Source organism: Monodelphis domestica, chromosome 8 (genome assembly GCF_027887165.1).
Source record: "Monodelphis domestica isolate mMonDom1 chromosome 8, mMonDom1.pri, whole genome shotgun sequence".
Lineage (NCBI taxonomy): Eukaryota > Metazoa > Chordata > Mammalia > Didelphimorphia > Didelphidae > Monodelphis > Monodelphis domestica.
The window spans coordinates 194,525,653-194,597,741 of NC_077234.1; the positions used below are offsets into that span (position 1 = coordinate 194,525,653).

The 72,089-nt window shown below is 34.9% G+C and overlaps 1 pseudogene; it reads left to right on the forward strand.

Moving 5' to 3' along the window:
* Positions 1-38,801: 38,801 nt before the first annotated feature.
* Positions 38,802-39,634, forward strand: LOC100617329 (rRNA 2'-O-methyltransferase fibrillarin-like; annotated as a pseudogene).
* Positions 39,635-72,089: the final 32,455 nt, after the last annotated feature.

Here is a 72,089-nt window from a genome sequence, read left to right on the forward strand (position 1 = left end):
GTAAATAAAGCATTTAGCACAGTTCCTGGCACATAGTAGGCATTCAATAAATTCTTGTTTCAGTTCATTTTCTCTTCATGAGTTGATGTGACAAAAGATAAAAATGAATCCATCTCTTAGTGGCCATCATTTTGTTGCTAAGTCCTTCCAGAGTTAGCTAGCTAGTCCTAAATTAAGAGATGTACTAAATTGACTAAATAAAAATTTAAAAAAAATTCTTCAAGAGCTTGTGACCTATTTCCATTGTTTTTGGAAGGTTTGGATGCATTTATTTGAAGGTTCTCTTCTGCTATTTCCTCCATAGTCTGGATTTTTTCTCCATAAACTTTATCCAGGGTCAATGCCTTCTTCTTGCTTTTCTTGGTGTTGGGAATTTGATGTTTTGCCATCACTATGCTGGTTTTCCCTTCCCTTCCCAGTCAGAAGTCTGAGTGAGGAGTGCAGGTTCTTTGTGTATGGAGCTAAGGAGAGTGGCTTTTGCCTGAGGCCAACTTTTGAGACTCTTGGGCTTCTACTGTTTGCAGCCCTACTCTGCTCTATCTCCTCTTCTGCTTGTTGGGGTCTCAAGTCTAGCTGCTCTCAGAGGGAGGCCTTTGGTGGTCTTAGTCAGCTGCCAAGGACCTAGATGTGCCCCTGGCTTACTCACTGATTCTAGTGCACACTGGCTTGGAATCTAGTGCACTAGCTCCATAGCAGGGGAGGGTAGATCAGCTCACATTTTGGTGGAAGCTACTTCACTCCCTTATCTTATGGAAATCCCTAATCCCATGTACCTTCACTGCTGCTGCACCCTACTGTGGAGTCCTTTCATTCATATGAATTCATTTTTTTTGTCCTTTGGAGGTAGTTTATATCAACAGGCGTTGAGGAGAGGTAGATTCCTGCATCTAAGCTGAAGCCATGTTTATCTGGAAGAACCCCAAATCATTTATTTTAATCAATGTGTAATAGTCACTATGACCTTTGAACTTATATTGAATCTGAGTGTACATTCAAATAAAGTCAAGACACCTTAAGTCTCTAATATTGAAGACAAATAAGACTGACTTTGAATGTTGAATTAGATAATATTTTTGTGACTTTGGGTAAGTCCCTTAAATCTTCTATTTCTCAGTTTACTTATTTGTTAAAAAATACATATCCTTTAAGATACCATACATTTCTAAATCAATGATTCTGTGATTATTTAAGGAAAAAAGATTCAATTTCACCTTTTAAAATGTCATGATAGTAACAGAAAAGTACTAAAAACTATTTTGGATGCAAAAATGTGCCTCAGTTTTGTGCACATGGGGAAAACATATAGCATATTCCTCAATCGTGCCTAGGAGTTGCTATATAAACAAAAATATCAGGGAATACTGCCTCAAATTTTTATATAATTCTTTCTGGATTTCAGCAGCCAGGACAGTAATATATAATAATTTCTAGTAAGATAGGGTGAAGCATACCCCCAAATCATAGAAAACAATCATGTTATCATAGTTTTGGATTTGAAAGGGATTTTAGCAGTCATCTAGTCCAACTTTCTCATTTTACAGAGCAGAAAAGTAAAGCTCAGAAATATGGTGATTTGTCTAGTGCTAAACATTTATGAAGTAGCAATGGTCTCAGTCAAAATATTGTTTGATGTCTAAGATTTAAGGGTAGCTAAAATGGGAAGGAAGGTATATATATAATACATAAAATTCAAGTCAATGAAATCCAGATAATTGCAATGGGCCCATCTTCCTGAGAAATAAATAGATAAATTAATGAAAATATCTTTAAACCTTTCCCACAGAATGGTGGGTATAACTATTACCCTCGAAACCATTTTACTATACCTATAGTTTCACAGATTTAAAAAATAAATCACATATTTCTGGGAGGACTAGTGGGAAATATATGTGATATAAAAGCAAAATATCTTAAGGTATATTTATTTAAGAAATTAAAAGTAAGAAAAAAATTAAATCACATCTGTAAAAATACTAGCAAAAGAACTATTATAAATCACATAACCTAAAATTCTTTAGATATATATCATTGAAATTGAGTTTCATGGTTTTGATCATTAATTTAATCATTCAGAAGTTATAAGGTAATTGTTAATTTTCAATTGTTATATTAATGAATAAGAAAAATTTTGGAAGATAATCATAGGTTCTTTAAAGTTAGACTTCAGCTATACCCCCATTGGATCTGCATGCCCAAGAGATTGAGGATAGGGGAAAAGGACCTATTTGTACAGATATATTTTTATTAACTCTCTTGTGGCAAAGAATTGGAAACCAAAGGCATGTTTATCAGTTGGGGAATGGTTGAAATATTATTGTTCCATAAGAAATGATGAACAAGACAACCATAGGGGGAAAAAACCAATATAAAACAAAAAACCTAGAAATACCTTCATGAAGTGATGCAAAGTAAAATGAGTAGAAACCAGAATGTCATATATGGGAATAGCACTAATGTACAGTGACTTATGTAAATGAATTATTATCTAAAGTTCAAGGAAATAAGATAACCCCAAGCATATCATGACAAAAAAAGCTATCCACTACTATAGAAGAAACTGATAAAGAGTTTGAAAGTAGATTGAAGCATATCATTTTCTCCTTTATTTCCTTCATAAGGGTTTCTCTTATTTAAGTGATGTTTTCTTTCACATGACAAGCATCAAAATATGTATTAGGTTTTAATCTATTTTTTGAGTAAATCTGTCTCATCACACACACACACCCTTTCTCCTGTTACAGCAAGTTATCTGTTACCCCTCCCTTATTCTACTGCAGTAAAAGGATTCTTAGAGAGCACTAAAAAGTTCTAACATAAGTAGGATTATACTAAATTTAAACACACTTTAAGATAGGATAGGATAGTTTTTCACCACTATAGTGACATGTACATAAATAAAGCTTCTATGCAGAAAAGTTATTGAGAACCTTACACTTGAGGTAACTATTCTAGCAATTGCTAGGTTATGTGAACATGCAAGTAACCTGTTTCCAAAATATGATAATGATTGACATTGGATTATTATTGATTATGGGTGGAACTTTTTGTCCTTTAAGAAGAAAATAACCACATCTATTATACTTTGCCTTTATTGATATTTGATGCTTAGGCTGTACATGTATATTTCTAAATAAGATCTTTTCCCTTGAATTTCTGAGGTTCTGATTGGCCTACAAAAAATGTCACAAGTATTATTTAGCTAATTACTAGGGATATATAATCTAAATTTTTAAGTTGAAGGTTGGGACCTTTGGGACATGTCCTTGCCATGACTCCAACCCCAACAACAAGCCGCATGATGCACCCCAGCAGGAAGGCAATGAAGGGAATGCAGATACAACAGCTCAGGATTGTAATATTTATTGGGAAAGATTGGGGAATTGGACAAACAGGGGATAAGGAAGGTTTGTAGCAGGGAATGGAGGAGGTTAAGGGAGAGAGGGAATATTGCTGCTGGTGAGGCAAAGGTGAGAGATGCCCCCTGCCAAGAGGAAGCAGCAGGGGTCTGATAAGGACTGTTTGTTGTTGAATGACTGAGCTGATGTTCAGCTCCCTCTATGCCCAGAAAAGATAGTCCACTTCTCTGACTGTGAATTTCTAATAAGAGAAATTTTATTAACCAATTGGATTGGAGAGATATCAGGGAAAAAGGGAAGAGGGAGGTCCCTAAATAAGGTTGGAGTCTCTCCCAGCATTGGAGCTGAAGCCAGGCCTCACAGGCTGGTGGAGGGCTTCTCCCACTCCCATCTTCTGTTCTAGTTTTGTCAATGTCAGAATCTTAGCAGTTGACAGAAAGCAACAAGAACTGTTCTGAATTTCAGAGCTGATTGGACCTGTCTTTGGGGTGACCTGAGTAGAGGCACTCCTAATCCAGACTGGGAAGCCAATGCTCCTCCCACCTTCCACAGGAAGGAAGGAAGCCTGGCAGAAAGGAAGTACTAGTCACAAGACCCAACTGCCACTCCCAGTTGCCCCTTACCCCACCAACTGTCAGCCTTGTTTCCTTTCCACAGGATGCTCTATCAACTTGGGAACAAATCAAGACACTTGTAGCCCAAGCATAAGCAAGGATATTCACCTCCTGATTGTACTGCTGCCTTCAACTTTACACCAATAATTCTGACTTTCTCAGTGGTACTACAGATGTGTATATTATCCATCATGACTTTTAGAATTTCTTGCTTAGAATGCATTTTAAACAATTGTCTTAACCCCTCCATTCCTGCTACCACTGTATTTGTTGTTGAACAACCATCCTTTATTATGCTTCCTGTTAATATGACTACTGACTGGTATAATCCAGACATTTATGTCCCAAAATTTAAGCCACTTTAAGTGTTCCATTGCTTCTCCTATTTTGAATTTTATTGCACTCATCTTTGTCATTACATCCCTAACAACTTCCACTGCAGCCATTGCTTAAGGAGTCCACATTACACAACAATCATCATCTATACCTAGGTTTTACCCTATATCAAGGTCAAGATGAATTAAAGTCACTTCATTTAAAAAAAAAAGAAAAGGGGGAGATGTGGAGAGCCATCATACTCACACTGTCTGACATGGTTGCCTGTGGGTGCCAGAATTGCAAGGCAACTTTCTGGAAAGATGAGGCACCCACTCAGCCCCATTCTATGTGACTTCTCCTCACTAATGAAATTGTTATGATGAGAGCAAATACTTATAGGGTTAACAGACATATGTCCCACTTTAATCCACCCAGATTATTACCCCAAATAGATTACATTCACAGAATTAAAACCCAAAGATCATTACCCAATACCCTTCCCTTTTCCCTCTTAACAGAGCTTCACTTATATGCTCCATACCCACTGCAAGCCAAACACAGAGGTACATCAATCATTCCTCTGAAGCACAAGCTACAGACACACTTCACTGTTTTGTTCTGTTTACGATAACTGGACAATATCACTAAGTGCCTGAGTGAAACATAAAGAAAAATGCAACTTAGAAATCAGAGAGATACCTGATTCTGGGTTATATTGAATTTTCCCTTTAACCCTATACCTAGTTGCTAAATGTTTTGTTACCTGTCTCCTAAGTAATTCTGATTGATTATGAAAGCTGATTTTCTTAGCTGGTCATCCCACAGGTCAGGGGGAACTAATCTCCTGATTAACTTGTCTATGTCATTTATCTCTATCACATATTTTCTCTGTTGTCACAACATGGTAAATGATCACAGAATGCTGATTAAACAATTTGTTAATATGTGACATATCTAATCTGTAGAAGATCATGCATGTTGAAAAATGATTGTGTGCCAGAAAAGCATGTACTCACTGAACTACATAATAAACATGAACCCTGAGCCAGATGGAACAGGTAGGTGATGCCTGAGCACAAAGGTCTGAGCACTGAGTTGTCTCCCATCTCATCCTTATTCATCTAAACCACAATACCTAGACAGAAAAACAACCCTTGGCTTCAAGAGACTGCTTGTCAGGCTTTTGAAACTCTATCACTCCTTTTTCCCTACTCGATGATCCCATGACCCTGACCTCACACATCCTCTCTCTAGACACTACACATTTTCATTGACTTTTCCCCAAATCTTTAATATTCTCATTCCTCAACTCTACCCATGGCTCCCTAGCTCCCTTTAACCACAGATAAAATCTTGTCTTCTATGGTGTTTCCCAATCCCCTTTAATTCTAGTGAGTTCCCTCCATTGATTGCTTTAGATTTATCTTATTTTAGGCTTGTTTGTACATAGTTGTTGGTGTGATGTCACCACCTTCCCCATTAGATTTTGAGCTTCTTGAGAGTAAGGGCTATTTTACTTTATTGTATCCCATACAATTACAATACACAGTGCCTGACACATAATAAGCACTTAATAAGTATTTATTTACTTACTAAAATATTAAATTTATATGATTTAATGTTTATAAGGACAGTTATATATGCACATATATTTATAAATATATCATAAACTATATAGTTATATTATGATATAGTCATGTTATATATTTATATATCATATTTACATTATTATTGTATATTATACATTTATATTTTAACTTATAATATGTATAAATATATCTATATTATAGATAATAATTTAATTTGAAATTCACAGGAAACATATGAGTTACAGTGTGTGGCATTGAAGGTGCTATTACTAGCCTTGACTTATGGATTCTGAGGCTAAGAGAGAAATTGTGACTTGTCAGGGGTCATCCAGCTAATAAATAAAGGTAAAATTCAAACAAACCTTTTTGACTTCAAGTTCTGGGCTCTTTGCATTGGTTAGCCTGTTGGTTGTAGACTCGTGAATTCTAGTATTCTATATCTCAGATGCAGTTCTTTATAAACATAGCTAAGATGTATTCAATATTCAACTACTAAATAAGTTTGGCTGCTTAAATGCAAAATAGTACATTTCACTTTTTTTGTTCATACATTTCGAGAATTCTTTCTCTTACAAAATGTGTGATAAAACTTATTCATTTAATGAAGTATTCTGCACACAAAAGATGTTTAAATGCTTGTTTAATTCACTTGAACTGCTAATATTTTTAAAAATAATTTTTACATAATCATGAGGCATAAGGGAATGCATACTATTAAAATATAAATAAGGCATTGGCCAGTTCTAACTTTATTTGTTTCAATGCTTGGTTGTCTTTTTTTGTAGTTCTTGTTTGTTTTGTTTTGTATTGTTTGCATTTGGGTCTGGTAGAAAAGACCTAGAATTCAGAACCTGGGTCAGAATGACCCTTGTTTGCACAAGAAATCCCTGGTTAGATCGCTAATACATATCTTACACTTCCTTTTGATCTCTCACATACAAAGTGAGACATAAAAATATTCAGTAAATAAACGGTGACTGATGGATAGACTTAACCAGAACAGTGTGATTTTATTAAAGTCTTGTTTGAACATCATTGTTGAATAAGAGAATAGACTATATTCAATGAGGGAGGTGAATTGGATTTTCTGATAAATAGTTTGAGGCAAGAACTCACAGGCAATAAATATAGCAAATTTTGGCCCAATGGCCTTTTGTTTTTGCATTTATAAGTTCTAATACATTATATTTTAAATACAGCTACCATCTATATGGCCAGAAGTATGTACAGCTCTTGCTAATGGTAGATTTGGCTATTTAATAGTGAAGTACATTTCATTTTACATGTGCATTTTCTTCATCCACATAGTGTAGTAAAAATAAAGGTTTCCTGGAAGCAGAGTTAAAAAGGGAGATTTATCAAGAGTGTGCAGGAAGAACATCTGGTTTCACACTGGAATTCATTCTAAAAATAGTGGGGAACCTTGGGAGGATCTGATGCTTGGATATAATGCTTTTCACAGTGCCCCTTACCTCTTTATTTTGTCTCTATATTTCCCTAAAATTACTGTTTCCTTCCTCTCTTTTCCCATATGGAATGTGAACTAATAGTAGCCAAAAAAAAAAAGGTTTTAGTTATGCATTACTGATAAGTAAATGATCAATCATTGCTCTAACTGGCACCCTAGTAGTCTGGAAGGGTTCATGCAGCTTCTAAAACTGCCTAACAAACTCCTAAGGAATAATTTCTACACTGGGAGAATATGGCTCTTTTCTCTTTCTTACTACATCCTTATGCAAATCTGTAAGGAACTCTCTTATAGTTCACACCTACACAGGAAGGTAAAGAAACATTGTGTGACTTGTCCAATGTCATGTTATAAAGATGGAAGCCAAGAGAGTGCTCACTATATTTCCAAGATCCTCATTTAAGACTAGGATGAAAACTTTTTTATGTACTCTAGAGTTCATGAGACATATCTAAACAAACTTTTCAAATCTTAATTATAATAACAGCTGTGTTGTAATTTATCATAATTTTCAGAAATATCCAAGACTTTTTGCATTATTGACTCATCTGGTCTTCTTAATAAATGTTAATGCATTGTTAGATGGACATTCTTTGGTTACCCAATCCAAGGTCACTCCAAATGCAAATTTCTCACATTGAAAGTTTAATTTCTAATTTTATTTATCACCTTGGGGCATATTAGGCAATTAAAATGAACTAAGTAGTTCTGAATAAAAGTAGTGGGGCAAACAAAGTAAGGTTGGCTACCATTAATTAAATTAATGACCACTATTGCCAACCTGTTCTTTCTTTTCATGACTATTTTATCTATGTAATAGAAATAAAAAATTTCCAAGTGACCTCATACAGTTCAACTCATACCAGAGCAAGAACATTCTTTACAATATCCACAACTAGTGGTTATTTGGCCTCCTTTGGAAGGTTTTTAAGCACCTTGATTTTTTTTTCTAACTATCACATGTAATTTTTCCCTTTGTTTAAGCAAAACTAATTTAATCAAAAGAGATGATGTTGCTTATGTTTTTGTTCTCTCCAGAAAAATATTCCTAGTTATTTCTTTCATACATATTATTATCTTTTGTGATTTTTTTAACTCTTGCTCCATTTTAAAATCTTTCCTTTCCCAATCATCTGACATGTATACTATTCTGTGTTCACCTAATTTACTTATAGTTTCCTGCTTTATATTGAGGTCATTCACCCATTCTGAGTTTATCTTGGTATAGAGTGTGAAATGTTGATCCAAACCTACTCTCTCCCATACTGTCTTCCAATTTTCCTAGCAGTTTTCATCAAATACTGGATTTTGGTCCCATAACCTGGGATGTTTGGGCTTATAATAGACTGTCTAGCTGAGGACACTTACCCCAAGTCTATTCCATGGATCATCCTTTCTGTTCTTAGCCAGTACCATATTGTTTTGATGACCACTGCTTTGTAGTATAGTTTGAGATCTGGGACTGCAAGGCCACCTTCCTTCGCATTTTGTTTCATTATTTCCCTGGATATCCTTGATCTTTTGTTCTTCCAAATGAACTTTGTTATGTTTTTTTTTCTAATTCAGTAAAAAGTTTTTTGGTACATCGATGGGTATGGCACTAAATAGATAAATAAGTTTGGGTAGGATGGTCATTTTAATTATGTTAGCTCATCCTACCCTTGAATAGTTAATGTTTTTCCAATTGTTTAGATCTAGTTTTAATTGTGTGGAAAGTGTTTTATAGTTGTGCTCATATAGTTCTTGTATTTGTCTTGGCAGATAGATTCCCAAATATTTTATATTCTCTAGGGTGATTTTAAATGGAATTTATCTTTGTATTTCTTGCTGCTGAGAATTGTTGGAGATATATAGAAATGCTGATGACTTATGTGGGTTTATTTTGTATCCTGAAACTTTGCTAAAGTTGTTGATTATTTCCACTAGCTTTTTAGTTGATTCTCTGGGATTCTTTAAATAGACAATCATATCATCTGCAAAGAGTGATAGCTTGGTTTCCACATTGCCAAATTTCATACCTTCAATTTTTTTCTTCTCTAATTGCTACTGCTAGTGTTTCTAGTGACAATGTTAAATAATATAGGTGATAATGGGAATCCTTGTTTCACTCTTGATCTTATTGGGACTGCATCTGGTTTATTCCCATTGCAAATGATGTTTGCTTATGGTTTTAGATAAATACTGTTTATTGTTTTTAGGAAAGACTCTTCTATTCCTATACTTTCTAGTATTTTCAATAGGAATGAGTGTTGTATTTTGTCAAAGGCTTTTTTTTTGCATCTATTGAGATAATCATGTGATTTTTGTAGGTTTACTTGTTGATATGGTCAATTATGTGGATGGTTTTACTAATATTGAACCAGCCCTACATTCCTGGTATAAATCCAACCTGATCATAATGAATGAATCTCATGATTAATTGCAGGAATCTTTTGGCTAGTATTCTATTTAAGATTTTTGCAACTATGTTCATTAAGGAGATTGGACTATAGTTTTCTTTCTGTGTTTTTGACCTGCCTGGTGTTGAAATCAGAACCATATTTGTATCATAAAAGGAATTTGGTAGAATTCATTCTTTTCTTATTAATGCCAAAAAGTTTGTGTATTATTGGGATTAGTTGTTCTTTGCATTTTTGATAGAATTCACTTGTGAATCCATCAGGCCCTGGGGATTTTTTCTTAAGGAGTTCTTTGATGGCTTATTCAATTTCTTTTTCTGATACTGGATTATTTAAGGATTCTATTTATTCTTCTGTTAATCTAGGTAATTTATATTTTTCTAAGTATTCATCCACATCACCTTGATTTCAATATTTGTTGAAATATAATTGGGCATAATAGTTTTTAATGATTGCCTTAATTTCCTCTTCATTGGAGGTGAGCTCTCCCTTTTCATCTATGATACTGTTAATTTGATTTTCTTTCTTTTTTTTAGATTCAACACATTTTTGGTTTTCTTATTTCCATTTTTTTTATTAGATTGACCAGTACTTTGTCTATTTTGTTTGTTTTTTCAAAATACCAGCTACTAGTCTTATTTATTTGTTCAATAGTTCTTTGACTTTTGATTTTATTAATTTCTCCCTTATTTTTTAGGATTAATAATTTAGTTTTCATCTGGGGATTTTTAATTTGTTCTCTTTCAATTTTTTTTATTTGTATGTCCAATTCATTGACCTCTGCCCACTTAATTTCTTAATATATGAACTCAAGGATATAAATTTTTCCCTGCGAACTGCTTTGGCTGCATCCTATAGATTTTGAAAGGATGGCTCATCATTGTCGTTTACTTCATTGAAATTATTGTTTCTATGATTTGTTTTATAACCTATTTTGGAGAATCATATTATTGAATTTCCAATTAATTTCTGATTTGGCTCTCTACGTACCCTTACTGATTATTATTTTTATTGCATTATGATCTGAAATGGTTGTATTTATCATTTCTGCTTTTCTGCATTTGTTTGCCATGATTTTATGCCTTAGAAATAGTCAATCTTTGTGAATGTACCATGTGCTGCTGAAAAGGTGTGTTTCTTTTTGTCACTATTTATTTTTCTCCATATATCTATCAACTCAAATTTTTCAAAGATTTCATTAATAATCTCTTACCTCTTTCTTAATTATATTTTATTTGATTTATCTAAATTTGATAGTGGTCAGTTCAGGTCTTCCACTAGTATAGTTTTACTATCTATTTTCTCCTTCAACTCCCCTAGTTTCTCCTTTAGAAATTTGTATGCTATACCATTTGGTGTATACATGTTGATTACTGATATTTCCTCATTGTCTATACTGTCTTTTATCAGGATGTAGTAAACTTCCCTATCCCTTCTAATTAGATCTATTTTTACTTTGGCTTTGTCAGATACAATGATTGCAACTCCTACCTTCTTCTCCCAGTTGAGGCCCAATAGATTTTGCTCAAATCTTTAATTCTAACATTGTAAGTGTCTACTCACATCATGTGTGTTTCTTGTATACAACATATGGTAGGATTTTGATTTCTTTTTTTTTTTTGGCTTTTTTAAATTTTATAATATTTTATTTGATCATTTCCAAATATCATTCATTAAAGACAAAGATCATTTTCTTACCCCCATCCCCACCCCCATAGCCGGCACGTTTTCCACTGGGTACCATGTGTTCTTGATTCGAACCCATTGCCATGTTGTTAATATTTGCATTAGAGTGTTCGTTTAGAGTCTCTCCTCTGTCATGTCCCCTCAACCTCTGTAGTCAGGCAGTTGTTTTTCCTCGGTGTTTCTACTCCCACAGTTTATCTTCTGCTTATGAATATTGTTTTTTCTCCTAGATCCCTGCAGATTGTTCAGGGACATTACACCACCACTAATGGAGAAGTCCATTATGTTCGATTATACCACAGTGTTTTAGTCTCTGTGTACAATGTTCTCCTGGTTCTGCTCCTCTCTCTCTGCATCACTTCCTGGAGGTCTTTCCAGTCTCCATGGAATTCCTCAACTTTATTATTCCTTTTTGCATAATAGTATTCCATCACCAACATATACCACAATTTTTTCAGCCATTCCCCAATTGATGGGCATCCCCTCGTTTTCCAATTCTTGGCCACCACAAAGAGCACAGCTATGAATATTCTTGTACAAGTCTTTTTCCTTATTATCTCTTTGGGGTACAAGCCCAGCAGTGCTATGGCTGGATCAAAGGGTAGACATTCTTTTGTCGTCCTTTGTGCATTGTTCCAAATTGCCCTCCAGAATGGTTGGATCAGTTGACAACTCCACCAGCAATGAATTAATGTCCCTACATTGCCACATCCCCTCCAGCATTCATTACTTTCCTTTGCTATCATGTTAGCCAATCTGCTAGGTGTGAGGTGATACCTCAGAGTTGTTTTGATTTGCATCTCTCTGATTATAAGAGATTTAGAACACTTCTTCATGTGCTTATTAATAGTTTTGATTTCTTTATCTGAAAACTGCCTATCCATGTCCCTTGCCCATTTATCTATTGGAGAATGGCTTGGTTTTTTGTACAATTGATTTAGCTCTTTATAAATTTGAGTAATTAAACCTTTGTCAGAGGTTTCTATGAAGATTTTTTCCCAATTTGTTGTTTCCCTTCTGATTTTAGTTACATTGATTTTATTTGTACAGAAGCTTTTTAATTTGATGTAGTCAAAATTATTTATTTTACATTTTGTGATTCTTTCTATGTCTTGCTTGGATATAAAGTCTTTCCCCTCCCAAAGGTCTGACATGTATACTATTCTGTGTTTACCTAATTTACTTATGGTTTCCTTCTTTATGTTTAAGTCATTCACCCATTTTGAATTTATATTGGTGTAGGGTGTGAGGTGTTGATCAATTCTTAATCTCTCCCACACTGTCTTCCAAGTTTCCCAGCAGTTTTTATCGAATACTGAATTTTTGTCCCCAAAGCTGTGATCTTTGGGTTTATAATACACTGTCGTGCTGAGGTTGCTTGCCCCCAGTCTATTCCACTGATCCTTTCTGTCTCCTGGCCAGTACCAAATTGTTTTGACCACTGCTGCTTTGTAATATAGTTTGAGGTCAGGGACTGCAAGGCCCCTATCATTTGTGTTTTTTTTTCATTATTTCCCTGGATATCCTTGATCTTTTGTTCTTCCAAATGAACTTTGTTATTGTTTTTTCTAAATCAGTAAAGAAATTTTTTGGGAGTTCAATGGGCATGGCACTAAATAGATAAATAAGTTTGGGTAGGAAGGTCATTTTTATTATATTGGCTCATCCTATCCATGAGCTGTTAATGTTTTTCCAATTGCTCAAGTCTAGTTTTAGTTGTGTAGAGTGTTTTGTAGTTGTGTTCATATAGTTCCTGTGTTTGTCTCGGGAGATAGATTCCTAGGTATTTTATTTTGTCTAAGGTGATTTTGAATGGGATTTCTATTTCAAGTTTTTGCTGCTGAGCTGTGTTGGAAATATATAGAAAAGCTGATGACTTATGTGGGTTTATTTTGTATCCTGCAACTTTGCTGAAGTTGTTGATTATTTCAATTAGCTTTTTGGTTGAATCTCTAGGATTCTTTAAGTAGACCATCATGTGATCTGAAAAGAGTGATAACTTGGTCTCCTCCTTGCCTATTTTAATGCCTTCAATTTCTTTTTCTTCTCTAATTGCTACTGCTAGTGTTTCTAGTACAATGTCAAATAGTAGAGGTGATAATGGGCATCCTTGTTTCACTCCTGATCTTATTGGGAATGCATCTAGTTTATCCCCATTGGAGATTATCTTTGCTGATGGTTTTAGATATATACTGTTTATTATTTTTAGGAATGACTCTTCTATTCCTATGATTTCTAGTGTTTTGAATGGGTATTGTATTTTATCAAAGCCTTTTCTGCGTCTATTGAGATAATCATGTGATTCTTGTTGGTTTGCTTGTTGATGTGGTCAATTATGTGGATGGTTTTCCTAATATTGAACCAGCCCTGCATCCCTGGTATAAATCCTGCTTGATCATGGTGGATGTCCCTTCTGATCACTTGCTGGAGTCTTTTTGCTAGTATCCTATTTAAGATTTTTGCATCTATATTCATTAGGGAGATTGGTCTATTGTTTTCTTTCTCTGTTTTTGACCTGCCTGGTTTTGGAATCAGTACCATGTTGTGTCATAAAAGGAGTTTGGTAGAACTCCCTCTTTGCTTATTATGTCAAATAGTTTGTATAGTATTGGGATTAACTGTTCTCTGAATGTTTGATAGAATTCAATGGTGAATCCATGAAGCCCTGGGGATTTTTTCTTAGGAAGTCCTTTGATGGCTTGTTGGATTTCATTTTCTGATATGGGATTATTTACGAAATCTATTTCTTCTTCTGTTAGTCTAGGCAGTTTGTATTTTTGTATATATTCATCCATATCACCTAAATTGGTGTATTTATTGCCATATAATTGGGCAAAGTAATTTTTAATGATTGCCTTAATTTCCTCTTCATTGGAGGTGATGCCCCCCTTTTCATCTTTGATGCTGTTAATTTGCTTTTCTTCCTTCCTTTTTTTAATTAGATTGACCAGTACTTTGTCTATTTTGTTTGTTTTTTCAAAGTACCAGCTTCTTGTCTTATTTAAATCAATAATTCTATTGTTTTTGATTTTATTAATTTCTCCCTTAATTTTTAGGATTTCTAGTTTGGTTTTCTGCTGGGGCTTTTTAATTTGATCACTTTCGAGTTTTTTTATTTGCATTTCCAATTAATTGATCTCTGCTCTCCCTTGTTTGTTAATATATGCCCTCAGGGATATGAATTTACCACTGATTATCACTTTGGCTGCATCCCAAAAGGTCTGAAAGGATGTCTCGCCATTGTCATTTTCCTCGATGAAATTATTAATTGTTTCTATTATTTCTTCTCTAACTAAACAGTTTTGGAGTATCATATTGTTTAATTTCCAATTAGTTTTTGATTTGGTTTTCCATGTACCATTACTAATCATTATTTTTATTGCCTTGTGATCTGAGAAGTCTGCATTCATCATTTCTGCTTTTCTGCATTTGTGTGCTATGTTTCTGTGACCTAATGTATAGTCAATTTTTGTGAATGTGCCCTGTGGTGCTGAGAAGAAGGTGTATTCCTTTTTATCTCTATTTATTTTACTCCATATGTCTATTATTTCTAATTTTTCTAAGATTTCATTCACTTCTTTTTCCTCTTTCTTATTTATTTTTTGATTTGATTTATCTAAATTTGATAATGGTTGGTTTAAGTCTCCCACTAATATGGTTTTACTGTCTATTTCTTCCTTCAATTCTCCTAGTTTCTCCATTAGAAATTTGGGTGCTATATTATTTGGTGCATACATGTTGATTAGTGATATTTCCTCATTGTCTAAAGTCCCTTTTAACAAAATATAATTACCTTCCCTATCCCTTTTGATCAGGTCTATTTTTGCTTTGGCTTTATTAGATATCATGATTGCCACTCCTGCCTTCTTTCTGTCAGTTGAGGCCCAGAAGGTCTTACTCCATCCTTTAATTCTGACCTTGTGGGTGTCTACTCACCTCATGTGTGTTTCTTGAAGACAACATATGGTAGGGTTTTGGATTCTAATCCATTCTGCTATTTGTCTACATTTTATGGGTGAGTTCATCCCATTCACATTCAAAGTTATGGTTGTCACTTGTGGACTCCCTTGCATTTTGATATCCTTCCCTAATTCTAATCTTTCTTTTTCAGTTCTACATTTTAGTGCAGGGATTTACCTTAAATCAGTATCCCTTGTCCCCTCCCTTGATATGTTTCCCTTTCTAGTCCCTCCCTTTTTGTTCCCTCCCCTCCCACTTCTTCTTCCATCCCTTTTTTGTGTTCCCTCCCCCCTCCCCCCTTGGTTTTCCCTTCTCCCTTCCCTTGTTGGGTAAAATAGAATTCAAGATCCCAATGGATCTGGATGTTCTTTCCTCTCAGAGTTGATTTCCCTGAGAGTAAGGTTTACGTGAAAACTCTCTTCCTCTCCTTCTTAAAGGAGTTTTCTTCCCCTCCCCTTCCCGCGTGAATCTTTGGGCGAGAAAGATTATTCTATTTGGTCTTTCTTTTCCCCCTATTTACACATTACATTTCCACCACATGTTAGTATGCATAGATTGAAATAAATGTAGTCCTTATAGAAGAGAGTTTGAGTAAAAGAAAAATATAACATTTTTCTCCTTTTCCCTTTTCTTCATATTTACCTTTTCAGGTATTCCATGCTCTTTGTTTTTCGATATCTAACTTTCCACAGAGCTCTGGTCTTTTCTTTACAAAAACTTGGAAATCTTCTATTTTGTTGAATGTCCATACTTTCCTCTGGAAGTATATAGTCAGTTTTGCTGGATAGCTGATTCTTGGTTGAAGACCCAGCTTCTTGCCTTTCTGAAAATCATGTTCCATGCCTTACGGTCATTCAGAGTGGAACTTGCAAGGTCTTATGTGACCCTGATTGGCATTCCTTTATATCTAAATTGTCTTTTTCTGGCTTCTTGTAAGATTTTTTCTTTTGCTTGAAAGCTTTGGAATTTGGCAATCACATTCCTGGGAGTTGTCTTTTGGGGATTTAGTGTATAGGGTGTTCTGTGAACTCTTTCAATGCCTGTATTGCCCTATTGTTCTAGGATCTCTGGGCAATTTTCTTTGATTATATCTTGTATTACAATGTCGAGTTTGCTGTTTATTTCTGGCTTTTCTGTTAGTCCAATTATTCTTAAATGATCACTTCTTCCTCTATTTTCCAAGTCTGTCACCTTGTCAGTGAGATATTTTATGTTCTCTTCTAATTTCTTGGTCTTTTGGCTTTGCTTTATTAATTCTTGCTTTTCATCTTTGAGTTGCCTAATTCTGACCTTTAAAGCCTGGTTTTCCTTTTCACTTTGGTCAAACTGGTTTTGTAGATGCGTGAATTTCTTTTGCATTATTTCCCAGTTTTCCTCTTCGAGGGCTTCCATCTTTTTGATCCTTTCCGATTCCAATTATTCATGGGTTTGTGGAGAGTTTCCTTTTCCTTTGGAAGGTTTCGGAGCATTTGCTTCTGTTTCCTCTTCTATCTCCTCTGTAGTTTATATTTTTGCTCCATAAAATGTGTCCAAAGTTGCCCCCTTCTTGTTTTTCTTGGAATTTTGGGGCTTCTGTGCTTCTGTGGAGTTTTCCATCTCTATCTGAGTGGGGAGGACTGGCTTTTCTTATCTCTGTCTGATGTTCAGAGGTTTTAGCCCTAGGCAGATTGTCTGTTCTATTCAGTTGTTGCTCTGTCTTCCCGGGGAAGCCAGGAATTGCTGGTGTTTCTGTGTTACTGCCCTCCTCAGTTCCCTCCCGATGCTTCTCTGTTGCCTTACTTCCACACTCTGAGCCTGGCTTGGCCCTTTCCGCGGGGTGTTTGTTTCTGTGCCTTAGCTGGCCAGGAGAGCCAGCACTCTGAGGGGGTAGGGGCCGTGGCTTCCCAGAGCTCTGAGGGCTCCTGATAGGATTAGCTTTCCCTGGGTTGAACTGAGTATGCCCTCAGGCAGGGACATTCTGTGAGACTCAGATGGAAGGATCCAGCCAGGGGGTTACAAGCTCCCCCCCCTCTCTGTTTCCCTGCTGTCTGTGTTGGGTGCCCCCTCTTCTGAGTCAGGTTGTTTTCAGGAAGCGTCCTTCAGAATAGCCGGCCCTGAGGCTCTGAGGTTCCCTCTGCTGCCTGAACTTGGGGCTCTGGGTTGGGGGGGTAGTTGGTTCTGGGACCTTCCTTCTGCCTACCCCTTAAGTCCGAGGGTTCTTGGGTTCTCGCTTTGAGGGGGGCTTACCTTTTGATCCAGGTCTAGGAGGAGGATTCCTGGGGTCTATGCTGTTGTTCGTTTTGAATTTCGGTGCCCTAGGAGCATATAGTTTGGTAGGGAAGGGTTTCCAGAGATCTGAACTTTAGCTTTCTCTAAGCCGCCATCTTGACCGAAAGTCTCCCAGGATTTTGATTTCTAATCCACTCTCCTATTTGTTTTTGCTTTATGGGTGAGTTCATCCCCTTCATGTTCAAAGTTATGATTGCTACTTGTGTATTCCCCAGAATTTTGATATCCGGTGTTAGTTCTGTCCTTTCTTCTTTTGCTATATCCTTTAAAACAAGTGGTTTGCTTTTATTCAGTCCCCCTAATCCCCACCCTTAATATGCTTTGCTTTCCGCCCCCTCTCTTTTTGTTGCCTTATTTTTTTTAGGGTCTGTTAATTTCCCTCCCCCTTTTTTTCCCTCCCTTTGTTTTATCTCCACCTCCCTTCCCCCCCTTTAGTTTTCCCTTCCCTCTTTCCCTTTAGGATAAGATAGAATTCAATACCCCCAATGGATCTAGGTGCTCATTCCTCTAAGAACTGATTTCACTGAGAGTAAGGTTTAAGTATTACATATTAGCACTCTCTCCCTCTTCTTCATATAAGAGTATTCTTTCCCTCTCCTTCCCATTTGTATCTTTGTGTGATAAAAATCTTTCTATTTATCGTTTTTCTTCAAGTATCTCTTGGTACCATCTTCGATTCCCCTCTCCCTTTTTTTGCATATCATCTTTTACCACTTATTACCCCCATCTCTTCCTTTGAATGATGGTTCTAATTACTATAATAGTGAATATAATTTTTGAGTTACAAATAACATTTTCCCTTAATATTAAAAAATAATTTGATCTTATTTAAGTCCTTAAAGAAAGTTTGAATTAAAAAAAACCTTTTTCTCCTTTTCCCTCTCTTTCTTATTTACCTTTTCAGGTTTCTCTTGATCTTTGTGTTTGGATATCAAACTTTCCACTTATTTCTGGTCTTTTCTTTACAAATACTTGGAAATCTTCTATTTTGTTGAATACCCATACTTTCCCCTTGAAGTATATAGTCAGTTTTGATGGATAGGTGATTCTTGGTTGAAGATCCAATTCTCTTGCCTTTCTGAATATCATATCCCAAGCCTTGCAGTCCTTTAGTGTGGAAGCTTTCAGATCTTATGTAATCCTGATTGGTGCTTCTTGATATCTGAATTATCTCTTTCTGGCTTCTTGCCAAAATTTTTTCCTTGGCTTAAAAGCTCTTGAATTTGGCAATTACATTCCTAGGGGTTGTCTTTTGAGGATTTAGTGTAGAGGGCATTCTATGAACTCTTTCATTGTGTATTTTGCCCCCTTGTTCAAGAACATCAGGGCTGTTTTCTTGGATAATTTCTTGTAGTATGATGTCAAAATTTCTGTTTATTTCTGGGTTTTTAGGTAGACCAGTGATTCTCAAATTGTATCTTCAGGATTAGTTTTCCTAATTGTCAGTGATATATTTTATGTTTTCTTCTATTTTGTCAGTCTTTTGACTTTGCTTTATTAATTCTTGCTGTTTTGCAGGATCATTAGCTTCCAATTGCCCAATTCTGGTCTTAAAAGACTGGTTTTCCTTTTTTGGTTTGTTCTATCCTGCTTTTCATGGCTTCCTACTGTTTCTCCAATTGGGAGTTCTTGTCCTTTACATTTTTATTTTCTTTTTGAACTATTTCCCACTTTTCTTGCCAGAAGGCTTCCATCTTTTTGATAAGCTCCAGTTTAAATTCTTCAAGAGCCTGTGAACAATTTCCATTTTTGGAAGGTTTTGGTGCATTTATTTGTATTTTCTCTTCTATTTCCTCTGTAGCCTGGGTTTTTCCTCCATTAAAAATTATCCAGTGTCAACCCCTTCTTCTTGTTTTTCTTGGTGTTGGGAAGTTGTTCCTGGGCACTGTTTGCCATCACTATGGTATTTTTCCCTTCCCTTCCCAGTCAGAAATATGAGTGAGATAGGCAGTCTCTCTATGTATGGAGCTAAGGAGCAAGGATTTTGCCTGAGGCAAGTTCTTGAATCTCTTTAGCTTCTACTGTTTTCTTTCCTTCTCTGTGCTATCTCCCCTAGGGTGCCCATGGTCTGTGCTCTTCAGCCTGCTGGGGTTTCAGGTCTATCTGCTCTCAGGGGTAGGTCTTTGGTGGTCTTAATCAGCTGTGTAGGACCTAGAGATGCCCCTTGCTCACTTAGTGATTCTAGAATGTGCTGGCTCTGACTATGGCTTCATAGGTGGGATGGGGTAGGGTAGGTCAGCTTGCATTTTAGTGGAAGTCTTTTCACCCCCTTATAGTATGGAAATGGCCAAATCCCACATACCTTCAATGCTGCACCATAATGTAGGTTCCCTTTGTTCATATGAATTTGGTTTTTTTGGTCTTTAGAGGTAGTCTATATCAGTAGGTGCTGAGGAGAGGAAGAATCTTGCATCTAGACTGCCACCATTTTTACTCAAAGTTCGCCTAGGTATTTCAAAAGAAAATTTTATGTAGTAGCTTCTAGTTTTCTCCTTATCCTAATGGCTATCATCTAAATCTGATCCAGTTTGCCAATGCCTTTTTTATAATAGTGTTCTTTTTTTTTTGGTCCTATTCTTGGTAGAGTTTTTTTTTTTTTTGAGACCAATTGATACATTTTGCATTTACTTTGGTTATATTATATTTAATTAAATTTAGATGATAATTTTATCCAATCTAGACCTTCTGGAGTTCTGTTTATTTTCTGTCCTACCTTCTTGATGTCCTCTGCACATCTGGTAAATCCAATTATACATCTAATCCAAGCAATTAATCAACAAGTATTTTTAAGTGCCCACAATGTACTGGATATTGTGCTAAGCACTAGGAACACAAAGAAAGATGAAAAGTATACAAATAATCTTGCTCCCCAAAAGATTCATTATTAATGGAGAAGAAAGCATGTAAATTAATTGGTACATAAATGAAAAGAGTAAAGGAGGAAAGAGAATAAACATTAATTACCTTTTGTGTTCCAAGTAATATATGCACTGGTCTAAAATTAAGAATACTGGAGTTCAAATGTGACCTTTGATACTAGCTATGTCACCCTGGGTTTAATTTTTTTTCCTTAGTTTTCTCAAAAGTAAAATGGAAACAATAACAGCACCTCACTGGCAGAATTATTGGGAATCTCAAATGAAAAAAAATATTTACAAAAATTTTTAAGGACAAAAATGCTAATCAGAGAAAATGTTATATTTGATCCTGAAATGACAGGGAGCTATTAGAGTTTCCTGAGCATCACTTTCACTTTGTAGCATCAGCTCACCTCTGACTGATCAAATTTCCCAAGTTGAATATCTGACTGATCAAATTTCTTTTGTTGAATATCTCTTGAGTATTTCACACACCCAATAACACTCTCTTTCTTATTCTAAGATTACATTTCAAAGAGAACCTATTTACTTATTTTACCTGAAACCCACTGTTTAATTATTACATAAGAATATTGATCATTATTAGACATAATAATAATAATGTATATAATTTGAACATCAATAACAATGCATTTATGTAGGCAATCACATTCAAGGGTATCAGGACATTTGCTTTTGCTATTCAAATTGTAGTAGAGGACTATATCTAGCATGTTAATAAAGTGTTAATTAATAGTGTTTTTTCTGATAAGATATGGAACATTCTTCATTTTTCCCCCATTTTGGATTTTGTTTTATTTTTTCTTAATGTCTCTTAGAATCTCTAGCTTCTTTTTACCAAATTGTAATTTTTAAGGTATTATTTTCTTAAGTGATCTTATGTACTTCTCTCCCTCCCACCCTGCAATTTGACCAATTCCATTTTTAAGGAGTTATTTTTTTTTATCAGTGAATGACCAATTTGTTTAAATTTTCCCCTTAGAGTGCCATTTTGTATTTCTTTAACATTTAGTTATTTTTAAATATATTGCTCTATTCAGCAATTTTTGTTCTTTAACCAAGATGTTATTTTTCCCATAATTTTCTTACATCATTCTCATTTATTTCCCTATTTTCCTCTATCACTCTAATTTAATGTTTTAAATTGAAATTTTTTTGGGGGGTGTTTCTAGGAATTCTTGCTGGATTTGTGTCCATTCACCCCTTCGTCCCAACCACTTGAAACTTTGCTTATAGGATTTTTCAAATTTTTTCTTCTTAATTTGTGTTTTGTTTCCTTGTAACTTCAAATGCTATTTATTGACCATGGGCAGCTAGGTAGCACAGTAGATGGTGTTCTGGGTCTAGAGTTGGGTTGACCTGGGTTCAAATCTGACTTCAGACAGTTAAGTATGTGACTCTGGTCAAGTCACTTAACCCTAACTGCTAGCCCTTACCATTTTAAAGATAAGTTTTATTAAAATGCTATTCCTCTCAGATTCCCTGCTCCTTTGTGAAAGGGATCATTTCTGCCCTGAAACTGAGATCCAGAAATAGGTATCGACAATGGAGTTTCCAAAGAGCATTATGTCCTTCAACTACTGCTATCACAGTGGTCACTTATAATCTCTTTCTGACAAGTTGCTCAATCTTCTCACAGTTTCTTAACTTAGAGTTCTCAAACTGTAGTTTCTGCCCTCCACTTACTGAGTCCCACAGCTGATGTTAAAACCACATGCATTTTAGGCTAGCACACATCTCTCCTTCTGACATCTTAGGTTGTCTTGGGCAGGAAAAATGTCTCAACTTGACTTTTTGTACAACCTGCCCACCCCCACCTACTACTCCAGGTCCTGAACCTGGGCACAAGCCAACATCAAGGTCCCAAGACTCTGCCTAAGCCATCAGCAGAGTACCCCATGCCCCCCTCTTAAAGCTCCCAAAGTGTTACACAAGGCAGTCCGTAGTGCCTGTTCTATTCCAACCTAAGAGATGACCCAGGGATGCAGCCAAGATGTATGCCTTGTCGCAGTAAAAGCTAAAGTACTCTGAGAATCCTGTCAGTCTTTAAAAAGGACCTCAAAAGAATTTGGAAGAGGGATAGAGTGAAAGGAGAGGGAAATGGCAGGATCAAAATGGGAAAATGAGATGGAGGGGAATAAAAAGATGGTAATCATAACTGTGAATGTGAATAGTGTAATATTTATTGGGAAAGGAAATAGGATTGGAAAAATGGGGAAGTTTGTATGAGGGTAAGGAGGAGTTAAGGGGAGAGAGGGTATATTGCTTGGTGAGGCAAGGGAGGGAGATGCCCCCTGCTGAGAGGAAACAGCAGGGGTCCAATGAGGTCTGTTTGTCTTTGAATGACTGAACTGAAGTTCAACTCCCTCTATGATCAGAAAAGATAGTCCACTTATCTGACTGTGAATTCAAATAACATAAAGTTTAATAACCCGTTGGGATTAGAGTTTTTTCTCAGCTTCAGAGTATAGGGCCAGGCCCTAGAGGCTGGCGGAGAGTTTGTCCCACTCCCGTCTACTCTCTTGTTCTAATTCAGAATCTTAGCAGTACACAGAAAGCAAACAAGAACAAATCTGACCTTCAGAGGCCTGTGTCTTCTGGCTGAACCAAGAAGAGCATGCCACTCCAGATTGGGCTGACCATGCTCCTCTCTCCTCCAATCCTGGAAGCCAGTCCCACCCCAGAGGAAGGAAGTGCGATTCACAAGACCCCACTGCCACTCCTGGCAGGAAGGAAGTGCTAATCACAAGACCCCACTGCCACTCCCAGTTGGCCCTCCCCCACACAAACTGTTAGTCTAGTTTCCTTTCCACAATTGTCCCCTTTTTTTGTTGTGACCTTCCCAAGGTCACATATTTATATTATAGTTACCAATTTACTATACCTACTCTAAGGATTCTTTGCAGAAAAGTAAGGGTAAGGGTAATTTTGGGGTTTTACATTAAATTCACTACAAAAATGTCGAACAAAACTATTACAAGAAATTGAATCTTAGTGCTAATACTACTTATTCTAAGTTAAGTAAAACTAATATCTTATTTACAGAAATTATTTACATATAATACAATACACATTGTTCCACATCATGATATCAGTCAAATAGAAATATCTATTGATCTTTCTATTTGCCTAAGACATTATGGAACTAACTATATACATATTTACATTTTGCATAAATAACAATTTCAGACACTTGTTTGTATAAACAAGGTTTCACAATATGTCAGTTTGTGATTTTGTGTTTTGTGTCTAATAGTGTTGTGTTGAATTAATACTTATCAAGTTTCTTCAGATTTCCACTTCTCATGTTGACTTATGGATCTCTTCTTTCTTCCATGTTATGTAGTGATGCATGCTATTTCCCTAATATGTGAAATTACTATTGTTTTATTATTTCAACACACTCAGTCTTACATATAAGTCTCGTTTTTGATCCGTCCTCTTCTTATATAAACAAATTTACAAAGTTCAAAGTCTTAGCTGTCTATTTCAGCTTTTCCTCTTTGTTTCTTGTCTCTAGCATCTTTTCTTGATGCTTTTCCTCTGGGCTGGTTTAAAATCTTTTCCTCTGGGATGTTTTTACTCTGGGTTGCTTTTCCTCTGGGTTGCTTTTCCTCTGGGATGCTTTTCCTCTGGGTTGCTTTTCCTCTGGGCTGGGAAGTTGTCTCAAACATTATGTGTCACTATTATTTCTTTGTGGTGTGCTTTTTATGTTAATCAATATTTGTTTTCATTTCTCAACCCTATCTGTTGTCTAATTATCTTTGATGTCTGTTACAGTGGTATTGAGCTTTTCTGGTTTCACATGGGAAAAGTGAAACCATGAGTCTTTCCCTGCAACTTTTATAGCTGTTGGGGTAGTAAGCAATACTTCATGTGGTCCAGTCCATTTTATGTCTGTAGCCAATTTTCTATTGAAATTTTTTAAGTATACCATGTCTCCTGGTTTGATGTTGTGCAAATTGTAATGCAGGGGTACTGTTTGTGGTATCAAACCCATTTCATGTAATTCTGCTATTCTTGTCTGTAAGCTTGTATATATTTTGTTAATTGACAATCTCCACCTATCATGACAATGTAAGTTGGTTTACAAGTCCTTCCTTGCCAAATTGCGTGTCCATATAGCATCTCAAATGGAGAGATATGCAAATCTCCACTGGGTCGTGTTCTAACATGGAACAGAACTAATGGCAGAATGTTTGTCCATTTTTGGTGTGTTTCTGTACAAAATTTTCCTATCAATGTTTTAATGTCTTTATTTAATCTTTCCACTTGCCCTGAACTTTGGGGATTATATGGTGTGTGGTATGTTGCTTGTATTCCTAGATTTTTTATAAATTTCATTTAATATTGACTGAGTAAAGTGACTTCCACGGTCTGAGTCCAATTTTGAGGGAATCCCAAATCTAGGTATGATTTCTTTTAATAGGATTTTGACCACAAATGCTCCCAGACTCAGGAGTTTCAGACTAACAATAGACCTTAAAGTACTTTATGGTCCCAGTTAGGTGGGGCTCTTGAACTAATTCCTTTGTGGCCATTGTAAAGTCAATCAACCATACTCCCCTGTCCCCAGTTTCTGAAGAGTTATAGAAATTCTGCAAATTCTATGGTGCTTCAGAGCTATCATCTCATGTGGTGATACTCCCAGGCATACTGCTTGCCAGAGTGTCATGGCCTTCGGTTCTGTATGGTTTGGGGTGAATTACTCTGTGTGGAGGCATAAATATTGAACACTATCCTTCTCCTGATTAAGGACTTGGTTTTTCTAACTATTTAATAGTCCTGTGTTTTTCCCCCAAATTAACACATGATTCATGATTTCCCTACCTCCCTGCTTCCCTCCCTCCTCCTGGAATTGACAAGCAATTCCACTGGATTATACATGTATCATTGCTTAATACCCATTTTAACATTATTCATATTTGTAATAGAGTGATCTTTTAACATCAAAACTCTAAACATATACATATTGAACTATATGACAGATCATATGTTTTTCTTCTGAATTTCTACTCCCACAGATCTTTCTCTGGATGTGGATACTGGTCTTTCTCATAAGTACATCAGAATTGTCCTGGATTATTGCACTGCTGCTATTAGAAAAGTTCTTTACATTCGATTGTGCCACAGTATATCAGTCTCTGTGTGCAATGTTCTCCTGGTTCTGTTCCTTTCACTCTGCATCAATTCTTAGAGGTTGTTCTAGTTCACATGGAATTCTTCATGTTCATTATTCATTTCAGCACAGTAATATTCCATTACCAACAGATACCACAATTTGTTCAGCCATTTCCCAATTGATGCACACCATCTTATTTTACAATTTTTTTTTGCCACCACAAAGAGCACAGCTATAAATATTTTGTATAAGTCTTTTTCCTTATTATCTCTTTGGGGTATAAACCAAACAATGGTATGGCTGGGTACATGAAACACATTTGATACAGGGAGGCACACACAGAGTTAAGACAAAGAGATGGAGCAAAATCAATTGTGCTTCACTCAAAATAAAAAAATAGAGCAGGAGTAACAATTATGATATCAGACAAAGCTGAGGCAATAATAGCAATTAATTAAAAGAGATAAGGAAGGAAAATATACCTTGATAAAAGGTACTAGAGCCAACAAAGTAATATCAATAATTTAATTAATAAGAATAACAATGAGGAAACAACATATCACAATTTATGAGAGACAGCTAAATCCGTACTTGGGGGAAAATTTATATATCTGAAAGTTTACTTCAATAAAATAGAGAAAAAGTAGATTATTGAACTGGACACACACCTAAAAAACTAGAAAAGAACAAATGAAAAATCCTCAATTAAAAACTAAATTGGAAATCCTAAAAATCAAAGGAGAAAATAAAATTGAAAGTAAGAAAACTATTGAGCTAATAAATAAAAGTAGGGGCTGATTTTATTGAAAAAAAACCAATAACATAAAATAGGTCAAGCAATTTAAATTTGATTAAGAAAATGAAAAAAGAAAATCAAATTAACAGTATCAAAAATGAAAATGGTGAATTCAGCTTCAATAAATAGGAAACTAAAGTAATTATTAGGGGATATTTTTGCCCAATTATATGACAGTCTGAGAATCTTCTTCAAATAAATGAATATTTTCAAAAATATAAATTGCCTAGATTAACAAAAGAGGGAATAGAATACTTAAATAATTCTGTCTCATAAAAAGAAATTGGCAAGGTCATCAACGAACTCCCTAAGAAAAAAAAAATCTTGAGCAGATGGATTCACAAGTGAATTCTATCAAACATTTAAAGGACAATTAATTCCAGTACTACATAAACTATTTAGTAAAATAGGCAAAGAAGGAATCCTACCAAATTCATTTTATGATACAACTATGGTGCTAATAATAAGCCAGGAAGAGCAAAAACAGAGACGTTAGCTGTCATACCTTTGGAGAAGGGAAGAATTTATAACCAGACAAGAGATAGAGAACATTATAAAATGTAAAATTAATAATTTTGACAGTATTAAATTGAAAAGTTTTTGGACAAAAACAAATGTAACCACGGTTATAAGGAAAACAATGCACTGGGAAAAATTTTTATAACAAATTTCTCTAATAATGGTCTACATCTCAAATCTACAGAGAACTAAGTTAAATTTAAAAGAATACAATCCATTTCCCATTTGACAAATGACCAAAGGATGTGAACAAACAATTTTCAGATGAAGTCATCAATAATCATATTAAAAATGTCCTAAATCAATCTTCATTAGAGAAAGGGAAATTAAAACAATGCTGAGGTACTACCTTATACCTATCAGATTGGATAATATGACAAAAAAGAAAGTAATAAATGTTGGAGAGAAGATGACAGAATTGAGACATGAATGAACTGTTTATAGAATTGTAAACTGATATAATTATTCTGGAGGACAATTTGGAACTATTCCCAAAGGCATATAAAATAGTGCATACTCTTTGATACAGTAATACCACTCCTAGGTCTGTATCCCAAAGTTATCAAATAAAGGGGAAAGGACCTTTTTGTACAAAAAATATTCATAGAAGCCCTTTTGTGGTGGTAAAGATTCAGAAATTAAAGGGATGTCCATCAATTGGAGAATGGATGAAAAAGTTGTGGTATATGATGGTGATAGAATACTATTGTACTGTAAGAAATGATGGACAAGATGACTTCAGAAAGAGCTAGAAATACATACCTGAACTGATGCAGAGTGAAATAAACAGAACCAGAAGGGCATTATGCATAGTAACAGCAATATTATTAAATGGACAACTGTGAAAGATTTAGTTACTCTCAGTAATACAATAATCCAGGACAGAATGCTATCCAACTACCGAGAAAGAATTGATGGAGTGAAGATCAAAACATGTTATTTTTCACATTAGTTTTTTGTTAGTTTTATTTTGGGGTTTTGGTTTTATATGATTATTCTCAAAAATGAACAGTGTGGAAATATTTTGCATGATAATGCATGCATAACCCAGAACAAATTGCTGACTATCTCTGGGAAGGAGGAGGGAAGGGTGGGAAAGAGACTCTTTGGATCATAGAACTTCAGAAAACATATGTGGAAAATTATTACATGTAATTGGTATAAATAAAATATCTTTACAAAAATAAAATGTCCCTGCAACAAGAAAAATAAAAGAAATTGTAATATAGGTATGAATTTTGTTAGACTCAGCTCCAATATTACATGTCTAAACTTTGATCCGACAAAATTTCTAAATAGAATTAATTCTTACACAAGAACAAAAAATGAGCTTCATAGGTATGGAGTTAGAAGAACATTTCTAATTTAACTTCTCAAACAAGACAATAATCTTGTCTACAACATCTCTGATGAGTAGTCTGCTTCATAGGAACAAATTTATATCTGGAAAAGATGTTAAGGGTCATTTAATCCAATATTAGTTTTTCAGATGATAAAATGAGGCTTTGAGTATATCTGGTGATAAGGAATTCACCCTCACATTAAATACTCTTTTGACTTTGAATACTTCCAGTGGCAGGAAACTAAACTCATCTCCTAAGCAGACAATCTCCTCAAATGTTGGGTAGCTATAATTTTTACAAAGCTCCACTATTGATTGAAGTAAACTTTGTCCTCTTTTAGATTTTTTCTTAGGCGCAGTTAAAAGAGTGCTCATTTCCAAACAAACTTTTGAAACTAAAAACACATCTTTTACCAAATAAAATCCCATGCACATTGCATTAAGAAGAGCAACAGTACAAAAGGAAACTATACCTTTGCTAACTGAAATAACAGACTGAATAGAAATAGTATGATTATTCAGACTGAAAGGACACTCTTCAAAGTGAGATTTCAGTAGTAATAATAGCAGTCCTTCATATTTTATGCTACAGCAGTGCACATGTCAACAATTGTATCATATGCCTTGGTCTGGATTCCTTTCTATTACTTTTTATTGATAATGTTTAATAATTGGAGACATTTGGGAAAAGGAACGAAGTAACTGGTGTTTACAACAAAACAGGAACAATTAAGAAGGATGACGGTTTCAAACTTTACATTGGTCTGTGCCCATCAGGAGAGGCACAAATCAATCATTAAAAAATTAAACAATTTTAGGTCTTGGGTTAAGTTCTGTGAACTGTTTAATGTCATAATTGCCTGCTGCCACAGTCATCAAACTGAATGAACTTCTAAGTTAAAATGTCATAAACTCTCAGCGTAAAGATTTATACAACACAGGTATCTGACCTACCGCTATGCCTGCCTGTGGCAGGATGTGTTTGTTATGTCTTATTCAACTTGTGGGGAAAAAAAATAAATGAGGAAATGTGCATGTTCTGGAAATGATCAAAACATCAAGAACTGATTCTGATATCTGTATGGTGTGCTCAGTATCTGTGATAAACAAATCCATTTCATATAAAAAATAATTTAGATTCAAATTCCTCCCCTGGATCAGTTGTGTGTTTAGTATAACGAATGAAAATGGTTAATGTCATGTTTCTCCACTGTGTATTTTGCCAGGTTTTTGAGTGGAATGTTTCATAGCTAAAGTAAATTATTTTCTGGAGGTTGGCAATTATTTTGTGAGTCTCACTTACATGTGCATCCTAAAAAAATCACAACAAAATTAATGTGTGTGTTTATTGGGAATATATGAAAACAGGCACATACAGCATATTTTGTACTTGGAAACCTTTTGATGCTTTTACTATTGCTTTAGAATCTAGGACTATTTCTTAAAAGGATGATTTATATCACAGATATCAGTCATATTTTTTAAAGAAAAAAGAAAAAATGAATTAAAGGTACTTACATTGTGGGATGGAGGAGTACTATTACTACCCTATAGAATAAATCATATTTATGAAACTTTCAAATTATTATGGGACAAAAGTCTCTTAAGGAATATTGGAGGTTTTAAGAAGTTCTTTAACATACTTAACTACCAGAGACTGGGAAAAGTGGCACTCTTTTAACTGGCTTGTCCACAACTGACTTTACTTGCAATGTTTACCTTCCTCATATATCATCTGACAGCTAGGTTTTGACTCTCTCACTCTTGCTGGCTTTGACAAAAGGGTATGACTACTTTGTCCCTCCTTTTCCAATCTGCTTTATTTAACTTAAATCTCAAAGAATTTGGTTCTTAAAAAATTTAGGCTTGTCTTATTTTCATGAGCTCATGCTTTTTTTTCTTCTTCATCAGAATATTCAGTGTTTTTCCCTGAAGCCTATTTCCCCCTGAATATAGTGAGCTTTTACCTAATCTCCCAAAATTGTTATGTGCCTATATGACTTACAATCAAGAATGATGACAAAGGTTCTTATAAATTCCATACTGCAATAAGATTAAGAATTATCTTATTTCGTAACATGGAATGTAGCATTTCATTGAACATCATTATTCCCTCCCCCCTTTCTTTTTGCTTTTTCAAAAGTCTATGGGAATTGTTAGTGTGTCAAAGTGCTACATACCCCACAATAACGCTAGTGAGAAAAACACAGGCATATGATGAAAACCTTATTTTGCCAAAAGATCATCATGATAAAAACAATATTTCATCACAGAGAAAATGTCTTCCAGAAGGGACAAACTGAAGCCAAAGCCCCTGCCATTCCATACATTCTAGCTATTACACTTCCTCCCCTAGTGACAGCTGTCATGTGTGTCCCCAAAGACCCTCAAAAACCAGTGAGTCTCAAAAATAAAACTAATTTGGAACCTATCTACTTCCAGGATCAAAGCCATTTTCTGAAGGAATCGTAGGGAGACTTCATTTTCAGCCTTCAGTCCCGAATGAGAAACCACATCAGCTTAAGGATGCAAAACTAATTTATCTTTTCCCTTGTTTTACAGAGATGTAATGTGGTCTAATGGGAGTGGGGAATCAGAGTATGGAGGCAAATGGTGTGACTTCAAAACTTAGCTTTGCTAGTTATTACCTCTGAGACCTTGGGCAAGTCATGTTAAGTCCTTGGTCTTCATCCCTTTGCAACAGGAAAATGAGGGGGTGAGACTGGATTATTTCTTAAGGATCTTTTGATCTCTAAATTCCATGATATATTGAATTTACTCTATGGGTTGGGTTGTTATTACTACAATTTATTCCCTGGAGGTTAATTAGGCAAAATTTTGAATTATATGTAATTTAGTAAATTACTACTGTATTGTTTTAGAATGATGAGGATTTATGTACATAGTTTCTGAGTTATTTCCAGAGTGATTTTATATAGAAAGTAATATTTTAATTTCTATAGATTTCCTTTTTATGCTTTTTCAGGAGAAATTGGAAAGAGGCAATAGTTCATTCTCTTAAGCAACTGAAAAGAAGACAATTATGGTGAGATGCATATGAGACTAATGAGTAAGATTTCTTTATTTTTCTAAAATAATGTAGAAAAAGCTATCAAAGAATTTAAATATAGTTTACTCACCTGAGAGAAAACAGCTCAGTAAATTTTAAATGTGAATGAAATTCATAATTTCTAATCTTAGCAATGCCATTTTTTCTCCATTTAACTATCTTAAAGTTCATTTTGGACAAATAATTGCTAATATTGGTTGGATTCATGGGAACCTTTAACCATTAAAATTGGGTGTGATTTGAAATGAATAATATTAATTTATAGATATACTACAAAGATCAATAAACACATTTTTGTGAAAAAATTAATTTTACAAATATAAACAAACTTGATTAAACAATGATTGTAAGGAATTAGGGATATGACTTTAAGGATTAGACAAAACTCCTTATCTCTTTGCTGTGAATATAATAGGATGGAGTTCAATAATGCAAAGGTCTCTGAATATTAGAAACCAGAGTAATTCCTATCACTGTATCCTATATGTTTCTTGTAATAACAATTTCTTTCACCTTAAACATTATTTTATTTGGTCATTTCCAAACATTATTCATTGGAAACAAAGATCATTTTCTTTTCCTCCACCCCCCCACCCCGCTTCCTACCACCTCTCCCATAGCCGACACACGATTCCACTGGGTATCACATGTGTTCTTCCTTCGAACCCATTTCCTTGTTGTAGGTATTTGCATTAGGGTGTTCATTTAGAGTCTCTCCTCAGTTGTATCCCCTTCCCCCCTTTAGTCAAGCAGTTGCTTTTCCTTGGTGTTTTTACTCCCATAGTTTATCCTCTGCTTGTGGATAGTGTTTTTTAGATCCCTGCAGATTGTTCAGGGACATTGAATTGACACTAATGGAGAAGTCCATCACCTTCGATTGTACTACAGTGTATCAGTCTCTGTGTATATTTTCCTGGTTCTGCTCCTTTCGCTCTGCATCACTTCTTGGAGGTTGTTCCAGTCTCCATGGAATTCCTCTACTTTATTATTCCTTTTAGCACAATAGTATTCCATCACCAACATAGTTACATTGGTTTTCTTTGTACAAAATTTTTTTTAATTTGATGTATTCCATATTATTTATTTTTCATTTTGTGACTCTTTCTAAGTCTTGCTTGGTTTTAAAGCCTCTTTCTTCCCAAAGGTCTGACATGTATACTATTCTGTGTTCGCCTAAATTTCTTATAGTTTCCTTCTTTATGTTCAAGTCATTCACCCATTTTGAATTTATCTTGGTGTAGGGTAGGAGGTGTGAATCTAAACCTAATCTTTCCCACACTGTCCTCCAATTTTCCTAGCAGTTTTTATGAAATAGTGGATTTTTATCCCCAAAGCTGGGATCTTTGGGTTTGTCATATACTATCTTGCTGAGGTCACTTACCATGGGTTTATTCCACTGATCCTCCTTTCTGTCTCTTAGCCAGTACCAAATTGTTTTGATGACCGCTGCTTTATAATATAGTCTGACATCTGGGACTGTAAGGCCACCTTCCTTCGCATTTTCTTTCATTATTTCCCTGGATATCCTTGATCCTTTGTTCTTCCAAATAAACTTTGTTATGTTTTTTTCTAGATCAGTAAAAAATTTTTTTTTGAAGTTCTATGGGTATGACACTAATTAGATAGATGAGTTTGGGTAGGATGGTCATTGTTATTATATTGCTCTTCCTACCCATGAGCAGTTAATGTTTTTTCCAATTGTTCAAGTCTAGTTTTAGTTGTGTGGAGAGTGTTTTGAAGTTGTGTTCATAAAGTTCCTGTGTTTGTCTCGGGAGATAGATTCCTAGGTATTTTATTTTGTCTAAGGTAATTTTGAATGGGATTTCTCTTTCTAGTTCTTGCTGCTGAGCTGTGTTGGAAATATATAGAAATGCTGATGACTTATGTGGGTTTATTTTGTATCCTGCAACTTTGCTAAAGTTGTTGATTATATCGATTAGCTTTTTGGTTGAATCACTAGGATTCTTTAAGTAGACCATCATGTCATCTGCAAAGAGTGATAACTTGGTCTCCTCATTGCCAATTTTAATGCCTTCAATTTCTTTTTCTTCTCTAATTCCTACTGCTAGTGTTTCTAGTACAATGTCAAATAATAGAGGTGATACTGGGCATCCTTATTTCACTCCTGATCTTAATGGGAATGGATTTAGTTTATCCCCATTGCAGATGATATTAGTTGATGGTTTAATATATATACTGTTTATTATTTTTAGGAACGACCCTTCTATTCCTATGCTTTCTAGTGTTTTTCATAGGAATGGGTGTTGCATTTTATCAAAGGCTTTTTCTGCGTCTATTGAGATAATCATGTGATTCTTGTTGGTTTGCTTGTTGATGTGGTCAATTATGTGGATGCTTTTCCTAATATTGAACCAGCCCTGCATCCCTGGTATAAATCCTACTTGATCATGGTGAATGACTCTTCTGATCACTTGCTGGAGTCTTTTTGCTAGTATCCTATTTAAGATTTTTGCATCTATATTCATTAGGGAGATTGGTCAATAATTTTATTTCTCTGCTTTTGACCTGCCTGGCTTTGGAATTAGTACCATGTTTGTGTCATAATAGGAATTTGGTAGAACTCCCTCTTTGCTTATTATGTCAAATAGTTTGTACAATATTGGGGTTAGTTGTTCTTTGAATGTTTGATAGAATTCACTGGTGAATCCATCAGGCCCTGGGGATTTTTTCTTAGGAAGTAGTTCTTTGATGGCCTTTTGGATTTCTGTTTCTGATATGGGATTATTTACGAAATCTATTTCTTCTTCTGTTAGTCTAGGCAATTTATAATTTTCTAGATATTCATCCATATCACCTAGGTTGGTATATTTATTGCCATATAGTTGGGCAAAGTAGTTTTTAATGATTGCCTTAATTTCCTCTTCATTGGAGGTGATGTCCCCCTTTTCATCTTTGATGCTGTTAATTTGCCTTTCTTCTTTCCTTTTTTTAAATTAGATTGACCAGTACTTTGTCTATTTTGTCTGTTTTTTCAAAGTACCATCTTCTAGTCTTGTTTATTACCTCAATAGTTCTGTCACTTTTGATTTTTATTAATTTCTCCCTAAATTTTTAGGATCTCTAGTTTGGTTTTCTTCTGGGGGTTTTTAATTTGTTTGTTCTCAAGTTTTTTCATTTGCATTTCCAATTCATTGATCTCTGCCCTCCCTAATTTGTTAATATATGCACTCATGGATATGAATTTTCCTCTAAGTACTGCTTTGGCTGCATCCCATAAGGTTTGAAAGGATGTCTCACCATTGTCATTTTCCTCAATGAAATTATTAATTGTTTCTATGATTTCTTCTCTAACTGATTTTGGAGTATCACATTATTTAATTTCTAATTAATTTTTGATTTGGCTCTCCATGTACCCTTTCTTATCAATATTTTTATTGCTTTATGATATGAAATGGTTGCATTTATTACTTCTGCTTTTCTTCATTTGAGTGCCATGTTTCTGTGACCTAGTGCATGAACTATTTTTTTGTGAATGTGCCATGTGGTGCTGAGAAGGTGTATTCCTTTTTGTCTCTATTTATTTTTCTCCATATGTCTATTAACTCTAATTTTTCTAAGATTTCATTCACCTCTTTACCTTTTTCTTATTCATTTTTTGGTTTGATTCATCTAAATTTGATAGTGGTTGGTTCAAATCTCCCACTAATATGGTTTTACTATCTATTTCCTCCTTCAATTCTCCTAGTTTCTCCATTAAAAATTTGGATGCTATACCATTTGGTGCATACATGTTGATTAGTGATATTTCCTCATTGTCTATACTCCCTTTTAACAGAATATATTTACTTTCCCTATCCCTTTTCATCAGGTTTATTTTTGCTTTGGCTTTGTCAGATATCATGATTGTAACTCCTGTCTTCATTCTATCAGTTGAGGCCCAAAAGGTCTTACTCCATCCTTTAATTCTAACCTTGTGAGTATCAACCCGTCTCATATGTGTTTCAACAAATTGTAGGGTTTGGGGTTCTAATCCAATCTGCTATTTGTCTACATTTTATGGGTGAGTTCATCTGATTCACGTCAATGTTATGATTGTCAGTTGTGGATTCTCTGGCATTTTGATATCTTCCCCTAATTCTGACCTTTCTTCTTTAGCTATATCCTTTTGAACCAGTGATTTACTTTAGGTCAGTCCCCCTAGTCCCCTCCCTTTATATGCTTCCCTTTCTAGCCCCTCCCTGTTTATGCTCCCTTCCCCTGCCCCCTCTCCTTCCCTCCCTTTTTATACTCTCATCCCTCCCCCTCCTTGATTTTCCTTTCTTTCTTACCCTGTTGGATAAGATAGAATTCAGGATCCCACTGGATCTAGATGTTCTTCCCTCTCAGGTTTGATTTCACTGAGAGTAAGGTTTAAGTAATTCTACTTCACACTTTCTTCCTCTCCTTCTCATATGAGAGTTCTTCCCCTCCCCTTCCCATGTGTATCTTTGTATGGGAAAGATTATTCTATTTAGTCCCCCTCCCTATTTCTTGAAGTAAATGTTAGTATTATCGATGATCCCCCCCTTTTTCTTTCTTTGCCCCCCTTTCACCAAATCTTCTTGATGCCCCAATCTCTCCCTATGAATGATTCTTCTAACTACTCTTATGATGTATACCATTTTTGAGAGTTACACAATACATTTTCCCCACATATTAATATATATAATTTGATATAAATGTAGTCCTTATAGAAGAGAGTTTGACTTAAAGAAAAAGATAAGATTCATCTCCTTTTCCCTTTCTTTCATATATACCTTTTCATGTTTCTCTTGTTTTCTGTCATTGGATGTCAAATTTTCCACTAAGTTCTGGTCTTTTCTTAGCAAATGTTTGGAAATCTTCTATTTTGTTGAATGCCCATACTTTCCCCTGGAAGTATATAGTCAGTTTTGCTGGGTAGTTGATTCTTGGTTGGAGACCCAGTTCTCTTGCCTTTCTAAATATCATGTTCCATGCTTTGCGGTCTCTTAGTGTGTTAGTCGCTAAGTCCTGTGTGATCCTTATGGGAACCCCCCTATATCTGAAACTCCTCTTCTTGTAGGATTTTCTCCTTTTCTTGGAACCTCTTCAATTTGGCGATTATATTCCTGGGGGTTGTCTTTTGGGGATTTAGTATAGAGGGTGTTCTATGAACCCTTTCTATTTCTATTTTGCCCCTTGCTCCAGAACATGTGGGCAATTTTCTTCTATAATCTCCTGTAGAATAGCATCTAGGTTTTTGTTTATCTCTGGTTTTTCAGGGAGACCAATAATTCTGAGGTTGTCTCTTCTTCCTCTGTTTTTCAAGTTTGTGTCCTTTTCAGTGAGATATTTCATGTTTTCTTCTAATTCATTGATTTTTTGGCTTTGCTTTATTGATTTTTGCTGTTTTGTAATCTCGCTTTCTTCCATTTGCTTAATTCTGGTCGTTAGGGACTGGTTTTGCTTTTCAGCTTTGTCTGCCCTTCTATTAGATGCTTCCAGCTATTTCTCAAATTGTGAAGTCTTGTCTATCAGACTGCTGATCTCTTTCTTCTATTTTTCTTTGCAAAAGGTTTCCATCTTTTGGGTAAGCTCCAGCTTGAGATCTTCCAGAGCTTGTGGATAGTTTCCATTTTGGGAGGCATGTTCTGATTTTGTTTGAAAGTCATCCTCATTCTCTTCTTTTCCTTGGGTACTCCCTCCATAAAAGTTTTCAATAGTCACTTTTTCCCCCCTTTCTTTTTGGAGGCTTGATTTTGGGACATGTGAGCCATCCCTTTGGTGGTTATATTCCACTTTCTTTTTTTGGTCTGGGGTCTGGGTGATATGGGCGGGTTTTCTGTGAATTTAAGTTTCCTCAGACTAGTTCTTCCCAGCCTTGGATGTTTCTTAGAGTGCAGGGCCCCTGTGTTCAGCTCAACCACCAAGGCGATCAGTGCAGCCCACCCAGGTGTTCAGCTCCTCCCAGGTGCTCAGTGCAACTGCCCCTGAGTTCAGTTCCACAGCCCCCTGTGCTCAGCACAGAATTCTCCCGTGAAACCTCCCTGAGAGGTCGTTTTCTTGCAGTCTTTAGATCACAAGGACCCTGGTGTGCCCCCCCCCCAGACAGAGACACTCCTCACTCACTCACTGTCCCAGTGAGTGCTCTGATAGCTTACTGTGATTTGGTGGTGGTGGGGGGAGGAGGGGCGGCTCAGTTCACATTTTTGTGCGAGCTTTTCCTCCTCCTTATAGTGTGGAAATGTTCAAACCCCACATACCTTCATTTCTGTGGGGTACTGGAGAGTCCCTCTGTTCTTCCAAAGGTGATTTTTATGCTCTTTTGAGGTAGTCTATTTCGTTTGGTGCTGGGGAGGGGAAGCGAGTCGTGTCTAGATTGCAGCCATGTTTACCCTGTAATAACAATTTTATAGGATACTTTAAGATTCCTTCAGCAACTGGTTGGCCCTAAGTCCCTGGAGACTACAAAAGTGTTTCATTGATAGAATACTTACTGAGGACATCTGATCACCATCACCCATTAAGTTTTTCTTTTAATGCCTTTAATTTCTTCTCCTTTCTCCCTTTTTCTATTTATGCCATTATAACTTATATCCCCAAATCCTTTTCTGTTAATCCCATCAAAACCACTTATCTCCATATACATAATTTGATACGAGGGACAATTTATAATTACTCTTACCCCCAAATGCTATACATACATGTGCCTGCATGGTATGTGTGGCACATACATTAGAAATGTATTCACTTAAGTTGTGTAGAAGTAGCTAAGGAAATAAGAATACACTTAAAATCTTCATTGGCTAATATCTTGAAAGAGATTATGTGACCTCTTATGGAGGAAAAGAATGAGATTCGTCAGGATTAAGAAGATACTGAAAGGGGAAGTAGTAAGGTGTCAAATGTCATATTCTTTAAAGACTTTTGCCACGCAATTTTTTTTCTCCTATATATTTGTAGCTATCTTGTATCTTCCATTTTACATCTTTAAATCTACTTTCTCTCACTTCCATGTTCTCTTCCATATTCATTTCCCCTTCTGTATCCTTTTTTTTCTTTTTAAAAGCTTTTCTACTTTAATCCTTTTAAGTTCTCATATTTTCTCACTTTCCACTTTGTAGGGTATCTTTTTACTAAAACCTGGACTTACCTCGGTCCCTTGGTAGGTTTTGTGAAACAAATAAATCCAATTTGCACTTCTGACTCCAGGACCCTTAAGGTACATCAAGGCTATTTGGAATGGGTAGATACGTTAAGAAATGAATATAATATACTGGCTTCCCTTGCAGGCAATCAAGGGATTCCAATGTCCAGTGGTGCTTGCGATTTGCATGTCCATTGGCAGCCACCATAGCCGCTGCTCCTGCTTCCTCTGGACATCAAGCTGCATGCAAAGAAGCTAGGATTCAGCCCTAGATGGTGCCTGGGTGGGTTTGGAGGGCGTGGAAGAGATGGTGAATGGGTGGGCTGAGGAGGGTTTGGCTGGGGCAGAAAAGGTTTTGGAGGATGAGGTCCTGGGTGCTTTGGAGATCGAGGGGCTGAGGAGGTGGATGAGGAGGGTTCCATTTACCTGGTGGTTAGGGAAGGAGAAAAGGTTACTGTGTACCCTCATTGGCACGAGAGTTTTTCTTTGTCCCAGAAAGGAAGATGCTCTTGTCACAAAGAACAAGGTACTGGGAGCCTATGGAGAGAACAGAATCACTGTAGAGGATGATGAGGCAAAGCTGGAGTACTGTACCGCCGCCGTCCAGGGTGGAGTGGGTCAGATTCACATTAGACCTGGAGCCAAATTGCTCTACTTGGGAGCAGCTTCAGGCTCCACCTTCTCACATATCTCTGACATTGTGGGCCCTGAAGGCCTAGTCCATACTACTGGAGTTTTCCCAGCCATTTAGCTGAGACCTTATCAATGTGGCCAAGAAGAGGACAAACATCATTCCTGTCATTGAGGATGTACAAAACCCCCACAAATTCTGAATGCTCTTTGGGATGGTGTGTGTGATTTTTGCTGCCAGACCAATCCTGAATTGTGGCTCTCAATGCTCACAACTTCTTGCACAATGGTGGACATTTTGTAATATCCATCAAGGTCAACTGCATAGATTCCACAGCCTCTTCTGAAGCTGTGTTTGCCTCTAAAGTGAAGAAAATGCAGAAGGAAAACATGAAGTCCTAGGAACAGCTTTTCGTAGGGCCTGCCTCTCCAGTTCCCTGCCCCAGGCTGATTTTCTACTCTAGCTCTTTTGTCAGATCTTTGTATTTTCTATTAAAAGACGCGACCCCTCCACCCACCCCAGAAAAAAAAAAGAAATGAATACACTTTTTATTCCTATGCTCAAAGTAGAACCATGAGTCAGAAAGGCTAGAATGGCCAAAACCCGGTAATCCCAATTCTAGAGCTTATAGACCTATTTTTTTCCCCTAGAAGCTGCTTAGAAATTGAATAGGAAGGCTGCCCAGTACCTTATGACCCTGAAGTTTTTTTTTTTTTAATTATTGGGCATGGTGAAGGGTTAGAAGGCAAACTGTCTCTTGATTCATAGAATTATGCATTGAATATGGAAGTTGAACATGGTGGATGGGAGTAAATTCTTAGCCAGGAAAGCTCATTAATTATTTCCATGAAATATGTTTTGCATGATAATACATATACAACCCAGACTAAATTGTTTACCATCTCTGGTGTTATGATTATATTTGATCTTGATATTGATTATGGCCAGTTGATTGTCAGTTGGTCTTGATCAGGTGGTCTAGATTCCACTAAAGCTGTTAGGGTGTAGCTGGTGCTGGTGGTAGATGAAATTGGCAGAAGACAGATTACTCCAAAATCTATTTATTAATAACTATGAGAAGTATGAAGGGTAGGACAAGGAAATAGGAATTGATTAGGAGATATATTACCCTAAAACTAAGATGTCTAACTGAAACCCAAACCCTTCTGTTCCTCTGGGGACTTCTTCATGCCTGATGAAAATCAGGCTTAACTTGATTCCCTTATTATCTAATAAATATAATGTATAAATTACTAAGCTAATCTACTTATAAATCTCCTTAAACTTCTTCACTTATATATTAGATATTCACAGATTGAAGGTAACTGCCCAGCCTCAGAGATTCAAAACCTGACAGGTTTCACAGATGCTACTCTCTGCTGCCCCTTGTGGTGTTTCAGGTAACAGCCTCCGCCACTCTATTTCAATTGAATTACTCTCAAAATCTCAGATATAAAGATGTTTTCCAAAGCTATCTACCACCAAAACCTTCAAAGATTTATCAGAGTCAACTCCCTAGACATCTACTCCTAGCGAGGAAGCTCCAAAGAGTCATCCATTCTCCAATGGTCATTTCCTAGGGGTTTCTGGAAATTCGTCTTAAGGAATCCCCTGAATATTCTTCTCTCTCTTAAGGTAAACTTTAAAACTTTTTTCCTAAGCTGGAAACCTTTCTTTTAAGCAGAACCTATTCTTTAATTAATCTAATTAACTAATTAATTCTTACATTGGAAGGGGAAGGGAAAGGAGGAGGGAGACAGTTTGGATCACATAACTTCAGAAAACTCATGTGAAAAACTGTGATGTGCAAAAATAAAATAAAATATCTTTATAAAACTTATTCCATTGTACCATCAGTGATAAATTTTATACAATAAAATGTCATCCTTCTTGTTACTTAATGTCATCTTCATCATCTCCAACAATAATCTATGAAGTTCCTGCAGTTTGCCAGGTGCTAGAAATAAAAAGTGGGGTCCCTGCCTTCAAGGATTTCATATTTTAATGAGGGAAATATTTACATAACTATATACATAAAAGACATCTACAGAGTAAATAAGGGATAATTTCTACTTTGGTCTGAATCTTGAAGGAAGTGTGGGAAGACAGGGGGTAGAGAAAGCAGCTTATTCTATGTCTACCAGACAAACAGTGAAACAATGAAATGTGCAAGGAAGAGGAAAGGCGTTCAGTGGATCAGGGAGTACACAGAGACTAGAAAAAAATTGTTAAAAATTGGAAAGATTGAGAGAGATCAGGGAGTTTAAAAGCTAGATGATTTTGTATTTGATCCTAGAGGTAATAACAAACTACTGGAATTTATTGAATGGGAAAGTGATGTGGCCTGTTTTTTGCTTTAGGAATATCACTTTGGCACATAATTGGTGGATAGATCAGATTGGGGAAAGACTCAAAAAAGGAGACCCACCAGTCCACTACAACAGTAATCTAGGCATGATATGTTGAGGATCTAACTCAAGACAGTGGCTGTGTGACTTCAGAGAAGGAGATGTATACAAAAGAAACAACAGGATTTGACTAGATTGGGTAAGATGAAGGGAAGAGGTAAGCATGACATCTGTTTTGTGAGTTTGGGTGATAGGAAGAATGGTTGTGCCCTCCACAGTGATAAAGAAAGCCGGAAGAGATGTCTTGGATGGGGAAGATAAGGAATTCTGGCTTGGATATGTTGCATACAGAATGGTTGGTTTAAGTACTAGGCTCTCCATTGGTTATCTAACACAAATTCAGCCCATCTTATTTTTTTCACACATACATTTTCTTTGATGACTTTTTGCTTCCTATTTCTCTTATATATGGCCTATTTAAATATATTTTCTTGCATATTTTTTCTTTGTTGTCTTCTTCCTCACACTGAAATTTTTGAGGACATTGGCTGTCTTTTGACTTTCTTTGTATCCTCACTATTTTGAAGTTCCTGGTATATAGGATGACTTAATAAATGGTTTTTGACTGCTTACTTCCTTTATTTCTCTTCTTTGTAATTCCTGGTCTGTAACATGTTACATTTTTACCATGCATTTCTCCTTTTTGAAATTCTGTGTAATTTCTATGACTTGTATACCTTAATTGTTGCTTCAGCTCCAGGGGTCAGAGAGTGGAGGCAAGGAAACTGTCTTGATGGGAGGAGAGATTATTAAGAGAGGGAAGAGAGAAGAGAGGGGTATATTTAAGCCAGTCCTGAGTCTCCTGGTTTCATCCTATCCTTCTTCCTAGTTTCCTTCTTTTGTGGTAGAATATGGATTTTTTTTTTATTTTTGTTCTTGTACATCCAGTGCCTAGTATAGTCTCTGGAACAAAACAGGTGTTTAATACATGTTTGTTGAACTAGATTAGAGCAGTAAAAGAATATATATCTATATTGTTATCTATATCCTTGGTTTCAAGGAGAATCTTAAAAAAACTACAATAAATTAAAGACAATCTAGTTCATCCTACCCTTTTTTCCATATAGAATTTATACTTTCTACTAGACTGTAAGCTTCTTTAAAGCAGAGACTGTTATTTCCTCTGTGACAATAACTGCAATTAATGTAGCATTTTAAGGTTCATAAATTTTTTAACTTACATGATCACAGTTGTTCTTCAAAACAACCCTACAGGATAGGCATTATAGGAGTTATCATCCTCATTTTACATATGAAGAAATTGAAGCTCTGATGTGTTTTGACCATGGTCACAGGGCTAAAGAAAAGTATTTAAAACCAGGTCTTTTTTGGCCCCAAGTCCACAGTTGTTTTCATTATACTATACTGCTTTATGAGAAGACTAGGGGTTGAATTGTGGGCATAATACCTACTAGTTGTGAGTGCTCTTGGACAAATCACAACTTCTTTGAGTTCCTGAGTTTTTCCACATGGAAAAGGAAGGATTTGGCCACCAAACAATAGTTAAGATTTCTTCCAGATTTATTATTCTATGATTCTTATTTTGAACTCAAGGCACCAAAACCTTTTGGTCTTTTCTTAAAATGCCAATACTAAAACCACAAAAAAAAGCCAGAGGTTTAATAGTCTTCTGAGTTTATCTACAAATAAATATAGTCCAACTGATACGCTATTCTCCTTCCAACTTATTGACCTATATTCTCTGCAGTATCACCTAATCCCTTTAACATTATTAAAGAGGGATCCATCTGGGAATGTTTAGATGTTGCAATGGTAGCCTTAGGCTGAGATATAAGGTAATGTCTACTAAAATGAGATTCACCCTTGAAGGAAATGCCAATGATTATGCTTTTGTGGGCCACACATTTTAAAGCTGGAACAAGTATGTGACAACTATGTGAACAAATAAGGCACATTAGCCAGATAATGTAAAAGTATTCTAGGTCATGTTGGTAGTTGTTTAGGTCTCCCCTCTATCTTCTGGCAAGCTGCAAGGAAAGGCCGTTGGTAAATAATGGTTTAAATTACATTATGGATGGACTGATCTGCTATTAATACAATTCCTGTTGCTGTCTGGAAACTTTAGGTCCACATGTGTAATTCTTCAGTGGTATTCAGTGTGTTATCTAAAAGGTCTCTCAATGCTGCTGCATCAATGCAAACCAGACTATACCCAGATGAACAAAGGGAATTTAACTTTCATAAGTTGGTTTTAAAATGCATTTACTTTGACTGCACTGAAAGAATCTAAAAAAAGATGAAAAGCATCTTTAGCATGCCAAAAACATCTGGTTTCATATTTTCAGACCAAAAGGAAATTGCACGAAGACTAAAATCTTATGTTTTGATTTATATTATTATTGGAGGGCTGAGAAGCTGCCAGTCACCAAGTAAAATTTTATGATGATAAATAAATAAGGAAAACAATCTGACAAAATGTGCTGTGGAACAAAGCTGCATTTCAAGTTTAATTAACTGATAACAATGTTTATGACGGAAGAACTGTGCCACCAATTATCCAGTTAGTAAGTGCATGTTACCAATGAGAAGATGGGCCTATAAATGTGTGGCTAGAAAGGTTGTCTTGCAGCAAAAGACTTCCAAATACAAAATCCAAGGTTTTCTTCATATGATAAATTGTGCATCAATTAAAATCCTCTCTGAAGATGTTTATAAGCAGGTCTTTCATGGAGAATGACAAATTACAAGTCACAGAGTGGTAGAAGCCACTGTTTTCTAGTATTCCTAGGTGTATCGTCTTTGACATCTGACAAGTTGGGCAATAGAAATATAGCAGTCAAAAAAGAACAAGAAGACAAACAAAAATATTTTCATCTCTGTAAGTATCTAACTTCCTTGTCCCCACTCCAATAAACCCGATGCATTTGTAACAAAGTATTCTAAAATATTCTTTTTAACAATACGAGTGCTAGTTTTCCATAATCTCGATAGAATTTATCTTGAATCACATGTTTAAAGACTCTTTTTTTCTTGCTATTACTGAAGCTGTCATTCCAGACCTCCTGGGTCAAGGCTTGAAACAATCATTTATAGGCCAACCTGTTGACTTTCTGTTTACCATTGACAATATCCTCTTTTGACATAATTTAACATTTATGAGATTTTAAAATGACATTTTTCATAGCAAATTTTATAAGTTAATTTATTCATGGTGTTGAAACTTGTGAATTTTATGTGCACCCTTACCCAGCTTTTGGAATGTTAGACTTTTGCTAGACTAGATTGCTAGACTAGATTGTTAGACTAGATTGTTAGACTAGATTCAGAAAATATTTAACTTTTTTAAATTTCAAATACATTAACCATCCTCCTCATACTTTTCATAGAATCCTTTCAAGAGTAATTGCTGTCACTAAACTTCTGGGCTCCCTGACAAGATGACTTATATAACATTAAACAGTGCATTCCAAATGCTAGGTAGTTTCCCAATATGTAAATAAATGAATAAAGTATCAAGTCTCGAGTCAGGAATATTCATGTTCAAATCCCATCTCAGACATGTCAGCCTTGGTAAGTCATTTAACCTTTATTTGTCTCAGTTTCCTTATCTATAAAATGGGGAAAATAATAGCACCTATCTCTTAGGGTTTTGTAAAGATCAAGTGAGATAATAACTGTAAATTCCCTGGCAATATGTAAATGTTATCTATTGTTTTTTTATATTTATATATAAAGTGGTTCAGTGTTCAATAAAAGAACCTCTTTAAGATAAAATTCCATTATTTTGTAGTAAGACAAAAGACCAACAGAATGCAGAACAGTTGTGGAAAATTCCTGGAACTTTAACCTTAGATACAGTTGCTCCAAGTAACAGTTGCCATCAAAAACATTCTCTAGTACATTTGTTGACTCAGGAAACTGAACAAAGCATTTGGAATTTTGGTTTTCCTAGATTCCATGTATATTTACATATAGCAATTTCCTACTTGATCTCTTTCTTTTTTCATCCAATTGTTATTTTATGCATTAATTCTGTATCATCTCTCTCTTTCTATTAAAATTGTTGGCAATCATTTCAGTTGTTTGTTCTGTCTGTGGATCCTCTCTCCTCTATCATTTTCTAGGTGTATGCAAAATTGTCACCTTTTTCATTAATGGAATGAACCCATCCATATGCTTGAAGGCTGTGTTTCATTTTGTGTCTGTCTGTATGCATGTATGTGTGTGGAGAAGTTAACATCCTGTCTTCAGTGCTGTTGGGAATTACTACTGGCATGTTTTGACTCATTATCTTGAATCTTAATCAGCTGATGAAAAAAAATTAGTTACATCAGCTGATGAAGGCTCAGGGTAATGAGTCAAAACACACTGATAGTGATTCTCAGCAGCAAGAAGTGGGACTTTACCATTTCACTTGACATGGATGTCTCTTAGTACTCTCCAATAAATCATTGATCAATCTTCATATTTATCAAAATATAACAATCAAAGTCTGGCCCCTTTAAAACATGGCAGGTCAAGAGCATCCCATATGAAGATAAGTATGTTATAGAGCTTTAGTAATTGGATCTGAGGTCTTCCTGGTGGCAACTGATGTAGTCACATTATATGGTACTCCTGACATCCTGGTTCAGTCCCTCATCATTATTGCCTAGACTACTGCTACATCCTCCTAAAGTTTCTCCAGGTTCCTGTTCAGGTGTTCTGAAGTATATGTGACATGGGCCATTTGGCTATGGACTATGGATTTCTTACTCCTCCACATAATGTTTTTACATATAATAAAATAGTTATCAAAATATGTTTCTAAAAATCACATTGAAAGACCCAAGATTATGAACCTTTTCTCTGGAGACCATTCTTCACTCAGTTGTCAAACTGATAGAACTAAAACAGTGGCCATATCATCCCCCTGCTTAAAAAATTCTAGTGAATCTCTACTGTGTTAGGTAAAATGTTAACTCCTCTCTTTGTCATAGAAAGAAAGACCTTCATAATCCAGGCTTCGTATCTGTTTACAAACTTGTATCATATTACCCCTTTCACCTATTCTAGATTCCAGCCAAAGTGGCTTATTTGTTAACCTCTGTCCATAAGGTTCTATCACCTATGTCAAGGTCTTTGTGGAACCTGTCCCTATACTAGAAATACACTCCTTTTATGTTCACTTCTTAGAATTCCTAGCTTCCTTCATGCCATTCCCAAAACAAAGTCTTTCCTGGTCTCACCAGTTGCCAGGTCCTTTTGCATTCAATCTCTTTGCATTTATTTCAAAATTATTTATATGATATGGGCAAATGAAATAATAATTATTAAAGAACAGTGGCTGACCCATAATAAGTACTTTGTAAATGTAAATTATTATTAAATGCTAGCTTTTATTCTCCCTTCAACCCTTAAAGACTGCCCACTCAACATTAGAATGTAAACTCCTTGAAGCCAGGGACATTCTTTTTGCCACTTTATCCCAAGTACTTAATGTATTGCCTGGAACATCATAGTAAGTATAAAAATATTTGTCAAAGGAATAAATGGATAAATTAGTCATCTGATTTTCACTGTTTAAATTTTTATCCCAGAGAAAATTAGGAGTCATACCACATAGGTAAGAAAAGATAAAGCTCATTCTTCATAGAAAGAGATTCTGAGTGGAGGGTCAATAACTGACTGATTGCAATAAAATTAAAGTAAAAAAAAAAACTTTAGCATTCCCTACTTGAAGCTCTGATTCCCCACGAATTTTCTGAAGTATTCAGAAATGTGTCATGTGCATAAATCAAAGGACATACAATCATAAAATAGTATGTTTTCTCTTTTGGTACAATCCAGTTAAAGCCAAAAAGGAACTGTATTCTTCAGATATTGTTCTTTGCCCACCATCCATTACTCCTTCTGACTTTGATTTTTCTTTCCCACATTGGCATACTATTTAGGTCAAATCTCCTTGGTTCAGTGGCCCATCCAGAGATCTAGTAAAAAGGAAAGATGGAATGCAGGAGTACACAGAGGGACTTAGTTATTTAAACAGCTAGTGAAATAGCAAGAATAAGAATTGTTGTCAGTTTCAAGTAAAAAAGATATTCCCAAGGCAATTGGAAGATTTGAACTGGTGAAATACAATGCTGATGATTGCTGAAAAGGACTATCATCATTTAAAAATATGATAAAAAAATAGCACTAGCATTGTCATTGACAGAAGATAGAAGGCATGACATGGAGAAATACTTGGAACTATAGGATTTTAGGACTTTATAGATCATCGAATCCTAAATCCTCATTTTACAGAAAAAAGGTAACAAAGGCATACATAGGCTGACTGGACTAGCCTTAAACAACTAAATTAGTAGAAAATCTGAGACAAATGGCTGTAACCTAAAATATACACACTTAAATATGTGAAATATATGTGCATGAAAAATCTAGGGATACATTTAATGTAGGCATAGCTATGCATATTCTATGTACATATATATCCTTCAAAGTAGTCGAATATATTATCTTGTGTGAAATAAAAAATTATTAAATAAGCATTCTAGCATAAGTAAGACAAGGTAAATTAAGGAAACAATGATTTATTAAATACCTTATACTCTGCAGTGGGCATAAAAATATAAACAACAACAACAACAATAAAAAACCCAAACCTGATCTTCAATCTAAGAAGGAAAAATAGCAAAAAAAGAAGGGACCTGAAAATCTGGGGGTAGGGGAGGAGGTTATGAAAATGATTGTCCAGGGACATGGTTTTGAAGTTCAGAAAGTCAGGAGCAGAACCAAAAAGAAAATGAAACTTGGCTGGCCCACGCCCCTCAATAAGATAAAAGCTACTGGAGAAACTAATGAACAGAAGAAGGGGATGAACCTGGCACAATCATATTCCAGGATGAGGAAGCTACAGGAAAAGTTGAATACTCAAAGAAGAGAGGCCCCAGGTACTATGGGAAGTTCCAGAATGATCCAGCAATGGAGGCATAATTTTGAAGTTTAGAAAGTCAGAAATAGAAGCTAGGAGAGGAATGAAGGGGAACAAGCATGAACTCCTTCAAAAAATGGAAGTCCCAAAGGGAACTCACCAATGGCAGAAAGGTCCAACTACAGTGACAGAAGGGAAGGAAATTCAGAATTTAGGCTGTCACTTTATCTAGAACATAATGTTACATAGGAAGCCTCATAACAGCTAACTGGCATTCTATCCACTAAACCATCTCCAGTCAATAAGCAATTTAAAGAATGTTTTCATACAACTATTTCGCTTTGACTTCTGAAAACTGTTTTTATCTTTTGACTTTTTATCTACTGGAGAATGGCTCTAGTTTTTAAACATTTGACTTAGTCCTATACGTACTATATATACTTTTGAGAAATGAAGACTTTCTCACAGAAATTTGTCACAAAAATTATATCTATATATCTATATCTATATCCATATCTATATCTATATTTATATTTATATCTATATCTATATATATCTTGCTTCATTGTTTATGGTACTTTTTTTTTAGCAAAATGTAGTTTCTCTTATCTCTTTTAAGTAGTATTACTTTTGCTTTTTCTTTCTCTTAGATCATGTTTACTATCCCATTAACTTTTTAGTTCAGTTGAAACAAATTAGGTTTTGCTCTAAACTTTACTCTTAACTCATGTTTTTCTTTTTTCAGATGTGTTTCTTTTAGACAACACATCTTAGCTTCTATATTGAGAGAGCTCATAACACTATTATTAACATTCACTGTATTTTCCCCTTCATCATATTTTCTTCAATTTCTTCTCTTCTGTCTCTATCTTTTTATCTTGCCCCTCCTAAAAAAGCTGTTTTCTTCTAACCCCTGCTTTCTCTAATCTGCCCTCTCTTTTCTAATATAGCCTTGCTTTTTTCCTCTTTCTTTCCTATTTTCCTATTGAGTGCATTATATTTCTTTACAAAACTTAGTGTGTTTATATATTCTTCCCTCTTTGAACCAGTTCCCATGAGAGTAAAGTGAAAGAATTGCCCATCACCACCTTATTTATCCCAGGGATATAGAATGGTTTAACATTAGGAAAATAATGAACATCATTTGTCATATTAAAAAACAAAAATGTTCTATAACTCCTATTAATACCAATACATGTAGAAGTAGTTTTTGACATAGTATAGTTGGAATATACTAATAAATATATAAGATATAGGTATCAATTGGGCACTTTCAATATGATAAGTATATATCTTAAATTAAAAGCTAACATCACTTTTAATGGGAAAACACTAGAAGCAAGCCTTTATTCCTTCTTCTCTCTCTTATGGTCAGAGGATCATAAAATTCATTTTTTTTCAGCAGAAAGTAACCGTAAGCATCATTAAGTCTAACCCACTCATTTTCTATCCTTGAGATCAAGTTCCATCCAAGGTCTTCTGAACTCCAAGTCCAGTACCCTGTCTATTGTGTCAATGGTAGTAGTATGACAAAAGAGACACATTCAAACATAATCATAGACTATGGGGAGACAAAGATTATTCCTTTTTGCTAATAAAAAGATATTTTATTTAGAAAACTCCAGAGAATCGGCCTCTCAAAATAACCTTGAGGTAATAGTTTCAGTAAATAAGTAGGACATAAAAGAAATTTACAAAACTTAACATGTTTTCTATATGGCTATGAAAAAATATAGAAGTATTAAAACAATTATAAAACTCAAAGTATTTGCATGGCAGAATACTAAAACAAATCCTCTTTAAATAAATAAAGGAGATGTTAAAAAATGAAAGAGATATTCAGTTTTTGTGGTTGGGCTATTCTATTATAATGAAAATGACACCGCTAACAATATTTATATATCTAGTTATATATTAATCAAATAATATTTTCATATTAATAAACTTATCTTTTCAGTTACATGTACAAACTGTTTTTGACAGTTTTTTTTTCTGATATTTTAAGATTCAGATTTACTCCCCCTCACCAAGGTAGCAAATAGTTCAACATAGGTTATACTAGTACTTTCATGAAATATATCTTCTCATAATGCTCATGCTATGATAGAAGACACATATTACACATATAATAAAAAAATTAAGAAGGAAATAAAGTGGAAGATATTATGCTTTGGTTTGCTCTCAAACTTTTGCTATGGATAGCATTTTTCAATGTGGGTCCCTTGTGAATATCTTGGGAATGTGCTTTGCTGATAATGAATTAGTCCTTCACAGCTGATTATCATATAACATTTCTATTACTGTATATATTGTTCCTATGGTTCTACCTACTTCATTTGCACCAGTTTATATAAATCTTTTCAGGTTTTTCTGAACTCGTTTTGTTTGTCATTTCTTATGGTACAATAGTATTCCATTGCAATCACACACCCCAAATTGTTTACCCACTGCCTAAGTGATGGACAAACCCTAAGTTTCCAATTCTTTGCTACTACAGCAAAAAACGCTAAAAATATTTTGTTATATGTAGGTCCTTTCCCCTTATATCTTTGGGGGACAAACTCAGAATTAATATTACTGGTAAGCATAGTTTTATGGCCCTTTGAACTCTCTAGAATGGCTGTATCACTTCACATTTCTACTAACAGGGTTTCAATCTGATAAATATAAAATAATATCTCAGTTGTTTTAATTTGCATTTTTCTAATCTAGAGTGATTTGGATCATTTTTTTCATATGACTAGAGATAGTTTTAATTTCTTCATCTAAGAGCTGCATGTTTGTATTCTGTTCTTGATTAATGAATGTTGGTATTCTTATAAATTTGACTCAGTTCTTTATATATTTGAGAAATGAAATCTTTGTCAGAGTGCTTTCTATAATTTTCCCTAAATTTGTCATTTCCTTTCTAATACAAAATGGTTGCTTATTTTGTTTGTACAAATGTTTTTAATTTAATGTAATCAAAATTATTGATTCACTTTTCATTAAGTTCTCTGTGGGTTTTTTGGTCATAAATTCTTCCCTTATCCATAAATCTGACAGGTAAATTTTCCTATGTTCCCCTGATTCATTTATAGTGTCCCCCTTTATTTCTAAACCAAGTATCCATTTAGACTTTATTCTGATGTATGAAGTGAGATGTTGGTTATAGTTTTTGTCATACTCTTTTCCAATTTTCCCAACAGATTTTGTCAAATAGTGAGTTCTTTTCCCTCAAAGGTTTTCCAGAGGTTCTTTTGGGACCCAACATCTTCACACTTTCCTTGGAGGCATCATATGTTTTGGTTTTGCCATTGTTTTCCTCTTCTGAGTTTGTATTTTGATCTTCCTTGACACTAAATTAACTTTTTAAGGTCAGGTTTTCTTTTTTGTTGTTATTGTTATTAAATTTTCTAGTTATTTCCCTCCCCACCCCTATCCCTGTCCCCACTGTTGTTTTATCTATCTGTTGAGGTTCTTCTCTTCTCTTGGTTTAGAGAGAACAGTGTTCCAAATTTGCAGAGTACTCTTCTCTGATACTTGTGGCTGACTTTGGTTTCCATGGTGTGTCTACTGAGGGGATGCTTCTGCTCACTTGCTCTGGAGAGGCTGGTAGTTCTTTTTTCCAGCTAGATTCAGCTCTCCATATTACTAGTTCTGATGGTTCCTGGGCTGGTCTGGTCCCTGCCCTTGCCAAGTGATTTGGCTGGGTAGATCCCCTACTCTTATCTGTTCTACCTGTGTAGAGTGGCTTAGGCTGGACTGGTCCTTGACTCTTGGGCTATCCTCTACTCTATTGCTTCATTGCCTCAGGCATTCTGCTAACTCATGGGGCTGTGTAGATTTCCTCTCCTCTCTGACTTCTCTCCCTATGCAAAGTGATTTGGACTCAGCCAATCTCCCCCTCAGCTACTTCACTCCCTCAGATGCTTTGCTTCCATGTGGAAGTGTGTAGGTTTCTTGCCCTCTGCTTTTGCACCCGTGACACCAATCAACCACTCTGAACTCTCTGTCTTCTATAACCCTGTTGAGTGACTTGGACTGGTCTCATTCCCATTCTATAGCTTGGCTGCCTCTGGCTAAATAACAGCTTTGGGCTCATCTGATTTCTGCTAGTTCCCACATCTGCTTTCCTGCCTGGACTATTCTTTCTTCTTACCCCAGTGAGATATGTTCTTTTTCCTTTCCTGATTTGACTCAATTTATTTTCTTTGTGCATGACTGCATATGTCATTTGTGAACTTTTAAAATTACTCCACCCTACTCAGACAGTGCCTTAGGGGAAGATCAACTTGTAAACTACTGATTGAACAATGAAAGTCCCTAACTCATACCTTATAGTAAAGTTAGAACCTTAAGCTAGGTCTATTTTTAGATCTAATAAAAAACTTGTTAAGTACCTGTAAAGGTTAAATTAATCTCAAAAAGGTCAAGTAACTTACAAAAGGCAAGCTTAACAAAGAGGTGTGAAGTACTCAGAAGATATAATCTACCAGAGAAGGTGTGAACTAAAGAGTGGTGAAAACTAAGAAGGCAGTCCTGGAAAAAAAGCATCTACTGTGATTAGTAGACGTGAAAATTTAGGGGAGGTGACATAAGAGAAAATTTTCTTTAAAAGGAAGGATAAAAATTCAGTTCAGGCGAATTTCAGTTTTGAGAGGAAGAACCCAGCTTGGAGATGGTCTCCTGGAGAGTAATGACTGACTCGCTCTCCTTTAGGCTCAGGGAGGACATTTTTGCCTAGGCCTTTAACTACTGCTTGGCTCAGCCTGAGCCAGAGCAGTTTAAATTAATTCTCTCTCTCTCTCTCTCTCTCTCTCTCTCTCTCTCTCTCTCTCTCTCTCTCTCTCTCTCTCTCTCTCTCACCCTTCCCTTAATTCCTTCTCTTTATTAATTAAAATCTCCATAAACCCAGCTGACTTGTGTATTTTCATATTTTGGAATTTCCCATGGCAACCACTTATTTTATATTTTTAAGTCAAAACACTAAAAATTATCCTTATGGTTTTGCATCCTTACAGTTTTGGCATTTATACATTCCGACATGGAGGGTTCAAGGGAGTGTAACTTTTTTTTTTACTCCCTCATCTTACGTCCCAGCAGGCAACCCCATTCATTTTTTAAAAAATGCTTATCTTCTGACTTTGAATTAATACTAAGTATTGGTTCTAAGGCAGAAAAGTTACTGAGAGCTCCTTGAGGACAGAAACTATTTTCTTACTTCTTTTTGACTCCCCAGCCCTTAGGATAGGTCTTGAAACCTCAGAGGTACTTACTAAATGTTAATTGATTGATTAAATAATTTATTGAATGATAAAGTTGGAAGGTAGGCTTTAGATTTAAAAAGAGAATGAGAGGAAAAGGTGTAAAGGAACCAATTATAGACAAACTTCTCAAAGAGTTTATTTAATTTTCTTATTATTTATTTGTTTTTTCAGCTACGTGTAGAAACACTTTTTGATAATTTTTTTATGAGATTTTAGGATTCAGATTTTCTCCCCACTCTCTTCCCTGGCCCAGGCAGTAAACACTCTGACATTTGTCATCCCAGTTCTTTCATGCAGCATATATTTTCATGTTGCATGTTAGAAGACACATATCACACATATAATAAAAATCTCATGAAGTATATAAAGTGAAAGATAGCAAGCTTTGTTTTGTGCACAGATTCCTACAGTTCATTCTTTGTCTCTGGAGAGAATTTTAATCATGATTCCCTGTGGCTATTTTAATAATATTTTAATATTTTATGATTGATCATAATATTTCTTTACTATCTACATTATTCTTCTGTTTCTAATTATTTTGCATCAGTTCATATAAGACTTTCTAGGTTTTTCTGAACTCATCCTGTTTGTTGTTTCTTATGGCACAATAGTATTCCATTATTTCTAAATATCACAACTTGCTTATCAATTCACCAAATCCCCAAAATGGACACCTCAGTTTCCAAGACTTTGCCACTATAAAAACCTGTTAAAAATCTTTTTGAACAGGTAGATCCTTTTCACTTATTGCTGATCTTTTTAGGATACAGACCCACTAGTGGTATTGCTAGATGAAAGGGTAGAAATGGTTTAATGGGCACTTGAGCCTGGTTCCAAAAGAGAGAAGAGATATGGAATTAAAACTAATAAGAATCTATTAGAGATATCCCAGATAATGGGATATTTGAAGATGGAGAAGACATGGCTTGTTAACAGGCACCACGGAAGGTGCCAGTAAACAAAGATTGAAGATAAGTGAGGTATTAGGGATAGTGGAGTGGATAATCAGCTGAGGAAGTCAGCGTGGAAGATATCACTTGTGGAAATAGAATATAAGGCCTTAGTAAGGAGGACTACATCATTATCTGAGAAAGAGGAGTTAACTAAGAAGAAAAAGAAAAAAGGTAGAGCTAGAGACTGAAGGTTTCTTCTTAATGTGAGATAAGGAGAAGGGAAGAAGAGAGAGCAGTTGGTAAATGCCCTAGTTTTTTTCAGTGAAATATGAAGCAATATTTTCAATTTAGAGGTAGGGGAGGATTAGAAGTCTGAGGATATGTAAACATATTTTGGAAGAGCTACTGTAACGAGTGAGATAGTAATCAAGTTAAAAGGTATAAAAGAGTTGCCTTGCCTTAGTTAGGGTCTAGATACATTATGTAGCAAAAATTTGTAGTGAACTTCATGCAATTTTGTGATTTTACTAGATTTTTATTCAACAGCACATGCATAAGAGCATAGACAACAGATGTGATTTATTAAGTATTTGAAAGTTTACTCCAAATCATATCAATGATGAGACACTGAATTTTTACCTCATATCCATAAAATTGGCAAAGATAACAAAAGATTTTGGAAGAGCTGTGGAGTGACAGGAATACAAACATACTTTTGGAGGAGATACAAATTAGTCTAACCTTCTGGAAAACATTTTGGAATTATGTTAGAAAAGTGATTAAACTGTCAGCCGACTGACTCAAGTTTCTCACTGCTATTTGTATGTCTCATAGAAATCAAAGATAGAAAGGTCTTATATACCTCCAAATGTGCATATAATCATGCTTTGTGATAGCAAAGGATGGAGAAAAGTAGATACATATCAATTGTGAAATGGTAAAAGAAACTTTGGTACATGAATATAAGAGGGTATTATTATACTGTGAGAAATAATGAATTTGAAAAGCTCAGAGAAACTTTAGAAGACTTGAACAAACTGATACACGGTGAAGTAGGCATAACCAGGGAAATAATAAACTATGAATAAAATAATAGAATGATGTGGATCAAAATAATAATAACAACAACAAAAACAAGAACCAGAGCACTAATCAAGTTTGACCTTTGGACACACTGAAAGAAGTGATTATGCATGTGGAACTTTACAGATACTCTTAGAATGAGATAACATTTTCTTTAGCTTGGTTGAACTTTTGTTGTTAGTTTTTTTCTCTTCACTTTTTTATTAATCAGTTTAAAAGAGAAAACAATTTACAAGGTAAAAGATAATAATAAATTACCAATAAAAATAATAAATAAAAGAGTTAAATAATAAAAAATAAGGTAATAAAATAGGACAACTAAATAGCTCAGTGGATAGAGTGCTGGACCTAGTGTCAGGAAGACTCATTGTCCTGAATTCAAATTTGGCTTTAAACACTTACTAGCTGTGTGATCCTGAGCAAGTCACTTACCCTTGTTTGCCTCAATTTCTTCATCTATGAAAAGATCTAGAAAAGGAAATAGACTAATCAAGTGTTTCTGCCAAGAAATCCTAAAGTAGGGGATCACAAAGAGTCAAACAACTGAATAAAAAGAAACAAAATAAAGGATTGGGAAGAATCATTTCAGAAATAAAAGCTATATAAAAACTAAAGGGTAATTGTAAATTAAGTTAAATTTTAAAATAAAATAATTAAATGAAATTAAAATGTTAATTTAAAAAATTTAAAAATATTTTAAAGGTCAGAAAGTCATATAAAACAATAGTAATTAAGATTTATTTGCTTTCTAGCTACTTTTGCAAGTGGCAGTAGTTTATGCAGCTACTGGTATGGCTGAATGGAGACTGTAAACCTTCACATAAAGTCTCACAGAAGGTATACCTCCTGAAAGATATTGCTTTCATTTAAACAAAGTAGATATATAAAACCATTACTGGGGAAAAAAAACTACTGGAAAATAAAGGTAAACAATTACTTCTTTGGGGTTCTACACAAAAGAGAAAAAAGATTCCAAGTATTCAGCAAAGCCTAGAGAAAGTTTCTCTATCTTGACTGATTTTTTTATGTCAGATAAAATGATGTTTTGTGGTCAGGTAGAGGTTTAACATTTCAGGACTGGCAATGGCTGAACAAACCATCTATTTTAGCCACTGTTAAGTGGAAAGGAGAAATGGCAACCAAAAATCAAAACAGAAACTTAAACAAAACACATCATTTGAAACATTTTCAAAATAATTTTGACTTCTGTGATTTTTCTTTTTCCTTTTGCTGGGCAAGCCAACAAAATAGTGCCAAGTAGCTAATCTAAAAAAGTGGCTGTCTGTTCTCTATAATCTTTCCATCTTGAAAAAGCTTCCTATTGAGCACCAGGAGAATAGTGTTGAAATCTTAGCTTGGCCATGAACTAAGATTATGGATTTACACAAAACATGAAATTGTTCACATCTCAATTGCTTCATCTGTAAAATGGAACTAATGATACCCACTATTCCTACTTCATTTGGCTATTATAGGATAAAATAGCATAATAGAAAACGTTTAATTATTATCCATATTATGTATACAGACATATATGTGACATAGTCAGCAATACTTTCTTGATTAAAGCAAGTGACAACTTACCCTAACTTGATTTTTTTTTTTGTGGAGGTCTTTATTACTGAAAAGTTCATCAACTTGTTTCTGATCTTATGCAAATGAGCTTTTATAACCTTGGGTACAGCTGGTTCCCAGATAACAATGAATTGACCAATAGACATAATCAAATTTTTCTGCTTGTGAGAATTGATTCAATTATTCAGTGTGCCAATATAACCTTCAAAAACCCCAGATCACCTGCACATCACAAAGAAGCAATGAAGTATGACTAATGGTGAAAGAATATTATGCAAAATGAAGTTAAATCATTATTTGGAAATCATTTAAAAATAGTGCTTGAGGAAGTTGTCTTTAGGTAGGCAAATCAATATAGAATATTGAAGTATCTAAAGGAATCATTTATGTAAAAACAATCTGAGAGACAAGGAAATTTGGCCTTAAATTTTTGTATTTTTGGACCTCTACAAATTATTATTAATTTTAGTTACTTTTCATTTGAACTCAGAGGTGCATGGAGAGGGTGTTTGTTTCTATGGTGTAGATCTGATGATTTATCCGATATGTTTGAGAGTTGGTTAGCTTAGGAAGAGAACTTAGTATTGTAATTCTTTGTGACTAGGTATCAGCAGTATGGAGTTTATGCCACTTAAAAATAGTTTGGTAACAAAGATTCAGTGGGGCTCAATTTAAAGTGAATAAAGAAGAATATAACAAAATAATAGTTGGGCTCTATGAATTGAGCTAAGTTTTTAAAACACTTTATAAAAATTACTTTAATTGAAACTTCAAACAATCTTGAGTGGTAAGGACTCTAGATCCCATTTTATAGATGAAGAAGTAAAAAGTTTACTTTGTTTTGATTTGCCCATGGTCATTTATGACTCAAAAGTATCAGAGGTAGGATTTGAACTCAGATTTTTTTGGCAGCAAGTTAAGCACTCTATTATGTAGCATTCCATCTGCTATAATATAAATCCTGGAAGAAATCACACTGGCAAATTTATCATTCTTTCCTGAGACTCCTTAGGGAGACAAGATGTCCAGATGAAGTTTGGTCCCATAAAAAATACAGCTATTATGGAACCTAGTTGTAATCAACCAGATCTTTGTAGAAATAGCTGGTATATCACTATATAAACATAAAATGTCATAGTTGTTATTACTATTAATTCATATCTCTTTTTGTTCAATGGGATAATAATTCTGATAGGTGACTATCCTAATATTATTTTATTTTTACTGTTCTTTGGACTATTGTACAGGTAGATAAAATGACATCTTTTTTGTAATTGTATTATTGGGATGGAAAATAATCCTGTGTAGATTCACTTGATCTTTGTAGGTTGATATGTAAGAGAACTTCAATAGGAAAACTGATGAGAATGGTTTGTACTTCAATGTGTTCACAGGTAGTTTTGATTTCTTCTGGGAGATCTCTTTATTTGAAAGCTTTAGATCAGAGTTTATGCATTGTCTATATGGAGACAAATGTTAGAATATCATCCTAAAGTGTTTTGGTCTATAAAAAGATCTACCAGATCATCTCTTTTTAGGTATAAAGTTAGATGTTAATTTTTTGTATACAGTAAAATGTTACATGGCTTTTGGTGTTTCAATGCATAATTAGCCTTAATAAAAATAATTGGGGCTTTTGAAAGACAATCTTTTTGTAATTTCTAATAACAATGGTCTTAGACTGAATTTATATCATAAGGTTATAGCTTTAGAGGTAGAAGGGACCTTAGAAGGCATCCATCCCCCCCTTATTTTACCTATGAGAAACTCAGCCCAAAAGAGATTAAGTGAAATGTCCAGGGTCACAAAGCTTGTAAGTGACTGAGGAAGATTTTGAATTTAAATCTTTCTCACTCTGAGTTCAGTACTTTACATCAGTACATTTTTTAGTACTTTTAGTACCACGTTGCTTATCATAAACTTCTGTTTCTTCAAATAAATGGTCACGACTCCGTCATTTGTTTGGTAATATTTCATAGAGATAGTGATGTGTCTGTGGATGTCACCCATAAAGGATTTTTGATTATACTCTTTGATTTTAGTAGCATTATAGGCTATCCAGAAATAAATTACTTCTGCTTACATTCAATAAATCTCTTGCAGATATCTGTTGTTAAACTCTATTCTTATATTTTTGAAGTGAGATCTATTTTTTCAAAAAGTATTTATAAACTTTTTAAACATATAATCTTGAGGTCCAAAAACATCAGTCAGTCATCTTCCTCATTCTTGATAAATGTTAACCTTTCTAAAGCTGCTTTCGGGATGATGAGCTCTGTATTCTATTAAAACTTTACAGATTTTTTGGGGATGACTTTCCCATATCTGGCATTGTCTCTTTTGCTAATGATATATATATATATATATATATATATATATATCTACATATATATATATATATATCTACATATATATGTGTAAAAACCTCATATTTCACAGATGTTAATTGCTGTAAATGTATTATTTCCAATTGTGTTTTGATTTTAGCATGCCAGTCAATTCCTTCACATTCATAGCCTCAACTTTTGCTTGATGGTCTAATGTTCACTATGTCTTATTTGAGGAGACCAAAATTTTTGCAAATATTGCCTTGACTAATTGGGTTAAGTAGACCTGAAGATTTATGTTAAAAGGCTCTTATATCTACTTTCTTTGGGGAATATTAAGATTTTAAGTTCATTAAATGTAAATGCCATTTTTAAAGAACTGGAGAGAGTTATCATGGAATGGTGTTTCTATTTAAAGTATTTTTTTTCTTTGAGGCTCATAACATGCAATTTACTATTCAAATAATATCCTAGTATTCATATGACATTTTTAGGGCATTCTTTTCTTGAGGAATTGAGATAAACCAAAAACTTTTTTCTACCTCATATTATATAAGGACCTCCTGCCCTTAAAATGGAGAATTTCAACCATTATCTTGATGACTTTTGAACAATGTAATCTCTTAGTTCTTCAGTCTCTTCAGTGCTGATGTGTTATTCGTCTGTGCCACCTCAGATATATACAGGTAGAACTTATAGCTTGGTCAAATATTGAAGAGGTCAAGGTCATCCATTGCACCTTTGGCCATCACTCTCCTAAATTGGTGCCTTGACTTCAATGACTTTGGAAAGGAGAATAAGACTTATGACTGTTACTCTATCCTACAAATCTAATTCATCCACAAGTCAAGACATCACCCCTATAATGATATTGGCCCTATTTGAAACAAAGACAAATAGCAACAATATATAGGGGTACATTATTATTATTAGTAGTAGTAGTCTCTCGGTAACGGAGGATGATTGTCTTTGTGCGCTTTCATCTGTGATGTAGATGAGTGTGCACAAAAACACTTGTGCATGAAGGAGATGTAAGTGGAAAAGTCGATGCACAGAGACAGTCCCACTCTCTCAGCGTTGGAAGCCTGGGTCCAGTGGCATGAAAAGTCATTACACCTGGAGACTTCCTCAGCTGCATTGGATGGCCGTTGTTGTCCACAGTGCTTTGCTGCGTCGCCCTCTCAGCCGCTGAACCTTCTTATTGGTTTCTTTCGTCTGTTCAGCCGAAGCAGTCTTCACATGCTAGGTGAGCAAAGCCCTGGTTCACCAGGGGTCAACGACCCGATGGCTACCCTCACAAGCTTTAGCCAGCCTGTCGAAGCCGTTGCCCAGGATGTGGCTGCTGCTGCATGCTAGCAGCTACTGGGAGCCACAAGTGAGAGCTGGGTGTCAGGTGAGGGTCAGAGGCTGGAGAGCTTCCCTAGGAGGGCACGATAAGCCCTCCATACCAGAGATACTACTCCTCCCTAGGCACCCCATACACTCCATTAATACATTATTAATCTCATAATAACCTACATATGTTAGATTTCCATGATCAAAACTCTTTCAACCACTTCTTTAATCTAAGTCTGTATTTATTTATATTTTACTTTTTCTAAATCTATTATTTATCTTCAATAGAAGTTCCAATCTCTAAATCATTCAGTACTTCCCAAAATTATTGTCCTTGCTTTAAACTTACCCCCTCTTTCCAGTCTCAGTCATGTAGTTAACCAGTTCCTATCTAATTCCCTCTAATAATTACCACCATTTCCATCCTACCATCATTCATGCCTTGCCATCCAATTTCTTTGCTGCTACTGAATAGAACTTAAAAAATCAAACAACCAACCTCATTGGCCCTATTACTAATTTATATTATGAATTCTCAACTGGAACCTCTCCTTAGACTGCCATTTTACTCCCAGAGATTTGGAAAGGCCATTTTTCTCTCAACAGATTCTCATTCACAAAGATAAAAGGAAGATAAGCTAGGACTATGTTTGCCATGGGAAATGAAATACTAACTGAATAGGGCTCCCATTCTTTAGAGAAGAAGTAGAGATAAAGAGTGTAGTCAACTTTTTCAAGAAATTTGCCTTAGAGGGAATATGTAGGATGACAGTCTGAGGAAATGGTAAAGACTAGATATGTTTCTTTTTTTAGGGATGAGGGAAACTTGAGCATATTTGAGCATAATAGGGAAAGAAAGAATTCATTTAGAGTAATTAAAGATTTGAGATGAGTAATCTTCTGGAGAAGATGAGTGGATGAGAGCAATCATATTTTTAGAAAGCTTACCTTTGTGCAAGAAAAAGGTCACCTCTGAGAGTGTGAGAAAGAAGGAGAAAGTTTAAGTCTGGAGATTTTTATAAGAAGAGAAAAAAGTAGCTCATGTTGGAGAATTTGTTATCCTAAATCATGTGACATGATACTTTTCAAGATATACTTTTTGGCTATTAGAGAGTAGTATAATTGTTTTGTGGTATCTCTCACTCTCTAGAGAGAGGATAAAGGTTAAATGAAATGATCATTATTTATGCACTATGCATCCTAGCAGGATGGTGCTGTTCCTTATGTACTACTAAATCAAAGCACTTACTGAAGAGGGGAAATAAGGTTCTCTCAGTCATAGAAAGATAAGAGAAATAATAATCACAACAGGACTTTGGCTCTCCTTGATAAAGTGAACTGGTAACCATATACTCCCTTCCCACACAATTCACCATATTCCTGTTAAGCTTTCTTGGGAAATTATTGGTGAAAATGGATTAGGGGTTAATACTTATATTGTAATTTACCTAAAAGCAAGCACCAAGAGAATTATGTATCTATTAGGAAGACAGAAACTCTTCAGGAAGGTCTTTCCTTAGAGGGAAGAATAATTAATCCTACTAAGGGAACTTGAACTGGGCTGGTTATGGGTCTCACATCAGATAGGACCCTCTTACTTTTATCCATCACCATCTTTAAATGAAAGTGACTGAGGATCATACATAAATGTGTAAATTTTGGTAATCAGATATGCAAATATCTTAATATCTTCCATCAAAAATAATATGAGCATTGGAAAACCTCATCATCTAGTGGGAAATCCCCTTTAATTTGTATTTCATGGTGTACTTTCTCCATGGAAACAGCCAATATCTTAGATAAACATATATTTACTAATTTTATGTTTTTCTTAGATTTAATGCTAATAAGGTTGCTGAAAAATTTTTTCTTCATTGCAATGTATTTCAAGGAATCCTATATGATTTTGACATGTGTATGAGAGACATTTTGGAGAAGAGTTGTTAAAGTGACATTTTTCTTAATTGAATCAAATTATATTTAAAAGACCAAAAATGATAGATACGGTTGGATTCATCATTTTTCATTTTAGGGCATTTTTCTCTACCAAAGCAAATGGTTTATTCTTTTCCCACCAATGATGTAAAGTTACAAACAATAGAATAAGTGAAGTCTTCTACATTCTATACTTCTCACTCAATTGTGGGACATTAAAGATATAATCTGCTATAAAATTACACTTAAAATATGCTTCTATCATTATACTTCACATGTGCTGTTAATAAGTATTTAGAAGTATATACTAATAAATACGCTAATGAATATTTTACTACAATCAAGATTTTATAGAGATAAGGAAGTGGGTATTTGAGTTTGTATTGTTTTTATTGGTAATCTTTTTTGGTAGTAATAATATTCAGGATTATTTTTGAAAACTATTTGATAATGAATTGTAGGTGGAACCAAGATGGTGGAATAATCCTCCGCAGATCTGTGGCACTATGAGAATCCTTCCCAGCCAAAATTAAAATATCATCACAAAGCTGATACAGGAGTGAAAGAACCAACAAAGAGATAGTGAAACAACTTTTAGGAAAAGAAAAACCCAAAAGGTAGTCAATGAACATCTGAGGCACTGTGGTGAGAGGAGAGTAGATCCAGCAAGAAGATGTAGCAAGGAGGGAAGAGCAAGTCATATCCCCCCAACCCCACACCTGCTTTCCAAGGTTTGGGAACCTATTCCATAGCCAACATCCAGATCCTGAGACCCTGCCTTAGCAAATAGGGATAAAAGCTAAACAATATCCCTTGAAATTTCAAACTTGTGGAGAAGTCTGGAACACCAGCTCAGGAAATTCTAGTCTGGGCTTGGGACAATGACTTAATACACATCTTGGGGTGGATGATAGTATTATGTACCAAGTATTGATATTTTTGCCTAAAACTCAGGGCATATATCCAAGACAGGACAATCAAGGGTATGTCTGATTGGATCAAGTATACAGTGAGACCAAAAACTTGAGACTAAGCCTAGGGCTAGAATTTGATCAGTCCCTGAATTCATCAAGTTCAGAGTGAGATCAAAAGCTTACACTAAGCCTAAAGCAAGTCTTTAAGCTATGAGCCTCAAAGTGGCCAATTGAATCAGCAGGTGAGGCTCTCAGAGCTCTCAGCCCTCAGACCATCACATCATCCCCTGCCCCCAAATCTACCTATAATTAGATAGGAAAAATGGGAAAACAACCAAAGAAGCATCTAACTCTAAGAACATTTTGTAAAAACAAAGAGCAAGGTACAGACACAGAAAGGGGGTGGTGAAAGCAAAGGAAACACACAAAAAGTCCAAAAGAAAAATATGGATTGGACACCAATTCTGGGAGAACTCAAAAAGGACTTCAAAAACCAATTAAGAGAGGCGGAGGAAAAATAAAATGAGAAAGAGCAATGCAAGTGATGCAAAGAGAAATGGGATGTAATGCAATTAGAAATGGTGCTATTGGGAAAATGAAGGATTGCCCATCAATTGGGGAATGTCTTAATGAATTGTGGTATATGATGGTGATGAAATATTATAGTGCTAATTTTGTCATTTTTTAAAATTGTTCAGTCATTTCAGTGTTGTCTGACTCTTTATAGCACCATTTGGCATTTTCTTGGCAAAGATACTGGAAGATGAGTCTTCCTGATTTCAAACTTGGCACTCTATTCACTGCCCCTAGAGACTTTTATGTCCAAGTTACTGTCTCTCCAAAGTTTCACATGTTTGATTGAAACCATTTCTTTTAAAAAATTAAAAAAGAAAGTTTTTTTTTCATGTTTACATCTCCTTCATTTCTAAATATATCTCTCCTCTTCTTTCTAGTAAGAGATCCTTTAACATTGCAACATAGAGTGGAAAAAAGTAGTTTCTGCAAAATAAGCAACACATTGACAGATATGACAATATATGCATTGGTCCTTACCCAGGATCTGGTATTCCCTTCCTTCTGCAAAGAACACAGGGCGTTAGATTTTTCCTAACTCTTATTGAGGAAAACAGTCATGATAAATGAAAAAAGCATTCATTTTTTGTTGTTCTGTATATTTTAAATTATTCCTTTTTTAGTTCTTACTTACTCCACAAAAGTTCATGTAAATCTATCTTTGTCCATTGCTTTCAATAAGTATTCCCCATATTTTCACTATCTCCTAAATTCTGCTTCATCCAAATATTCTTACCATGGGTTCTATTATTTGAAAAAATAATTGACAAATATCTTCAATTTAATTGGTTTCCTTTTTAATCCCATGCATTTTGTTTTATGCATTTATAAATATGATTCTGAAAAGAGGTACATATATTATTACATGAAAAAGGTTAAAAGCCTCTGGCCTAGACTTTCATTCAATATTATATTCCTTGATGTAATTGCTCACTTAGGGTACCTGGTAAATATTTGTTAAATGAATAAAAGACTTTATATTCTTTATATACTACACCAAAAAAAAAGAAGGAAGAGGGCATTGATAATAATACTCTGTACCTTTAGAGATATTTTGTCTTTTCAGATTTTGCTTTCTTCTACTCTAATATAGGAACTTCTTTTACTTTCTGATTTTCTTCTTTAAGGAAGAAAGGATTCGTCCTGGATCAAATAGATACAACCAATGTTTTGTGATTCTTATTAGTTAAAGTTTTTATTCATCTAGATGTCAGTGCTTGTTTCCTTTAATTTCAAGACTTGTAATGCTTTGGGATATTCTATTCTTCTAAAATATATCATAATATGCTAAATGCAAACTTTGGTTTAATAATTCAAGAGATTTAAGCAAAAGCAGTTCACCCGTCACTCATCAAATGGTAGAGTGGAAAGAGAATGGGATCTTGGGTCATAGTACTAAGATTAAAATTTCATTTCTGATACCTAATATTTGTGTGGCCTTGGTAAGTCTCTTAGTTTTTCTATGCCTCAGTTTACTCATTTGTAAGATAAATAAGTGGTAATAGAAGATTAGTTCTTAGTATATTATGAGTCATGGATTGATTTGACAAAATTATTCTTCCTAGGTAATGTTTTTAAATAGTTGAAGTAAATGGTAAATTTCAGCTTTAGGTTAATGAAAATAAATTTAAAAATTCTTTTCCAAATTCATGGCCCCTATAGATAGAGTTCTATGAATCCCAAGTTAAGCACTCCTAGATTGGTAGGTCTTTGATGACCCATCCAGCTCTAAATATATGACCTTATGATCATATCTGACTACATTCTTTATGTTAATGACATAAATAAATGGCATTCCAAAATGTGTTTAAAACAATTAAGTACCAAATAGCTAATTTAAAACTTTATTTTGAATTAATCAAGAAAATTCTGATGCTGAACATATATAGTTTTTCTTTTCCAAATCAAAGAAGCACTGTATCATTACCTTGTTTTTGTGTACTGTTTCATTTTCCTTTGAGTTTACTGAGCCAATTGAAGGGCAACACTTGAGAGAAGTTTTTCTAATTTCCTATGCAAAAATATCCCTATGAGAGTACTATATAGATATCATTTTATTTTTATTGAGGAAGAAAATAAAGATTATATTTTATAAACATTATAAGTTGGATAGTATACTTAAAGTGGCTGATTAGCAAATGTTTGGTGTGAAGGGTATGAGCCACGTAATGATAGCTAGAATTAAGTCATATGATCATATGACTGGAGGTAGAGTTAGATAAACATTTCAAAAGGTGAAAGTCCAGAAAAATGATGTCTGTAGTCATTTTTCATTATAATTCTTAGACAACTTTTTGACTCTTCTTTAGAAGCTAGGAAAATCTATTCAAAATAGCAACTATAGAGAAAATTTACAAGCAAATAAGGTGCTCTATATAAAGGCTCATGCCTTCCTATCTTTACCATGTAATTATATTGCATTGTATACTTCCACATGTATAAATGGGTTGACAAGTTGGGATATAATTGCCATTTGGGCAGGGAATAGGTTTTTGTTTTGTTTTGTATGTGGTACATGTTTTAATCTTGAGCACTTAACACATCACCTGGACTATTGTAAGGGCATGTTTGGTGATTGATTTACTGATTATTGATTAATTACCTTGCCAAAAGACTAAGCTTAAGTTTAGAAAAGCCTATTATTAGGAATACTCATATAAACTGAAGGGTGATCTATGAATGATTATGTTGGAAAAGACAAGTTTAAAGAACACCAATACATACAATTCACCATCTTTTAAGGGAGATTAAAGGAGAAAAAAAATAATTCTGCTATTAGTTAAAGCAGCATGAAAGACATAAGAATATGTATAAGGGGTAGTGGGATAAACTTTCAAAAAGGAATATTTTGGGGGGTAAAACTGGGCTAAAGATGGTGGCTTAAAGGAAATCCAGATGAGCTCTCAACATTCCCCTTCAAACAACTTTCAAATAATTCTTCAAATCAAATTTTGGAATAGCAAACACAAGGTCAAGGTGAAACATTTTTCCTGCCTAAAAATATGGATGTCAGAAGGAAAATATGGTAATATTGAGGTGAAAGTCTGTCTAGAGCCCACACATATAGAGGCAGCAACTGTGACTACAGCAGTAGGAACTCTTAGCCTACGGGTTGAAGTTCTAGGGAAGAAAAGAACACTAGGAGTAGATCAGAAGGGAGCAGGGGCCCTGTTTGCAGTTCCGAGGCAAAGAGAGTACATTAACAAATGTGGCTACAGGGAAACAAGGTACCTTCCTGGTTAAAGACCAGGGTGTAGACCAGAAGAACAGTGATCATATTTTTTTCAGGATCATACACTCTTGGAAGTTCTAATAACTTTCAGATCTCAAGAACCAACTCTGAAAACAGCAGAATGAAAAAGCCTAAAGTGTGAGATAATGTCTCCCTGCCCCAAGGTGAGAAGAGTCTATTATTAACATAAAGTTCAGTCAAGAAAGGCACTGGAAGAGATAGAAAACATTATAAGATATAAAATGAATAATTTTGATTATATTAAAGTAAAAAGGTTTTCTATCAAAAAACAAAACAAAACATCAATGCAACCAAGATTAGAAGGGGAGAAACAAACTGGAAAAATATTTTTATAAAAGATTCCTCTGATAAAGATCTCATTTCTCAAATATATAAAGAACTAAGTCAAATTTATAAGAATCCAAGTCATTCTGCAATTGATAAATGGTCAAAAGATAAGAATGGACAGTTTTCAGATAAAGAAATCAAAGCTATCAATAATCATCTAAAAATGTTCTAAATCTCTCCTGATTAAAGAAATGTAAATTAAAATAACTAGGAGGTACCACCTCATACCTATTAGATTAGCCAATATGACAGTAAGGAAAAATAATAAATGTTGGAAGGAAAGGAAAGGAATGTGGCAAAATCAGGACACTAATGAATTGCTGATAGTGTTGTGAAGTGATCCAACCATTCTGTAGGGTCACTTGGAATTATGCCCAAAGGGCTATAAAAGAATGCATACCTTTTGATTGAGTAATATCACTACTAGGTTTGTATCCCAAACAGATAAAAAAAATGGGAAGGATCTGTTTATACAAATTTTTTATAGCTGCACTTTATGTGGTGGCATAGAATTGGAAACTAAAAGGATGTCCCTCAATTGAGGAATGGCTGAACAAATTGTGGTATATGATGGCAATGGAATGCTATTATGCTTTAAGCAATGATGAACAGGATGATTTCAGAAAGAACTGGAAAGACCTATGTGAACTGATGCAGAATGAAATAAGCAGAATCAGGAAAACATTGTACATAGTAACTGAAATATTGTGGAATAATCAAAAGTGATGGGCTGCTACTAACAGCAATATAAAGATCCAGGACAATTCTGAGGGACTTGTGAAAAAGGACTCAATCCACCTCTAGAGAAAGAACTGTTGAACTATAAATGCAGATGAAAATATATGATTTACCATATGTTATTTGGGTATATGATTTTGGAAGGTCAGTTTATAAGACCATTTACCAACAAAAATGAATACTATGGAAATACATTTTGTGTGATAATTCAGGCATAACCCAAGAAAAAATGAATTAGAAGATTGAGAAAACAACAAAATAGAATTTGATCTGAAAAAGTTACTATGCTAAATAGTTAGTACTCAAGGGAGAAAATCCTTTCTAATGAGAAAATTCATTTTCAGCACTGATACTACACATTGATAGTTACAATTTGGAACCTGTCTCAAGAACCAGACAATCCAGTTCTTTCTCATATATCAAGATGTGCATGTGTGTGTGTGTGTGTGTGTGTTCTTATATGTATATGTGCTCATATGAATCTATATATGTTTAACCAACCTAAATCTTAAACACATTATGTACAGACCTCTACAGATGTGGCAGTGTGCCAAGAAGGATAATGTAACATAGGAGATAGAAAGCTAAACTTGAAGGCAGGAATAAATGGGTTCAAATTCTGCTTTTAACACCTATTAACTATATGACTGGACAGTTTGTTCATCTCAGTGTTTTGGGCAACTTTCTAAGAATATAAATTTCAGAGAAGGTGACAATCTCCATAAGTTGAGGGGATTTCCTACATGAATCAAATTACAGGCCAAGTTCCTATCCATGGTTAGCAGGTTGTTAAATCTATAAAACTTTGAGACAGGAGACCTGAGAATAGCCAAGTGTATAATATTTTCTCTTAGTCTTACCACAGGTGAATGCCTCTTCAACCACTAACTGATGGTGACTTTCCTGATACCAACCACCATAAACTCAGTTATGTCTTCTTCAAATTGAGTTCAGGCCCAAATGATGTTTTACTAGATAACATGTATCTGTCTCTCAGTGACACAGTTGAGAAAAAAATCCACAGATGATTCATGGTAAAATAGATTTGAGAATGTAGTGATAACATTTAGACAGAATATTTAATAAATCAATAATCCAGTTCAAAAAGGCCAAAACCCCCACCCCCACTCACAATGACAAAGTGAATCATTTTTGGAAATGCTTCGGTTCTATTTCCAGCCCTGAGATGCTACCCTAAAAAACTTATTACCCAGAAGCTAGATAAGTTTGGTTTAAAATCATAGTATATTAATGATTTTACATCTCAGGTATTCATTAGAAAAACGTAGTAATGAGCTTAATGTTAATGGGATCCAAACATTAGATTTTCATTCATACTTTATATTCTTTGGAGTAGGAGTTGGTTTAATGAGCTTCCCAGTGTTTAAATGAGGTACATGTACTTTCTCAAGAGTGTAAATTTGTGAATCTCCCTAAATAGTTTTTTTCAATCTGGTAACTTAATTACATAGCAAGCCATATTCTCTCTCATATTAATGTTCCCCATCCCAACCATATGTGCATTTAGTATTATAAGTGAATTGCATTTCTCTCCAAAGGTCCTCAGTATGCCCTACCCTTTCTATAACTCTTTGACTTTGAGCATATTTTTTCTGTGTGTGCTATGTAAACTTTTATTTCACCTATTGTTTCCTTGATTGTAATTTAAATCCTACTTTAATAGCACTCTTCTGAAAAGATTTCATTCTCATTTTCATAATGAATATCTCCTGAGACCTCTCAACATTTTGTCAACTCTAATATGCTTATGCCATGCTATAGATGTGTTCATAGCTTATTTATGTTAGACTATAAGTTTCATGAGTGTAAGGACCTCTCAAATTTCTAGCACAGCATAGAAGCTTAATAATTGATTGAAAGAACTAATTAACGTATACAGTTTATAAACTGATTTCAGTAGGATGAATTGACTCCCTCTGACTAATGAAGATTTTCATTTAACAGCAGCAAAAAATAATTTGCAAGGGTTCCTCCTGCTGTCAATATAGTTTTTTTTACATGCTACAAGGTGGGAAATGATTAGCCTTCTTGTAAACCTGTCAATGCTACCAATTCAACATATTAGAGAATGTTATTGTTGCTCACACTATTAGTAAAAAAGGGAAAAAAAGTATGTGTTCTTAGACTACATTAATATTGTAATCATGTCTGGAATAAGGGACACATAATGTCACTTTACCTAGGAAGACCACATCAGAAATACTCTATGGATACTAAGTGCCATGTTTGTGGGAGGTCTTTATTGAAAAACTGGATTCTGTCTTCGACAGACAAAATAGTAAAGGACCATAAAGATTATGTCTCATGTAGATCAATTGAAGGCAGTAGGGATTCAGTCTTGGTAAAAGAGAAGGCATATAGAGAAATTACTCTTGTTAGGTATTTGAAGAATTATTGTCATATAAAGGACAGATTAGACATGCTTTACTTGATCCTAGAAAGCAGAACTCTAAGTACTATGTAAAAATTGCCGAGAGGGAGATTTTGCCTCTACATACTAGAAAGTTTTCCAATCTTTAGAGTTATCCAGTTATGGAATAAACTGCCTCTAGAGGGTAACTTTTCAAGACTATTATTAAGGGGATTCTTGTTCAGGTGTGGGTTGGACTAGAAGATTTCTGAGGTTCTTTCCAACCTTGAGAATTTGTGGTTCTTACAAGTCATGGTCATGAGAATAAGAAGGCACTGGGCTATGAATGGCAGGTCAAAAACAGGAAAGTAACTTCAGAGGGCAGTAAAGTCAATTCAAGATTTTTGGGACAGTGGAAATCTATAAACTTTTGAAGGTAAAAATAGATGATGGTGACAATTATTATGTATTTTATGTAGGATTTTGTGCCTATACATGCTGGTTTCTTTTACAAGTCTACCTCCCCTCTCTGGAATCTGAAGAGAATATAGAATCATGCATCTTCTTTCTTATGAAAGCCAGCAATCAATATGTCCCTTCATTCTCAAGCTCTTGACAACTCTTCCCCTCAACCAGATATAGAACAATGAATAATCAAATCTCTGCCAATATGGAGAGTGATACACAAATGAGTATTGAGCTGCATACATATTTTGAGGATGAAGAGGGTCAGAGTAAAGATATTAGAGAAAGATAGGAAATAGAGGAGTAAATTTTTTTTTAGCCTGATATGAAAGAAAACATGAAATAATCTGTTTAATTGATTAAGGTTCTCTTGCAAAAATCCAGTATTGCATTAGGGAACCTGCAGAGGAGTAAATTTTTGAAGGAGGTAGATGGGAATAATAACTAGAGCCTAAGTAGAATTTACTTAATCCATTTTGGCATAGATTTCTGACAGAATTTAACTGACTTTTCTATCACTCTTCTGCTAGTTTTGTTTTCCTAAGGCTTATGCTCAAAAGTATTACATATCTATTTTTGATTATTTACACTAATTGTTTATCTCAATTAAACATCTTTTTCTAATTACAGATATTCCTTCTCTG